Source organism: Sorghum bicolor, chromosome 9, assembly GCF_000003195.3.
Source record: "Sorghum bicolor cultivar BTx623 chromosome 9, Sorghum_bicolor_NCBIv3, whole genome shotgun sequence".
Classification (NCBI taxonomy): Eukaryota; Viridiplantae; Streptophyta; class Magnoliopsida; order Poales; family Poaceae; genus Sorghum; species Sorghum bicolor.
Window position 1 is genome coordinate 9,984,161 of NC_012878.2, and position 72,089 is coordinate 10,056,249.

General features: G+C 43.9%; 1 protein-coding gene across 1 annotated transcript; it reads right to left on the reverse strand.

Moving 5' to 3' along the window:
• LOC8065928 (60S ribosomal protein L17) lies at positions 7,057–10,671 on the reverse strand. Its single transcript, XM_002440733.2, has 7 exons — positions 10,528–10,671; positions 10,373–10,409; positions 10,245–10,285; positions 7,733–7,963; positions 7,546–7,648; positions 7,392–7,459; positions 7,057–7,304 (listed from the first exon to the last, which is right to left on the reverse strand). Exons 1-7 carry the CDS (start codon positions 10,528–10,530, stop codon positions 7,272–7,274), a joined length of 516 nt encoding a protein of 171 aa, XP_002440778.1. The 5' UTR covers positions 10,531–10,671; the 3' UTR covers positions 7,057–7,271.

Consider the following 72,089-nt stretch of genomic DNA (forward strand, 5'->3'; position numbering starts at 1 on the left):
AGGCCCAGGTACCGATCATTCATAGTTTCATTTGTAATATGCAAAATGTTCTTCAGAGGAACTCGGTCAGCATCCCTTGTATTTGCACTAAACAAGACCATAGACTTTGTTTTGTTTATCGTCTGACCTAATACTTGTTCATATAAAGTTACGATCCTCTAAACTTCTTCTGCATTCTCCCAGTTTGCCCAGAAAGCAAGAGGGAATCGTCGGCAAACAATAGATGGGATATGCTTGGGGCCCACTGATAGATTCACATTCCCCTAATTCGCCCAGCATTCTCTGCCTTGGAAAGCAAAGCACTAAATCCTTCTGCACACAATAAGAAGAGATAAGGGGAAAGTGGATCCCCCTGTCGCAAGCTCCTACTAGGTGCAAAGCTTAGACTGATATCCCCATTAACTTTGACTTGGTAAGAAACTTACATCACACAATTCATGATCAGCTTAATACATTCATGACAAAAGCCCATTTTAATCATCATTGCTTGCAGAAAAGACCATTCCATCCGATCGTATGCCTCACTCATATCCAGTTTAATCGCCACCCATCCCTTAGCACCCTTCTTTTTTCTCAAGAAATGGGTAAGCTCATAAGCTATCAGAATGTTGTCACTGATGAGACGACTAGGAACAAAGGCACTTTGGTTCTTCAAGATAATTTCTAGTAGAATCTTTTTTAGATAGTTTGCTAAAACCTTAGATATGATCTTATATAGCACATTACAGAGACTGGCATAAGTCAATCACCTTGTCTGGCTGCTTCACCTTTGGAATGAGGGAAATGATGGTTTTAGTCCACTGTTGTGGCATAGCTCCACCACGCAAAAATTCTAGCACCTCATCTGTGATCCTCCTCCCCACAGTCTCCCAAAACTTCTTATAAAAAATAGCTGCCATACCATCTGGGCCCAGTGCTTTTAGATCACTAATGTTGTCCAAAGCTTCTTTTATTTCTTCATCTATGAAGTCCTCCATCAGCTGCTCATTCATCTCTGGTGTTACCCGGGTTTGAACAGCTTGTAGAAGCTAGTGAATGTCACCATTCACATTGGATGTGAAAAGCTGCATAAAATAGTTAGCAATAAAATCCTACTTCTCTACTTCATCTTCCACCAAACCCCCATCTCCATTTTGTAAAGGTCCTATTCTATTTCTTCTGCTCCGATTAGAGCAAGTTGCATGAAAAAATTTTGTATTCATATCCCCTTTCTCTAACCACCTTGTATGTGACCTCTGCTTCCAATAAGTATCAATTTGTTATTCCACTTTATCTATTTAGAACCTAAGCACCGCTTCTCTTGACACTGCCTCCTTCGAAAGTGACCTTCTCCTACAGCACTCCAGCTCCTTTTTTAATTCTTTTCCTCTTTTTTCCCACACACCTAGCACATTTGAACTCCAAACATACAGGTTGCCAGCCACCCTACCCACAAGCTAGTTAACCCTCGTGAGTCCTTCAGCCACACCTAGGTCTGAAAGCCCTAGTTTGGTTTCGGATAATTGATGAAACCCCAGTACTGAGCTCTATACTAAGTGTGTGTAGACTTAATCAGGTTGGTACATGCCAAGTGATGGAGCAAGAGATGATCATGGTAATAATGGTGATGACCACAAGATGATCAAGTGCTCAACTTGGAAAAGAAGAAAGAGAAAAACAAAACCCAATGGAGATCAAGGCAAAGGTATTGCTTAAGGTTTTGGTTTTGGTGATCAAGACACCATAGAGGGTGTGATCACATTTAGGATAAATAGCCGTACTATAAAGAGGGGAATTCTTTGGCTAAGTGGTTATCAAGTGTCACTAGTTGTCATTGTTCATGTGCATGCATTTAGAGCCTAGTGAGCTAACTTAACTCCTTCGAAGAAAATGATTGTGAAAGTGCTCAACTTTTGCTCACTAAAGGAGCCAATGGCTCTATTTGTTTGAGGGAGCTATAAATACGTGTGGGCCGACTTGGGGCTCACCCTCTTTGGCATTCTTGACTACTTGACACACTTGTGAGCCTAAGCAAACACCTCCCACTCATCTCCTTCATAGATTAAACATCTTTGTGAGATTGGGAGTGATTCCAAGTGCATTTGGTTGAGTGATTGCATCTAGTGACACTTGGGGATCGATTTGGCTACAGTTTTCTTGTTACTCTTGGTGGTTGCCACCACCTAGATGGCTTGGAGCAGCGGAGGAGCATTGGCACGAGTTGGTGATTGTTCGTGGCTATCTTCCGGTGATTGTGAGGGGTCTTGCACCTTCCCCGGCGGAGAGCCTGGCATTAGTTTGGTTTCGGATAATTGATGAAACCCCAGTACTGAGCTCTATACTAAGTGTGTGTAGACTTAATCAGGTTGGTACATGCCAAGTGATGGAGCAAGAGATGATCATGGTAATAATGGTGATGACCACAAGATGATCAAGTGCTCAACTTGGAAAAGAAGAAAGAGAAAAACAAAACCCAATGGAGATCAAGGCAAAGGTATTGCTTAAGGTTTTGGTTTTGGTGATCAAGACACCATAGAGGGTGTGATCACATTTAGGATAAATAGCCGTACTATAAAGAGGGGAATTCTTTGGCTAAGTGGTTATCAAGTGTCACTAGTTGTCATTGTTCATGTGCATGCATTTAGAGCCTAGTGAGCTAACTTAACTCCTTCGAAGAAAATGATTGTGAAAATGCTAACACACGTGCATTTGTTGGTACACACTTAGTGGTGTTAGCACCCTTTGAGAAGGAGGTTGAGGTTGAAGGGTAGAGAGGGGTTTGGGTTCGTCTCTCCCTCCCACCGAGCTTGCGAGGCGAGATTTGGCGCTTTTGAGAAAGTGAGATGCATACTCTCTATTGCGCTGGTGGGAAATTTAGAGAAGTCGCGCTGAGAAACACTCACCAGACGCTGGCCTGGAGGCCCTAGACGCTGAGCCTACGCATCCGGTGTGCTGTTAGTGCTTGGCCGTGTTAGGGTTAGGCACCGGACGCCAGGCACCGAACGCAGGTTAAACCCTGTTGGCGCGTCCGGTGTTGTGTGACTTCTGCGGGTGTCTCTGACTGAGAGCACCGGACGCTCTAGGTGTGTCCGGTGGTGCGCGACCGGTGTCCCTGAGCGTCTCTCTGGGTAAGGGACCGGACGCTCAGGAGCGCGTCTGGTGGTGTGGGTCTGGTGACCCCGTGCGTTTGTAGACCTCTCTGCGCACGTGAGAGGTTTGAGCACATCCGATGATTCAGTTTTGACCATTAGAGATCGACGCGCCTGGTTTAAAAGGTTGACACGTGGCTCTGTTCAGCACCAGACGCACAGGTTGAGCGTCCGGTGGTCACTGGTTGTGCATCCGGTGGCCCCGACTTTTGCTCACTAAAGGAGCCAATGGCTCTATTTGTTTGAGGGGGCTATAAATACGTGTGGGCCGACTTGGGGCTCACCCTCTTTGGCATTCTTGACTACTTGACACACTTGTGAGCCTATGCAAACACCTCCCACTCATCTCCTTCATAGATTAAACATCTTTGTGAGATTGGGAGTGATTCCAAGTGCATTTGGTTGAGTGATTGCATCTAGTGACACTTGGGGATCGATTTGGCTACAGTTTTCTTGTTACTCTTGGTGGTTGCCACCACCTAGATGGCTTGGAGCAGCGGAGGAGCATTGGCACGAGTTGGTGATTGTTCGTGGCTATCTTCCGGTGATTGTGAGGGGTCTTGTACCTTCCCCGGCGGAGAGCCAAAAGGTAACTCTAGTGGATTGCTCGTGTCATTGAGTTACCTCACTTGTGGGTCTGTTCTTGCGGTGTCCTAGTGAGGACAAGGTTCGTGCTACACCTCCTAGCCGCCGAACCACCAAGTGTTGGTCGACACAACGGGGACGTAGTGTGCCGGCAAGCACGTGAACCTCAGGAGAAAATTGTGTGTCTCCATTGTGATTGTTCATTGAATTTCTCTCGGTGATTGAACTTCATAATATTGTGATCGGTTCATCTCCTCTACGTGGTGGTATACTTTGTTACATTCCCGCAAACTAGAGTAGCTTACTTACTTGTATAGAAACTTTAGGTAGCTCCCTAGTGTAAGTAGTGACATAGCTCTTGTGTGCCTAGTGATCATATCAACTAGAATTGTTGGATAGGTGGCTTGCAATCACCCCATTAGAGCTAGAGCAAAAAGCTACGCTTTGTTATTTACTAACCTCTTGCTCTAGTGAGTTTGTAGAATTTTTAAATAGGCTATTCACCCCCGCTTAGCCATATTAGGACCTTTCAAGGTCTCAACCTTCCTTTACAACCTCCTCACACTTCTCCTCTTCCAACCAGGCCACTTCAAAGAAGAAGGCCTTTCTTCCCCCACCACGTCTTACCTCCTTTCGTTCTATCAAAATGATGACCGGGCGGCGCTCTCTAACATACCCTTGCGCCCTCTGATTATTATTCCTCCAAGTATATACATCACTCTCAAAACCCAAATCCTGGAGCTCACAATCCACAATGGCCTCCCTGAAACGATCCATCTACGCTTGTGGTCGCAGCACCCCACCCTCCTTCTCATGTTGGTACAAGATCTCATTGAAATCACCCGCACACAGCCAAGGCACATCTTCTTGAGAATGCAGATCTCTCAGCAGAGTCCAGGTTTTATGCCTATCCTTAGTTTGTGGAAAGCCATAATTCCAGTAAATCTCCACTTGTATCCATCATCCTCACAAACATCGCATCAATGTGGTTTTCAGAGTAGTTCCTCAACACCAAATCAATCCCCCTTCGCCAAAACACAACAAGACCGCTCCTTTTCCGACGCAATCTCGTACCACCATGTCGCTTAACCCCAACATCCACCAAAAAATGCTCCATTCTTCGCTTGTCCAACTTTGGTTCTGACAAGAAAAGAATATCTGCCCCCTCTACACTCCAGAAGACCCCGAACTCCAAGCAATGATCTTCATTGGGTCCCGCAGGACCAGTCCGCCCCCGCAATCTTCTCAAAAGTGTTTTGGTTTTCCTTAGCCTCCTCAACTGCCCTCACTTTCTTCACCCCATCCTCTTGCTCCTCCCCATCGATATCCATCTTTCTCTTCTTCTCAGATAGCTTCTTTTTCCACTATTCCCCTTAAAAACCCTACTCTTGTCTAACCATTTGAAAGTGCCACGTCTCCCATCTTTCTTCAAGTCCTCCTCACCCCCCTTCTCTAAACTCGCACTTCCTTTTGCCACAGTCAAAGCAGGAGCTTCCAGCTGCCGCAATAAAGGTTTTTTTGCCACCAAAACCCTTCCATCCTCCTTCTCCAAGACCTTCAAAAAAATTTTGACTTGTTACCTCCTCACCCTTCATTGTGCTCTTCTCCTCTCCACTCTTCCTCCAATTCAATGCATCACTACTAGACTTCGAAGAACCCCACCAATCACCCCGGGATTCATATGAGCCCCTACTACTATAACTTCCACCAACCCACGGACCATGTGGCTTTGGAACAAAGGATCTTCTCTCATCTACCCCCCCCCCCCCCCTCCTCTTTTCTTTTCAGGGATGAAACGCAAGCTCCTTGAGAATTGTTGGGATTCACCACTTTCACGTGGAAGCGAGCATTGTTTATCAGTATGTCCAACCAGACCACAAGTATGGCAGGAATCTGGAAGGAACTCGTATGCAAAGGAACACCATTTCTCCCTTTCTGGATTCCCCACCTTCACAGTGATACCACGCATCAGTGGTCTACGAATATCGATCAACACCTTGATCCGCAGAACCCTCCCAACTGCAATTGCATCCAACCCTATGTCTACTTCTTTGAAAACCCCAATCTTCTCCCCTAAAGTTTCGCCAGTCTCCTTATCCATCATACCAAAAGGGAGGTTTGAAACCCTGACCTAGATGGGAATAAAATGGAACTCCATCTCATCCAATGTCTTCGTTTCATCAAACTCCGCCATGACCACCAGGTCCTTGGAAATCATCCACGAGCCATCCTCCAAGGCTCTCCGTTTTCCCAAAGCTTGCATGAAAGTGAACAAAAAGTGGTTCTCCCCCAAATCCTTGCAAAGAACCCCCTTAATTGGACAACACACATGGCCCAACGTCTTCTTTAGGGTTTGAAGAGAGACCAGTTTCTCCGCCAGGACCTTACCCACTGCTTATGGATCCGCCGCGCAAAATCGGCGAGATCCGCCACCACCAATCTTCACTCCTCCCCGCTCCTCCGACAAACGCAGTTTCCCCAACAAACCTTCAACGTTCTCCATTGGGAACAGAGAGAAACTCGACCAAAAACTAGGGCTAGCACAAAAGGGCTAGGCTCTGATCACCGGAGAGGGAAGTAGACACTCAGGGAATAGGACATGGAATATTTCAATCTCAAAACAAAGACACGAGGGATCACAAACCTAAACGGCAAAACCCCACAGCCAGGGAGGAAGACAATCGAAAGAGAGGGCGGCAGAGATGTGGAAAAAAGGAGGGAACTAGGCAAACCAAACCAAAGTCGTCTCCTGAGTCACCTAGGAAAACCGTCGTGACTCTGATATAGAAACAAAATACAATAAATATACGTGGAATCCAACAAATTAAAATTTCTATTTTATAATTTTTCTATAATTTATTATAATTTTCAAAGATTCAGGCAAATAAAAAAACAAAACCTTCATAACAAAAACTTTATACTAAAAACATACCATATTGTATATTCCCTATATAAATCTTCTCATATAGTCTAACAAAATTAGATTTTCTATTTTATTATTGTTTTTCAGTGATTTACTCTAATTTTTAAATATTCAGCCAAAATATATAATAAAAAAAAAGAAAAAGCCAAAACCACTACCATCGTAACAAAACCATCATTAACTATAGCAAAACTGCCTTTAAAACCCCTCGGTTTACCATAGTTTTGAAGTTGACGAAAAGCAGATTTTCATGGAGCAGGAAAAGTAGACTTTATCCATAGAAAAAAGCTAAAACACGCGTGCAATACACGAGGATACAAATATAGTGTCGAATATATCACGATGACCAGGCGCGCCCGCTCCAGATCGTGCATACTATTCTAGTTCGTTCAAAGGATGCACAGCATTGGGACAAACATCTACCAGCAAAATTGCAAATTAACACGATCAGTGACATCACCATCAGCACAAAATATGAAAACCCGAGACAATTCTCAAGACTGGTGAATTGTATGTGCAGTTCAGGTAGTGATCAAAGTAACAAAGCACTAGCGAACAATACTCAGATACAATATAAGATGACAAATAATCAGCCAAAATTTTCACTCAGCCAATCACAGAAGATGATCCCTTCTCTAAGCCTTCCTGGTTGCAATCTGAGACTCAGCCTGAAGAAACAATCAAGGAAAATAGCACAACATTAATCCCTTGCTTGGAATCAAATAATCAGGCACAAAGAGTATACAACCACATACCTCTTTCTTCACAGGCTCTTCCTTCTCTGACAAGATGAGCTCGATGTGGCACGGGGAGGACATGTAAGCTGCAACAGGTAGGTAAACAGGATGTTACACTGCAAAACAAAGACCCGATCATAGCATAGCAAACTTAAACATCAGATAGACTTACGGTTGATGCGTCCATGAGCGCGGTAGGTCCTGCGCCTCTGCTTCTGAGCCTGGTTCACTTGAATGTGCGACACATAGAGGGTATCCACATCAAGACCTTTTACCTGCAGCACAGAAATTCACATAATTAACATAAGAATACTATGAAAGCAAAGATAGGTCTGACAGAGCACAGTAGAATTGTAGACCTCAGCATTGCTCTCTGCATTCTTGAGAAGGTCCAGAATGAATTTAGCAGACTTGACAGGCCAGCGTCCCTGCCCATTTGAGTGGCGAGACTTAGCCTGAGCAGTTCGCCCAACACCACCACAATACCTGCGGAACGGGATGGCCTGCTTGTGGGCAATCACATCCTCAAGGTACCTTTTGGCCTTGGTGAGTGACAGCTTCCTGAGGGCAAAAGCTGTCTCGCGGGTGTTCTGCAAGTATGACAGGAGCATTAACAAACACCAAAATATGTACACAACATATCCAAAAACAAATAACATCAGCAACTGAACAATAGAGTTGAACAATAGTGTGCCATAATATGAATGGACACAGAAATTATCACAACCATTAGCACATCCTAGCTAAAAAATAGGAGAAAAACAGTTGTTCCATCATTTACTGAACCAATTGACATGGAGTTGTCCAACACATGGACATGACCAACGGTTCACCCAATAACGATGATCATGGTGTTCCTAAAGTTTACGGGGATGCTGCTAGTAGCACAGCATCCTGCTTTTTCTTTAGGGTATTCAACTACAGAGCACTGTGCAACTGCACTTAATGGAATTATCGATGAGAAGATTTCAACAGAAAAAGTCTAATTTTCCTTTAGCACACAAACATAACTATTTACATCAACATCAGACAGCACATTGGGCAGCATATATACCACAAGCAGGAAATGCATGACATTCAACCACAGAGCAGCTTGCATGGCAGCAACAGAGAATTCAACAAATAAACAAACAGGATAAAATGGCATCATTTACTAATCTAATTGGAGCGCGACACCTGGTCCACCCAATAACAAAGCTGGCATTCTAAATGTTTAGAAGTACATAAGCACATTCTTTTGTCACCTGGTGCCTTAAGCTGCAGCAATTACAGAGATTCACTAATAGAAGAAACAGAAGCAGACATCACTTTCTAATCTAATTGGAATCAAGTTGTGAAACCTGGTCCACCCAATAACAATGAAGCTGGCATTGTAAAGGTTTACCAGGATATGCAAGCACATTCTTTTGGCACCTGGTTCCTTAACCAAATAAGCTTCTGATCACCCAAGCTAAGAAAAATGTGACAAAAAAACAAATGTCCCATCATTTACTGAACCAATTGACATGGAGTTGTCCAACACATGAACATGACCAACGGTTCACCCAATAACGATGATCATGGTGTTCCTAAAGTTTACGGGGATACTGCTAGTATATAGCACAACATCCTGCTTTTTTCTTTAGGGTATTCAACAACAGAGACCAACATTACAAACAAGAGTGTCACCTACAAACAGTAGAGCACTGTGCCATGTTGTGTGCCATCGTAGACACAGAAATTATCACAATCATTATCACACTTTAGATAAGAAATATGTGAAAAAACAAATGTGCCATCATTTACTGAACCAATTGGCATGGAGTTGTCCAACACATGGACATGACCAAATGATTCACCCAATAACGATGATCATGGTGTTCCTAAAGTTTACGGGGATACTGCCACTATATAGCACAGCATCCTGCTTTATTCTTTAGGGTATTCAACTACAGAGAACATTGCAAACAGAAATATCACCCACAAACAGTAGAGCACTGTGCAACTGCACTTAATGGAGTTTCAATGAGAAAATTTCAATAAAGAGCCTAATTTTCCTTTAGCTCACAAGGTAACCACTTACTTAAACATCAGACAGTTCATTTGGCAGCATATACCAACCACAGAGCAGCTTGCACGGCAGCAACAGGACAAAATGGCATCATTTACTAATCTAATTGGAACCAAGTTGCAATGCCTGGTCCACCCAATAACAACAAAGCTGGCATTCTAAAGGTTTACCAGTATATGTAAGAACATTATTGGTGCCTGCTGCCTTAAACTGCCACAATTACAGAGATTCACTAAAAGAAGAAACACATAGACATCACTTGCAAAACCTAGTCGACCCAATAATAAGAAGCTGGCATTCTAAAGGTTTACCGGGATATGTAAGCACATTCTTTTGGCACCTAGTGCCTTAACCAAATAAGCTGCCACAATTACAAAGATCACTAAAAGAAGGAACTAATCTACATGGAAATTCGACAAGGGCTTAGGAAATACAGTATTAGCCGTGCTTCCAAAAGCATTTACATATCATGCTAAGACAAAGAAGACAACTGCAAACTGTATTACGGAAATTCTACGAGGGCTTAGGAAATACAGCATTAGTCAGGTGAATTCACGGTGCCTTACTTCCAAAAGCATCTACATATCATACTAAGACAAAGATGACAACTGCAAACGGCATCACTTAAAGGAATAACACCAATAATGAAAATTAAGGGTGACACCGTGAGTTGAACGGCATACACTACTTGAACAGTAAAGAGGAACTTCTATATGTACAAAACCTAGATTATAACCGAACGCGGCACAAAAATAACACAAAGAAATCATGAGATCTCTTGAAACAGGATCTCGGTAGGGAGACAGGTAAGGATCTCTGACCTTGAAGTGAACACGGAGGTCACGACCCATGGCCTTGGCGGCTGCAACGAATAAAAGAGAACCACACGCGAATCAGAAAACCCGCAGATGCGCAAATGGACATGGAAATCCTCGGTAAAGAGGCTTACACTTGGTGGGGTTGGTCGGCTCCCTCGAGTACTTCACCTGGAACCAGAAACAAGAGCCGTCGCATGTCAGGAGTTCGTAAGGGCGAGGACAAATCCATGGCTGCAGCGCAGCGAGGATGCAACAAGCGCGAGAGTAAGGACGAGGGAGATCTCACCATGGCTGAGACCGGCGAGCTGGTGGGGCTCGAGGCGGAGTTGAGATGCTCCTGCGGCGGCGGCGGCACGAGGTGGAGAAGGCGGTAGGAGCGCGTGACAAGGGTATATAAAGCACGGCAACTACGGGGAAAACCCTAATGGCTTCGTTATGGGCCGAGCCGCCCGCACGGCCACTATAGGCCCATGTTCGTCAAGTTTACCCGGACAACGCCGAATCGGGCCGAATCGTCTCCAAAAAAGGGCGCGCGACGCCGAAAAAAAAACAAACAAACAAATGCCGAAAAGCCATCGACTCCACGCGCGGGGCAACAACTTAGGCCTTGTTTGCCATTTTTTTTTATTTCGCTACTATAGAACTTTTATTTTTATTCAAACATTGTCCAATCATAGTATAACTAGTATCTCGATTTATAAGCAAACTGTGTAATTAGTTTTTATTTTTATCTATATTTAACATAGTTTTAAATATCCCGCTATAGCTGCCGCTATAGCCTTTTGAGGCAGAGTGCTGCTATTTGTGTTCATGTACAATTTAGCCGCTATATTCCGCTATAGCCCGATTTAGTTCTGCTATTAGCTATTTTAGACATGAACCGCTAAACGTCTTAGCCTGCTATTTAAAACATTGATATTTAATACTCCATGCTTAAGGAATATGTGCAGGAGGAGCTGATTTTGGGAACACAAGGATGACGAAGTGCAGGCGCCTTAGGCGTGTGAGGTTGCTGTGTTTCAGGATTTCTTCAAGGCTAGCCTTCAATTTCTATGCAACCTTCATTGGCAAGGTGCTGACAAAATTTAACCTCTAGATTCACGAACTTCTGCCCATCACATTCACTAGAATTTGTGTCTTTGCTATGGCTTTAAACATGCAAGGATTTAGCTCCAGTGCCGATTGCTTCACTCGATTTTATGAAATGTAGTTAGCGAAGAATTTGTCGTGGATTCTGGTGAAGGTACCGAGGCTCTAGCCCAATATTGGTTTTGCAAATTTGTTCTTCAAAAAGCTCAAGATACCCCTACGACAATGTTGGCGTATCAGAATAAATAGGAACGATGGACTGAGTTTTGGGTTCACCATCGGACAGCCAATATATACTAAGAAAATCACTCCCTCCGATGGGGATGGTTTGGTGAAAGCTATGTTGTTGGTTTCTTTGCGAGACCGTTTACTGGTGTTGTGAAAACCAGTTTTCAACATAAATGAGGACTCTTTTGTGAGGGTTAGCGATGCCTTCGTGTTTGCCTCCCATCGTCAGACTAGTCGTGGTCTACTGGAGGAGTATGTTGCTCTCGTGATCAACCACTAAACCGTTTTGTGAGGTGGACAGAATTCGCGGAAGTTGATGTATATAGTCATCCCATGGTTGAGTTTTGGTGGACCGAGAAAGAGGTTGGATGTAAATTGGTTAGGTCTGTATATAGTTTTTCAAATGGGTGGCACTAGTACTACAAGGCACGACACTATTAAACACGGCACTATCAGGCATGGTGGCTCTGCCGTGCCATGTCGTGTAGTGCCACCGTGTCTAGACTCTGGTCCAGGCACTACACTAAAACCCTCAGGTAGTGTCGTGTCGTGCCACAAGGCACGACAGCCTCAACGGACTAGTGTCGTGCCTTGGTACAAAAACCACATCACCACTTCAAAAGATCAGAATTAAAAGAACATCGTCATCGTCGTCTCCGGTCATCCTGCAGTGGCGCAACTCATCATTGATGGTCATGGAGTGACCGATGTCCTCTTACTCGTCCGACATCTCGCTCTTGTCGGCCTCCAGTCTCTCGACAGCTAGCAAGAAGAAGGTTGTGCCGTGTGCCTGTCCCGTCCATGGGAAAACAGGAAGAAGAGAGGAGAGGAGCTAAGGGTTCTATTGGAGAATGGAAAGCAGGAGAGCGCAGGAGCTGAGAAGCCGCAGCAAGTGAGGAGAGAGAGGGTGAAGATGCAAATGAGCTAGAGGGAGTGGCCAGCGACGACCGGCTTATATAGCCCTCCCCCATCGCGCAGATCCAACGGTCGGGAGTAGGAGGAGACCGATCCAACAGCTATAAGTCGTGTCGCCCCCGTGCCGGCCACTGAAGCGGACTGTGCCCATATCGTGCCATCGTGCTGGCATCGCGGCCTAGGCACGGGCACGGGGCTGTGCCATGCTTGGCACTGGCACTAGAGGCTGGGCCGAGCCGTTTTCGTACTGGGCCAAATCGTCCTATGCCCGTGTTGACCTAGTGGGTTTGGCCTGTTTGGAAAACTATAGATGTAAAGAACGAGGTAAGGCGATGATATGGTTAGCTCCGGCCCCTTTTTGGTGTTGGGTACTAAAAATGTTTTTGACGATATTGCTTTCGCTGACACGGTGACACCTCTGGTACTGTGTGGTAGTACTAGCAAAATATATCCATATTTCGCAACTTAACGTGCACCTTGTTGCACGATCATCTAAACGACTTACCAAGATTTTATATAACGAACGTGGAGATGCATGCATGCTATTTAAAACACGTGGTCTCATGATAATAAAGAAAAAAAAGAAACACACAATTGGATCGCACACAGTATTATCCATGGAGCGGCCAGGATCATATCGTGGCATCGTGCTGAGGGTCCTACGCGTGTGCAGTGCATGTGTACCCAAAAGCGCACAGAAGGTTGCCCACGTACAGTGCTGTGAGAGGACACCGAGTTGCACGCTGTTGCCACAATATAGGTCATGTTTCCACGTGGCGATTTCATGAGGGTACCAGCTCAACATTCCCCCTGCCTCTCTTATATCGAATCATGCATGCTAAGTTCTTTGAACCAGATCGAACGGATGCATGGATCGAGGAAGAACAGGAACCGATCTACAGTGTACTGCACCACATCATCAGCAAGCACTTTTAATTATGACGAGTTTTGAAACTTAGGGAAAAATGTGATGGTGATGTGCCTCACATATCTGACCAGGTCACAAAAGTTCACTCCCGTGCAGCTGGCGCACACAGAGAGATATTGCAGGCGCTTGCTGGCCTATAAATACGTGGCCAACTCACATTCTCATTGCAAAACACACAAACACATTCGTCTCTCACAACTACTAGCTAGCACCAACACAAGTTTAATAACTAGCTAGCTAGCTAGTCTCTCTCGATAGATAGCTAGCTTACCAAGGCTCTCTTTCAGAGTTTTCATGGCTTCCTCACACAAAATTGTGTTGGTGCTTCTCTTGTTGACAGCATCGTCGTCCATGCTACAAGCTAGGTCTAGGATGGCGCCAAGTGACGGCCGGCATGCACAAGCAGACCAAGCGCACGTCAAGGAGAGCTTGCCGAGCCCTTCCCAAGATTTGACAAGCAGAGATATGGCACCGCCGATGCCACCCGCACCGCCGCTTGCCGGCGGCGGCAGCAAGACCGAGATCGCCGTCGCCAAGCGTTGGGGGACGACGCAGGCGGACGGGTCGGTGCCGAGCCCAGGCATAGGCCATCCGCAAATGCTACAATAATCGTCTGCGCAAGCAAATGACTATATAAATCTAAGAAAAAAGCAATGACTATATATATATATACATATAGATACAAAATAAAGCTAGGTATATACGACCTAGGACCTAGCCATATTGCGGGAATTATGAGGCATACCAAAAGGAAGAATGTCTACGTATATCAGTATATCTGTATATGCATGTAAGTTTTTGATTCATATATGAAATGGACTATTAGCATTTCCTAATAACATACATTTTCATGGCATATATTTATAGTACAAGCTAGTGTACAACTCATAAGAATGGTGATGTGATGAGTGCCAATATATAATGTTGCTAAGATGCCTCGTACCTCAGTTCTAGCTAGATTTGTTGCACTGAATTCCTTAGACAGATATTTGTAGTACCGTTGGAATTATGTGTGTTTCTTGTAAAAACAAAAACTCTCTTCTACCTGCTTATGACCATCTTCAAGAAAAATGAGCAGATAAGATCATGAGATTAAAGCTACCGTAGAGACTTCGTCGGCAACACTAAGTCTTTTTGTTTCTTTTAAAGAACATTATTGCTTTTGGTCCTTTTCTTTTTCTTTCCCCTTTCTCACATGGCGAAACTTCCACCATGCATGGGTAGGCATAAACCCATGATCTCACTCTCGTTCTCTTGGCTCTACACACTCCCCTAGCGCAATTGAGCAACCCAATCTCCATGAGTCTTTTCTTAATCATAGAGGAAAAAGGAAAATCACAACATGATCCATGTAATTGTTTAATAATATATGGCGGAAAAGAAAATTTGGTACTTTTGCAATTAAGAAAAATTGCTAGTGAACTAGAAATGACTTGGAGAATGATCACTAGAATATATATACTTTATTAAAACGTGATTGGAGGAGTCATCTAGTTAAACTAGATGAATATCCCGCGCTTTGTTGTAGGAATTTATGTGTAACCATAGATGAAAGAATCGGATTTTAATATAGTAGTAGCCCTTAGAGCATTGATGAGCCAGCAACATATAGGACATAGCATCATATTTTGTACTTTTGCTATGCCAACGATTAATCCCATATACTAGTATTACGGGCAGCACTTTTTGCATGTGCACAATGTAAAGGCTAGTGAAAGTTTTACTGGCGTCACTTGAGAACTGCCTCTGCGAAAGTTTACATTGGCAGTTGGCTTAAGACTGTGACCACTGTAAATTATTCTGTAGAATTCATAAATCTGGCGTTAGAATTCATAATTTGTTTTCTAGAATTTACAAATATTTTTCAAGAATTCATAAATATTTTCCAGAATTTATAAATAATTTTCTAGAATTTATAAACTGCCAGTGTAATAATCTTTTCATAGATTGGATTTACATTGGCGGTTGTGCAAAGGCTACCACCATTGTAAAGAGAATTTATACTAGCGATAAGTTTAAGAAAATCGTTAGTAGAGATCTACTCCCTCCGTCTCAAAATGAGTGTCGTTTTAGAATTTCAGACATCTTGTTTGATCATCCGTCTTATTCAAAAATTTTACATAAATATTATATATTTTGTTAAGACCTATTTTATCATTAGAGATACTTTACTAATAATTTATTTATTTTATAATTTACATAAATTTTTTGAATAAGACAAACGGTCAAACACGATTTCTAAAAGTAAAAAACGTCACTCTTTTTGGGACGGAGGGAGTATCGCTAGTCGGCAGTCTACCTTGGGATATACGCACGGTAGTAGTTTATCGGCAGACAGGTGTGCAAGCTACGAACTTGATGGTGACGCAAGACACAGACAAGGATTTTATCCAGGTTCGGCCGCCGTGTGGGCGTAATACCTACGTCCTGCGTCTGATTGTATTGTTGTGGATTGTGTTGAGTTGAGATGAGATGTTCTAGGGGGGGTCCCTTGCCTCTCCGTATATAGTCCAGAGGGCAGGGTTACAGATCCGGAAACTAATCGTAGTCGGTTACAATTGCCATAGATAACACGATATCGATTCCTATTCTAACCGACTAGAATCTGGCTTGATCTCCACGTCTTGTTTCCTTGCGCGAAACTCCGAGTAGTTGGATCAAGCCTTTAACTCGTCTCGTAATGGGCCAAGCCTCCTGGTCCAAGTCTAGCCGTAAGGGTATAGGGGTTTATACCCCCACAGCTAGTCCCTGAGCACAGTGTATTGTGATGTAACATGCCATCTTGAGCTTCTTCGACAAGTGAGGCTTGATGTCTTCGATAAGCAGGAAAGTCGCCCGAACAGTTGCAACGGTATTTTAACCAACTCAAAAGACAGTTAATCAACATTGACATCAAAGAAGCAGGTTGTTCGAAGAATGCATGGTGCTCTTAATCAAAAAATATTTCTTTCTTGATGAAGTGTGCCCACTTTACTTTTCTGGAAAGTATAGACTTTCAAAAAGCAAGCAAATTCACCGCAAGGTGAAGTGTGCCCACTTAGTCCCCGAGCCTGGTAGTAGGTGACGTAGGCACGTAGTGCCAGGGTCTAAAAAGAAAAGTCTTCATAGAAAATTTGATATTGAGATGCATCGCTAGATGCATCGTACCGATGTGGTCCCCGAGCTTGCTGGAAGGTGAAGTATGAGCCTTGTAGCAAGGTCTAAAAAGTTATCCGATTAGACGTTATGCAATTGGATTTTCCAAGTCGAGAGCGTGTTACACTTATTTGCGGCTGAGAGAACCGGCCAACCAGTCCCCGAGCACGTCATGCTCAACGATTGGTACAGTCCCCAGATTTTCGAAAGATCGGACTAGTCAACCAGTCCCCGAGCATGTCACGCTCGGTGGTCGGTACAGTCCCCAGATTGTCACGTGGACGAACTGGTCGACCAGTCCCCGAGCATATCATGCTTTGTGGTCGGTACAGTCCCCAGATTGTCGAGTGGACGAACTGGGCGACCAGTCCCCGAGCATATCATGATCAGTGGTCGGTACAGTCCCCAGATTGTCGAGTGGACGAACTAGTCGACCAATCCCCAAGCATATCATGCTCGGTGGTCGGTACAGTCCCCAAGCTTATCATGTCCGTCTGGCCAAAGATCCTACTTATCTTTTAAAAAAAATCATATCGCCATATTAATGTGCGATGTGACGGAGCATCCTTTCATCTTGTCATTCTGTTGCATAAAAAGGGGCGCCTGCTAACTGTACAGCCGCTCTTCGCGCGGATCAAGAAAAGGAAACCAGCAATCATTCAGAAAGGCTACCAAATTAACTGCGATAATTCTTGAAAACTGAAACACCGCGACTGCCGCGAGATCCGCCCACTTCCCCAAAAGGCGGGAAGTGGAAAAGGTGGGTTTATTGTTATAAAGGGCCCGATGTTGCATCCCCGTTCTTTACCCAGCAGTTGCATCCCAGTCTCCTGCCTTTGCCACTACTGCCTCCTGCCATTGCCATCCTCAGCACCCCCAAATACTCAACAACCGATTCAAAGCTTGCTCTACTGTGGAGATGGCGAAAAGCGATTCGAAGAAAAGGGCCGAGATGATGGCAAAAGAGTGGAAGAAGTCTCGGAGCACCACGAGGTCCCTCAACGACCTCGTCAGAATGGGGCTTCTGCACAACCAGGAGCTCGGCGGCTGGAGGGCACCAGAAGGAGAGAGTTACCCCGACCCCCGCGTCGGTGAGATCGTAGTCTTTGAGGATTATTTCAAAAGGGGATTTGGGGTTCCCGTTCATCCTTTTCTTCAAGGTCTTCTTCTTTACTATGAGATCGGGATTTGCAATCTGCACCCGAATTCCATTCTCCTTTTCTCTACCTTCATTTATTTGTGCGAGGCCTATGTTGGAATAGAGCCGCACTTTGATCTCTTCCGCTACCTATTCTGCTTGAGGAAGAAGGGGGCAGTTAGAGGCTCCAAGATTGTAGGTGGAGTATACCTCAATCTTTGCGACTGTTGACGGTCCTTACTGCTCACATTTAACCATCAACTAATCATTGAAAAGGATCCAAATGCAACCAACACCTAGACTTAGGGTTTTATCTAACAGAATTCCACGAGTTTTGGTGTTTGTCTATTTCTGCAGGGGGTTATCAGGAAATACGGAAGAAAGGCCCACACGTCGGGTTTACATAGAGATATTAACGTGCCACACAATTCTCTATCATCTAGAAGACTCCAGAAGCCACGGGACCGAACGGGAAGGCGATCGGGCTCGGAGGCAGGGCGCCCGCCCTACTCTCCTGGGCGCCCGCCCAGCTACAGTGCCCAATCAGGACACGTTTCGCGGATTATGCTCCACCGACCTAAAGGATCAAGGAAAATCGTGCGATTAATGTCGGTTTGATCCGACGGCCCAGATTCACTTGAAGGGACTATAAAACCAGACCCCCTGGCCCCTGGAGATCATACCTCTTCTACAGAATCAAAGCTATGGTTTCAATTCTTCATCCAAGTAGAGAGGATCCCTCTAGTTCTTCTAGTTCTACCTCTAGTTCATCTAGATCTAGTTCTAGTTCATCTAGTTCTAGTTCTAGTTCCTCTAGTTCTAGTTCTAGTTGTAATCTAGAAAATAGAGAGAGAGAAGAGGAGAGCGGAGGAGGAGGAGCCGGATCTGTCGGATCTTCCTCAACATTGTACTTTTGCAGCAACTGGTTCGTTCTTCATCGTTCTCCAGGTTCTTCAATTCATAACTCCTGAGTTCTCTAATTACTTTTATTTACATTCAAGTTATTTATTGGATTCCCGCTTGCATCAAGTGCTCTAATCTTTGAAACATTAGAGTAGTAATTAATAGATTAGACGTGGTATTTAGTCTTGCAATTACCTGGAATTGCACCCAATCCTGCGGATTGTGGTAGCCTTAGGGTAGTGACAGCCCTAACGGTCGACGTATTCCACCTTGTTCGGATCGGTGTTTGTAGGACCGTAGTCAGAGCTTCCTAGCCCCCTTCTCATCTCTTTCTGTGGTTAGTGTTCTGATGTCCCGAAATAGATAATCTTGAAGTAATTCTTGATTCTTAGATCAACTAGAGAACTCTCAGGAAACTTCCACTCTTCCCACCAAAAATAATTATATAGTTATCCTTGGGCGATCTTGGATCTTAATTAGTACACTCACGTTCCCTGTGGAAAATCGATACTCTGGAATACTCCTGGGTGAAGGCTACATCGGTATCCGTGTGCCTGCGGATTTTTCTGTTTGCGTTTAAAATACCCAACAAGCTTTCTGGCGCCGTTGCCGGAGAACGGTAGCTGTGCTAGTTTCGAACCAAGTCGTCCGTGTATCCTTTTTCTTTTCTTTTTTTTTACCACACTCACCTTACCATTTTCACCAGACCACATGGATTTCACTCTAAGCATTAATGAGCATGGAATTTATTTCATAGCCACTTCATTTACTCCATGCTCATATGCAACATCTTCACAATCCATTGGTCTCTCCAACATCACCACATTCGAGATCTCCACCCCCCTCATCCTTTCTATTTATAAAAACTTTAAAAGGGCGGTTGTCGATGCATATGTCTATATGAAATATTGCAGATCTCGTTGAGTTGATCTTGATATAGGTCAGCGTTGGAGGGGAAACCACTTTGCCGACATAAAATTAATGGTTTCCCAAGGACAAGCTTAGTGTCCTAAAACAAGCACTGATCAGATTGTAACATGAGCTATTAACTATTTGCAACATTACCTTGTGTGTTGAGCATATAAGGATAATTGTAAAAATATTCCTTCGGGTATTCTTGTCACTAACCTTTCTAGGATTGGAGCAAGAAGATCAGATGAATGACAAGCACAAGGTATGTCCAACCAATCATCATACATCATTGAATTAAATTCATCCAAACTTGAATTTTGCAAAATTCAAGCTTGGGGGAGTACTTTACATAAAAACATCATTTGCCATGTTGCTATGTTGGTTGTCCCTACCTTTGAGACATGCTCAATTTGTTAAATAGTAATCACACTACTTCATCTCCACTTGAGTAGATCTCTATAAAAGCCATCACGCTACCTTTGTTTATCCTAGTAAGTGTTAGTTTGGAAGTACTGTACATACTTCTATTGGTTTTTAAATTAAGCATGGTGCTTAGGTTAAACAGCCTTCCTTAATCTAATTAGACATGGAGTCTAGTTTGGTTATTGAACTAAAAACTGCTTGTGTAGACATTGGTATATTTTGTCAGACTAACCCCTGCAGAAAAAAAGAAAACTTTCAATATCGACCTGGGAAGTCCTGAGATAAACTCACATTGGAGACAAGGAGAGACACACATGAAGTTTAACAATTTACACAAGGAAGACATAGCTCACAAGAGATGACCATGGAGGGTGCCACCAACACGATGCACAACCGCAAAGAAAGGAAAGCTTCCATAAGATAATACTGTACCATCACTCTTCAAGAAAGGTAACATCTTAAGGTACTTGACTATCACTTCTATAAGCTTCTCCTTATTTCCGGCATTCACATGAGTAAAAGAGACAAACATGTAAGATTTACAACTCTAGATTAACCACAATCGATTCAATATGTTTAGTCCTTCCACCTTTGTGATCCCACACTCCTAATCATATGAGCTAAAATGTTGCACACTCAATCTTTGGAAGATATATATATATATATATATATATATAACATAAGTATAGATAGATTATCTTTCCATTAGGTTGAGTGATCTGACGAATGTTTTAAATGCTACACTCATGATCTTATTATCCATCAACTTTGTCTTGCTCACTATGCTTAAGCATAGAGAAGAGCAAATACACTTTTGGTTTTGTTGGTGTTTTCCACCAACAGTGCCCATGCACTTGATCTCTGCCTTGTCTTTATGAGTAGGTACACTTCGAGCAAAATATGAAGGAGTTTTACAACTCCCAGACTCCACTAGGTGAAGAACCTAGATCTACGAGCACAAACACACTGGAGATACTAGACACTCAGGCAATCACTGCCCTGAGATGCTTAAGGACGTAACTTCTGGAGTAACCCTGTTGTGGAAGTAATTACTGACCTTCTGCCAGTCAAGAGAGGCGATCCAGGACGACCCATCATCCCGATCTCCATCGGCATGGTGGACTTCCCAAAAGCACTCTGCGACTTTGGCTCCAGCGTCAACATTATGCCCAGGGGAATATTGAAGAACCTCTACATCCGAGTTGGTACCTTGTACGCCCCAGCAGACTTCATGGTGATAGAGACTGGTACTGATGAGAGGGCACCCATCATCCTAGGGAGGCCATTCCTGAACACCTCGAGAGCTGTCATCTACGCTAGTGCTGCCAAGATCAGTTTCTACATCAAAGGGAGAAATGAGACGTTTTCCTTCAAGAATAATACTACACAAATCTTAGAGCAATCCCGACATGAAACAAGGAAGAGGACCAACAGGAGGAACAGGAACAAGCAAATGTGGATCAAGTCAGCTAAGATGGTCACTGCAGCTCAAGGAGGTCAAGATCGTCAACTCGAGTCACCGTTCGTGACCAAAAAGGACGACCCAGACATTCCGAAAGGTTATTGTCATAGGAGAAGACGACTACGATCCACCCATCATTCTTGGAATATTGTTCCTCAGCACCGTTAAAGCAATCATCTACATTGGAACCGGAGAAGTCCACATGCATTTCCCCTCTAAGCAGGTTAGGACAAGAAGAAGACGACGCAACCGCAACCAAAGGAGGCAAATCATCAAGGACGGATGGACAGAGTACGAAGGAGAAGTGGTCAGGTCTGAAGATATACAACTTGAATAGAATTGTCCTGAGGAGACTGTAGCACCGAGGCAGGTGTGGAGAGAGAAGATAGTTATACACGAAGAGCAGGCACCGCCGGAACCACCGACTACGCCATCCAGCGAATCCCAGGACGACTGAGAAAACGGAAGTCCCGTTCGGAGGACTTAAAAACACCGAACGCCTTACCAAGAGGTAAACTTGGTAGTTATCCTTTTCCTTTCAATTATTTAAAATAGCTTGCTTAGTTAATCAGGTTCATATCATCTTAAAAAAATGTTAAAAATAGTAAGCCCCATGTGAGTATGCTCATGGCATAAAATCCATAAGTACATTCACTGTGGTGGCGTAAAAAATGAAATAAAAATATTCCTGTCCTATAAAAATAAAATTATAAATGATCCTACTAAGAGAGTAACATTTATTGAGGAGGCTCAACATGATAAAGGCTATATACTTATGCTAACACTTAACCAGTTCCACAAAGCTTTGTTGTCTATTTGAGCTCCACAGAATTCAAGGATCAAAGAAGACTAGCAGACGGAGGACATCCTAATCACTGTCAAGGTGCTGCCGACATTCAAATACACCTCCGCCACCTGCTAGCTACATCAGAAGAAACTTCGTCAAAATCCAGCTTGGGGGAGAGCACCCCCATTTATCCAGCTAAGTGTTTCTACTCACGTTTATACTTTACTCAAATAATAAAAAGATGCATAATCATAAAAACCCAAATAAAGATTTTGTGCTTATATATATCTTTGCTTAGTTTGCTAAATAAATAAATAAATAAAGTTTGCTATGAACCCTCATGATAAGCTCTCACATGGAAATGATGAATAGTTGCTCTGCCATGGCTAGTTCTCAAAATTGAAATCTCTCTCAAGTTTAGGCATGACTGGTATTAATTAAGATTTGCTCTAAACCTGAATTTGTGGGGAGAGTACTTGATCTGAAGTCTAAGTCGTTAACGGATATGATATGGGAAGGTTGAGCTGCTGTTTATCTGTTCCTAGAGATGCTAGAATTCAGGAGAATTTTATCTTTGAAAATCTTTAAAATAACACATGATGAGTTCCTGTATGATGAGAGTTTAATTTCCTACCACAGCCATATATACATGCTTATTAGACTATGAACCATACATTTACTTTTTACTGCTTATGAGCATTGAGTATGGTCAAGCTGTGTAGACCCTTAGGAGCTTGTCATGTGGTTAAATCAAGATTCACTTGCACGTTCACTCACACATGCTGCTTCTACTCCGGAAGTACGCATCCACATATATCCATCCATTTCCATCTCCAGAACCACCCAAAAATATTCTACTCCTAATCCGGGAGAGAATAGCCAAAAACATTCTCCTATTTCTGTTTTCCCCTGTGAAATAAATGCTCAAGTTATTTTGGTTACTACCACTTGCTATATTATCTCATGAGATGAGTGCTCTTAAAAAAAGAGAAAAAAAAAAGATACGAGGAAATAAAAAGGGGCAAGTGCCCGGAACCTCGAAGAAAAGAAAAAGTGAGACGAGAGGTAAAAATGGACAAGTGTCTGACAGTAGAATTAGGGGTACAAGATACCCACCTGAGAGAAAAGAAAAAGAAAATATAGAGCATCTCATTCTCCTCAAAAAGTTGCAAAGTGCAAGAAAGGTATGTATCCCCTCAAAAGAGCACAAGTAGAATTAGACTTTCACCATTGTTATCACCATCATTACCATACACCATTCATTCGCCACACATGCACATCTTGATTTGACTTATTGACTTGTTCTTCTGGATCCATGGTTTGACTATACAATAAATGTCTTGTAAGTATGTATTAGTTGTGTCCCACCTATGAGCTCCAGATATTAAAACCTTATTAGAGTAGGGTGAGAGAGAAGGCAATGCCACTATGCCCCATACCAAAAATACTACATACTTTGAGAGAAGGCATATACCATTACTGCCTTGGTAAGGATCCAGAAATACCACAAAAGAGAGACTAGAGAGAGTCATACAAGGAATCTCTGAGTTTTATTTGAAAATCTGCAAAAACTCCAGAGCTATAGTTGATCAAGAACATGAGACATGGCGCTTGATTAGACCGTTCTATCTTTTAACTGCTCAAGACACAAGTGACGGTTGCAAGCCCCATGGTGGAAGGTAATATGAGAAAGTTTAAATCTTAACAGTTTACCCTAACCTAGAGATGAGATCTTGTTTGAACGCATGTGTATTTTTAAGGCATGAAACCACTGCAGAAATTCTTGAGTTCATCTTTGCTCAGGGACGAGCAAAGTTTAAGCTTGGGGGAGCTTGTTTACGGTCCTTAATGCTCACATTTAACCATCAACTAATCATAGAAAAGGATCCAAATGCAACCAACACCTAGACTTAGGGTTTTATCTGACAGAATTCCACGAGTTTTGGTGTTTGTCTATTTCTGCAGGGGGTTATCAGGAAATATAGAAGAAAGGCCCACACGTCGGGTTTACATAGAGATATTAACGTGCCACACAATTTTCTATCATCTAGAAGACTCCAGAAGCCACGGGACCGAACGGGAAGGCAATCGGGCTCGGAGGCAGGGCGCCCGCCCTACTCTCCTGGGGCCCGCCCAGCTACAGTGCCCAATCAGGACACGTTTCGCGGATTATGCTCCACCGACCTAAAGGATCAAGGAAAACCATGCGATTAATGTCAGTTTGATCCGACGGCCCAGATTCACTTAAAGGGACTATAAAACTAGACCCCCTGGCCCCAAGAGATCATACCTCTTCTACAGAATCAAAGCTAGGGTTTCAATTCTTCGTCCAAGTAGAGAGGATCCCTCTAGTTCTTCTAGTTCTACCTCTAGTTCATCTAGATCTAGTTCTAGTTCATCTAGTTCTAGTTCTAGTTCCTCTAGTTCTAGTTCTAGTTGTAATCTAGAAAATAGGGAGAGAGAAGAGGAGAGCGGAGGAGGAGGAGCCGGATTTGTCGGATCTTCCTCAACATTGTACTTTTGCAGCAACTGGTTCGTTCTTCATCGTTCTCTAGGTTCTTCAATTCATAACTCCTGAGTTCTCTAATTACTTTTATTTACATTCAAGTTATTTATTGGATTCCCGCTTGCATCAAGTGCTCTAATCTTTGAAACATTAGAGTAGTAATTAATAGATTAGACGTGGTGTTTAGTCTTGCAATTACCTGGAATTGCACCCAATCCTGCGGATTGTTGTGGTAGCCTTAGGGTAGTGACAGCCCTAACGGTCGACGTATTCCACCTCGTTCGGATCGGTGTTTGTAGGACCGAAGTCGGAGCTTCTTAGCCCCCTTCTCATCTCTTTCTGTGGTTAGTGTTCTGATGTCCCGAAATAGATAATCTTGAAGTAATTCTTGATTCTTAGATCAACTAGAGAACTCTCAGGAAACTTCCACTCTTCCCACCAAAAATAATTATATAGTTATCCTTGGGCGATCTTGGATCTTAATTAGTACACTCACGTTCCCTGTGGAAAATCGATACTCTGGAATACTCCCGGGTGAAGGCTACATCGGTATCCGTGCGCTTGCGGATTTTTCTGTTTGCATTTAAAATACCCAACAGCGACGGAATGAAGAATCGTTACCTCAGCTACCCATGGAACACCTCCCTGACTGAGTGGTACAAGAGATGGTTCTACATCAGGGAGGAGCCGGGCAGCGCCACATTCTGTGATGTCAGCTACATTCCCGAGAAGAGGGTCAGCTGGACAGACCGGCCGGAGCATGCTGGTCAAGTATCAGAGTTGATGAGTCTGATCGACTGGTCCCGCCTGGATAGACCAGGGGTGTAACAGAACCGTCCAATTTATAAGAATTCAAGTGAATTAGCGACCACTGAGGCAGTCAAGTCAATGGACTTGAACCCATATAAAACCGGTAGTCCGACGAAGTCTCAAAAGTCCTCGATTCAACCAACATACAACCAAGATCGTACATGATCAAGCATCCCCATCACAGATTACAACATTCAACACAGAACATAGTTTTACATCACATCAGAGTTTAAAAGAGGTTATTACAAACCATAGCAGTAGCGGAAACAAAGTAGTTTTGAAACAACTCCAACTCAGTTTATAATACATGCCAGTTCCATGGTCAATTCCCAACAAAAGCATAACTGAAGGTAGAAGAGTGATCACGCCCATGATCTATTCATCATCCGCAGCTGGGTGATGACAGTTAGCGCAATAGCCGTGATAGACGACATCATCTGCAACAGGGGTAAATAAAACCCTGAGTACGAGAATGTACTCAGCTAGGCTTACCCGTCACAAACCAGAAATAAAGTGACACCAAGGAGTATGCAAGGCTGTTCTTTGTGGACTGGTTTGACTCACCTTTTTGCATAAAAGCCTTTGATGTAAGTAATTCATTTATCACATTTCAACAGCAGGTTCATTACTTAGCAACTATCCACTAGATTAGCACCTGTTCTAAGCATACACTTGAGTTTTCAAGCATTACAATAATAACCATATCCGGATTATCACATAGCCATCATCATTCTCATCATAACCATTAAGTTTATTTAGTGAATTCTACGTTGCCGCTGCCCAAGTCAAGTTCTCACTATCCGGGAGAGACGGCGATTCGAATCGATTCCTATCCAGCTGGAGGGGTATTCCTAACACTCACCCAAGCATACATCATGACGGCAGCTCGGATCACCTTTAGCACAACTCCGGACCAATTCGCGGGTCCGTCCAGCGCCGCACCCCCAGGGACCGCCAATCTGCCAGGGTCAGGACTCTAACCTGACACCTCGGTCTTACGCCATTGACTCCCCGCACATCCTTGCTACCAACCGGGGTGCGCACTCATACAGAACGGGGTATCCGGCCTGAGTTGCACTCGTAGGCTTCGCGGTCGGAACGACTTATTCGGCCAACTAAGTGATAGGCATGCGTTCAACATGACACGGGGACGTACAGCGATTCGGTCCTTAAACGACACAGACGGGGATAGATTCACACCCAAGACCTCCATGCCTTGTTGCCGCACTATCGTCATCCCGCCCGGTCTCAAGTTCATTTTTAGCACCTGGTTATCTCCACGATAGCAAATATAGCCAACCGTGATCATCATCCACCTAACTCTCGCAGGTGACAGGAAATCACCCGGCTTCTACCGAGCTAAGCATGGCTAAGCATTACTTCGACCCTGGACCTACTTTGGTAATGTTTAAGGTGGACAAGGTAGTCATTATGCAGCAAGGGTGTCATATCAACGCCTACCACTTAATGCAACAATATATAACCATAGTCATTTGATAGCTGAACATGATAACAAAATAGTATGAGGCTTATAATGCTCCGGGGCTTGCCTTCGACGTAGGTAGAGGGACGATGGTCAGGGCACTCCGGCAAGTTCTCCTCCTCCTCAGCTCCTTGAGGTAGCTCCCCTTGCTGTCCTTCCGGCTCCGGCAACTCGAACTCCAGCACCGTCACTCCCTTGGGTACACCTATGTATGCATGACAAGGAGATGAATATAGAGAATGCACATATGATGTATGATGCCAAGATGAGGAGCCAAAGGGACATAAAACAAGGTATAACATGAGCATAAAATTCTAAGATTAAGTGAAACATGAAATAACAAGTAAGTGCATACTTCTTCTCTGGTAGAGAGACTAAATAGACAAGTTACACGAATTTTAGCTACTCCTACTCAGCCACTGGTTTAGTAGACAACCAACCTGTCACAAGTTTCAGCCATAACTTAAGCATTGGTTGGCCAAACTAAGTAAGTAAATACTTTCTGGAAAGCTTAGCAAATTGTCTACAATTCACTTTTAGACATCTCAGCATGATTCCCAACCGAAACATGCTAAAACATACAAAGTTGGCTGGCTGCTCTGGAAATTCCAGAGAGCAAGCACTTTGCAGCAGCTACTTGAAATATGCATAACTTTCAAACTCCTCAACCAAATGCCATGAAATTTGGACACGAAGTAGATAAGTAAGTTAGCTACAAGTTTGTTGTAGACAAGTTTCCCAGAAAATAAAATCTTTAATTAGTTCTCAAGCATTTGCTGTCAGCTACACAGAATGCTCTAGGAAAGGCATAAATAGCCAAAAATAATATTTTGCACATGTTGAGAATGTATCAAAGGAACAATCCCATTGCATTAGTAGATAGAACATATCTAAGAAACACCAGAAAACATCATGGCAAGGTCTAAAACTATTTCTATCATCACCTTTTCCATTTATTTAATTATTAAGGTGATTTAATGAGCATATTCTCCAAGTGTTCCAAAAATCCTAAGAAAATTACAGCAAGCTACTTATGACAACATAAGATCACTGTAAAATTTTCCGAACATTTGCGCATACACATTGTGAGGTATAAAAATAACAAGCTAGTATAGGCATGCAAGGCATAAATGTGAAACCTCATCAAAAAGTGTCAAACAACAGATTTCAGATTTTTCCTAGCTTTTTCTACACATAAGTACAACAGTCAGCAAGTTTCATCACAAAAGGAGTTATAACTTAATTACTAAAAATATCACAAGGAACTCCTATTTAAGCAAGAATTATTTTTAACTCCTCAACCAGGCTTCCAAAAATCATGATAAATTTATCAGAGACTACTCATATCATAAGTAACAACTTCCTAAATTTGCATGGCCAGCAGATCAATAGATCTCAAGATATAATTACCCACTGAAAATCCAAGATTAATTTATATCTATTTATTTCTGCAAAAACATGGCATGTTTCATATTTTTATTAAAAACTAGACTTATGCTGGAACCTAGCAAAATTGGAATCACCACATTTGGATCTCTAAAACTTCAGATATAAATTTTTCAAAAACAGCACAGGCTCTGTAAAACAGTAAACCAGAGGGGTGGGAGAGGAGAGGCTGACACCTGGGACCCGCACGTCAGTGAGACAGAGACAGGGGAGATGCTCGTCGCCGGCGAAACTCGACGACGACGAGGTCTCGGCCGGATCCAAGGGCACCTACGTGTTCCTCTCATCAAGACGACTCTGTTGACCTACTTTACCCGCGCTCTACTGGACCCTAAGGTCCTCGCCGTCGGGAATGGCGGAGCGGCGGCGCTGCGCGGCGTTACGCCGGCGGATCCAGGCAATGGCGACGCGGTAGAGCTTGCGGACGAGCAAGAGTGGCTCAAGGGAAAGCTATAGGAAGAAGAATCACGGCCAGAGGTGAACCAGAGAGGTCTGGCCACGTTGCCGGTGATCTCTGTGAACTCCGGCGAGGTGAAGCTCGCGACGGAGATGACAATGTGACCTCACCGGTGCTCGGCTACGGAAATGGAGTGGACGTCGAGGTAGAGGACGTCAAGGCGGAGCTCTGGACGGACTGGCTTGGCCGGAGATGTGGAGGAACGGCCGAAAGAGCTCGCCGAAGCGCGACGGAGCGCACCGAGGCGACGGCGGAGCGAAATGTGCTGCGCTGAGCGAGTGGAGAGCGCGTCTGAGGCGTCCACTCGGTGCGTGGCGACTTGGAGACACCGTGGGAGCTGACAGGCGGGGTCGCCGTCAACGTACGGCCGACAGGTGGCCGGACACGCGGCGGCGGACGGTTCTGTCCAAACTGAATCGAGCGATTCAGTCGCCATGGCCAGTGACTGAAACTCGAACTTTGTCAACGTTTTACTCTCAGCTCAATCGGTGGTTTTGGCTGAGATTTGATCCTCTGGGTAGAGCTACACGAGTTCTACAACTTTGATTACATAAGCTCAGTCTAAATCGGTCTGGATTTCAAACTTCAAATCTTCAAACAACCCTATGTCGAAACTGTGTGATCCCAGACTTAGCCAAATTTGGCTAAGTGTGAAATCAGCCCTGATTTTTGGTTTGTGAGCAATTGTTGGATGTGTTCTAAGCTTTTTCATAAAAAGTCATCAACATAGCTTTTGTAGCTTATGAAATTATTTACAACTTTGCTTCAGGTGTCATAGACATGCAAGGTCTCTAACATTACTTTCATAAAACATCTTTGAAAAGAGGTCTAGGGGGTCAAAAAGGTCATTCTAGGGTTAACCATGACTTAGGGGCATTTTTGGCCAAAACCTTCAACATGAACTTTGTTCCAAATGATATTCTAAACATGATTGAGGTATTTTGGAAGACAATGTACAATTGTTTGCATTGGCTACCCCTTATAGTCACTCAATTCAAGTCACACAAGCAATTTAATCATGTAGTGCATATAGCAAATGGCATGTGGTCATGGTATGATGCTCATGAGTGATCATGATGATGCTTATATTGATGCAATGCTCATGGTTAACATGCAAGCTAACACTAGGAGTGTTACAGCCCTCCCCCCTTACAAAAATCTCGTCTCGAGATTTGAAAGTCGTACCATTTTTCGTAGAATGAGGGATAAGTTACTTGTAAATAGTCTTCCCTTTCCCAAGTGGCATCTCTCTCATTTTGATGGTTCCACAAAACTCTAAAAAGCTTGATCACCTTCCCACAAGTAATTCGTCCTTTGACATCAAGAACTTGTACAGGCTTTTCTTCATAGGATAGGTCAGACTGCAACTTGATATCTCTTGTTTCAACTCTCTCTTCGGGCACACGAAGACACTTCTTGAGTTGAGACACGTGGAATACAGGGAAAATAGCTCTCATTTCGGGAGGTAGTTGTACTTTGTAAGCTACCTTGCCGCTCTTCTCAATGATTCAGTAGGGACCCACATACCTAGGGGCAAGCTTTCTTTTAACGCCGAAGCGATTTACTCCTTTCATGGGTGATACTTTTATGTACATAAAGTCACCTATTTCGAATTCAATTGGCTTTCTTCTTTGGTCAGCATAACTTTTCTGCCTAGCTTGGGCGGCTCTCATATGTTGCTGAATAATGAGAACTTGTTTCTCGGCTTCCTTGACGAAGTCAATTCCGTAGTACCTCCTTTCGCCTGGTTCAACCCAGTTTAACGGAGTTCTACATTTGCGGCCATACAAAGCTTCGAAAGGGGCCATTTGGATGCTTTCTTGATAACTATTATTGTAAGAGAATTCAGCTAAGGGTAGCCATTTCTCCCATGCACCCTTGGAAGATATAACACATGCCCTCAACATATCCTCTAAAATTTGATTCACACGCTCGGTTTGACCGGAGGTTTGGGGATGATAGGCTGAACTGCGAACCAACTTTGTACCAAGGAGTGAATGCAGATGCTCCCAAAAGCGAGCAGTGAACTGAGGACCTCTATCAGAAATAATAGTGCGAGGCACTCCGTGCAATTTAACTATCTGAGAGAAGTACAACTCAGCATAGTCGGATGGTCGGTATGTAGAGTGTACAGGGATAAAATGAGCCGATTTGGTCAAACGATCAACAACCACCCATATAGAATTGTGTCCTTTTTGAGTAAGGGGAAGTCCAACAATGAAATCCATGCTGATCTCTTCCCACTTCCAACCTGGAACCGACAAGGGTTGCAATAAACCTGCAGGTTTTAGGTGAACTGCTTTTACCCTGCAGCAAGTATCACACCTTGCGACATAAGCTGCTATTTCTTTCTTCATTTTGGTCCACCAGAAACGAGGTCTTAAGTCTTGGTACATTTTGCTACTACCCGGATGAATGGACAACTTGGAAGAATGAGCTTCTTCTAGAATTTTGTTGCGTAGGTCACGATCTTTAGGTACAACTAGTCGATTGTCAAACCACAGTACACCTTTCTCATCTACCCTAAAATGCTTGGTGTCTTGCTCTTGCATTTTTCTCTTGATATGAAAAATACCAGGATCAGATTTTTGGAGCTCTATGATTTGACTTTCTAATGAGCAACTGACTATGATGTTGTGCAGGACCACAGGATGCAATAAATTGAAGCCTTTCTCTAGGAGAGGTCTAACATGCTGTTTCCGACTGAGAGCATCAGCTACAACATTGGCCTTGCCGGGATGATAGTGCACTTCTAGATTATAGTCTTTTATCAATTCCAGCCATCTTCTTTGTCTCATATTCAGCTCGGGTTGTGTGAAGATATATTTGAGGCTCTTATGGTCAGTGTAAATGTGACAAAGATTACTCAACAGATAGTGTCTCCAGAGTTTCAATGCATGTACAACTGCTGCTAACTCTAGATCATGAGTAGGGTAGTTGGCTTCATGTTTCCTCAGCTGCCGAGAAGCATAGGCAATAACTCGGCCTTCTTGCATAAGCACACAACCTAGGCCAGTGCCAGATGCATCACAAAAGACATCAAATGGCTTTTCAATGTCAGGCTGTGCCAGAACAGGAGCGGTGGTCAGCAAATGGCGTAAAGTGGTGAAAGCAACTTCGCACTCCTCAGACCATACAAACTTCACATCTTTTTGCAGTAGCTTGGTCATAGGCTTAGCTATTTTGGAAAAGTCTGGAATAAAGCGACGATAATAACCAGCTAGATCGAGAAAACTCCAGACTTCGTGCACTGAAGTCGGGGCCTTCCAGTCTAGAACCTCCTGCACCTTTGACGGGTCAACAGAAATACCCTCTTTGGATAAAATATGGCCTAGGAAAGGCACTTTCTTCAGCCAAAACTCACACTTGCTGAACTTGGCATAAAGCTGATGTTCTCGCAATCTAGTGAGTACAATTCGAAGGTGCTCCTCATGTTCTTGTGCATTTTCAGAGTATACCAATATATCATCGATGAACACCACCACAAACTTATCCACTTCGGGCATGAACACCGAATTCATCAGGTACATGAAATGAGCAGGGGCATTAGTCAGACCAAAGGACATGACTAAATACTCATATAACCCATACCTAGTAGAGAAAGCCGTTTTAGGAATGTCTTCAGGTCGGATCTTGATTTGATGATACCCAGATCGCAGATCAATTTTGGAGAATACTTTGGCCTTGGCTAATTGATCAAACAGGATATCAATGCGAGGCAGTGGATACTTGTTTTTGATAGTCACGGCATTCAACGGACGATAGTCTACACACATACGTAGAGACTTGTCCTTCTTCTTGACAAAGAGAGCCGGACAACCCCATGGAGAAGAACTAGGCCGAATAAGACCTTTCCCTAGGAGCTCTTGCAATTGCTTTTTCAACTCTGCCAATTCATTGGGTGGCATTCGGTATGGCCTTCTAGAGATAGGTGCGGTACCCAAAATTAGATCAATTTTAAACTCAATGTCTCTGTCCGGCGGCAACCCGGGCAGGTCCTCTGGAAAAACATCCGGAAACTCACATACTACCGGAATTTCTGCTATAGTGAGTGGTCGAATAGCATTGGCCGCGTGACGGATGTCATTGCTTCTAGGGAGTTGAACTAAGAAAGCTTCCTTACTATCAGGCTCCCTCAACATAATGATCCTAGTTGAAGTGTCTATTAACACTCCATGATCACTCATCCATTTCATTCCTAGGATAACATCTATTCCCAAGCCCGGTAAGATCACAAGATTTGCTGAATAATTACGCCCTTCTATGGCAATTTGTACATCTCTCACTACTTGATTTGTAGCAATTTGGTTACTAGCAGCACTAATGCAAAATTTTCCACTATCAAGGTCGATTACATGTTGCCCATGCTTAGATGCGAATGCTTGACTCATAAATGAATGTGAAGCTCCAGAATCAAACAAGACAATTGCAGGGTGTTGATTTACAAGGAACATACAAGCCGTGACCACTTCACCTTCTGGAATTTCTTCAATGGTGGTATAGTGCACTCGGCCCATACGGTTATTGCCTCCAGCCGTAGCATTTCTCTTAGGATAAGGGCAATCACTCGCCCAGTGACCAACTTGCTTGCAATTGAAGCAGGGATGGTTATCAGGAGTAGTCTTGGGACCTCCTTGACCCGTGGCACCTCTTGGGAGAGCAACTGTGAAGGATTTGCGAACTCCCGTCTTCACATTGGACTTTTTCTGCGGCGGCCTATACCTTGTCACAGCATGGGGTGGGCGATAGGCCGGTTTGCTTGCCACTGGAGCCTTGGACTGTGAAGCACCTGCCTCATAGGCCCTCTTGCGATTCTTGGACGCGGCATACACGGCATTGGAGTTCTCTTGAGTCAATGCATCACTCACAAACTCATTAAAGGTGGTACTCTTATTACCAGCCATGTTCTTGGACAACTTGGGACCTAATCCCCTCTTGAAGCTAGCAAGCTTTTTGACTTCAGTATCAACCATCTCAGGAGCATAGCGAGACAAATTGTTAAAAGCATGAAGATACTCAGTCAAGCTTTTATTGCCTTGCGTCAGGTTCATGAACTCAGTGTGCTTGATAGTCATTAAGCCTTGGGTAATGTAAGTATTCCTGAAAGCAGTTTGGAACTGGTCCCAGGTTACAACAACATTGGCGGGCAAGCTAGTCCTGTAATGACTCCACCAAACACCCGCTTTGCCCTCCAACTGGTGGGCTGCATATTTCGCCTTTAGCTCTTCGGTCACCCTCAGCAAGCGGAACTTCTACTCGAGAGTGTTGAGCCATTCATCAGCTTCTAGAGGTTCGACAGCCTCCTTAAAAAGCGGGGGCTTTGTGTCTTGGAAATCCTTGAAACTGCTGTACTGATTTGCCTCTCCGCCTTGGCGGGCATGGCGACCACCCCGGTTCTGCTGCGCCATAGTTTGCATTGCCTCATTGAGCATTCGCTGGCCCTCAACAAGAGCTGCCAATAGCTCAGTAGGCGTAGGCGGGGGAGGAGGTGGTGTGGCGGCACCTCGTTGTGACCGGAGCGAGTATTGCGAGCCATCTACACAAGACATACCAAGTGATCGTTTAGGATAACAGATATGATTGTCATGAACTTCAATTGCTGCCATACGGAATTTAATAAAGTAAATTCACATAAATTAAGGCGCAATAATCCATGTACAACAAGAGAATATCATCCGCAACACTTGGTTATTCTCGCGATCATTCACAGCCACACTCCACAAGAATTAAAGTCACTGCAGAAATTTATTTAAGCTCAACATAAACATGGAGCATCACAATTGAGTGCATAGGGTTACACAGAGTCACTGCCACAACTTAAGTTTTACAGGAGGGGCACCATGGCCAAATACATAGTCTCAACTAAATTTCAGATTATATGTCCATTACATAAAGAGATGGAAACTGATACATGATCATAGATTTATTGCTAGGCTACATATCTTCCTCAGATTCTCCATTAGAGATGATGCCATCATCCTGATCTTCCTCACTAGGAACTTCTTCCTGATTAAAAGGGGCTGGATGCGGAATAGGATTTATGATATTATTTAAGCGATGGACATCTAACTGCAGCTCAACAATCCTAGTAATCAGCTCTTCCTCTCTCATTTCAGCATGGAACAAGGCTCTAACTCTAGCAGCTTCTCTATTTTCAGCCAAGCGCATAGCCTCATCTCTCTCTCTAGTCATTTGCATCATGCGGGCTTGTGCTTCATTGCGCTCTCTAACTGTGTTTTCAACTTGGTTGCGGCGGGCTTGCAAAGCGGTGTGATAGTTCTGGATTTCAGCTTGTGCATTCGTAAAAGCCTTGCGATGCTTGCGCACTCGCTTGCGCAGTTTGCGCTGCCCAACTTGTGCTTGTTGGAGCGCTAGCATAGCGTCTATGTAGGTGTGCTGGCGCACATAGTACAGCTTAAGTACCGCTAGCATGGCACTCATGGCAGGGCTAGAACTATATCCTAGCAAGGTTTCTCTCATCTCTAAAGACTCATTCCCAACCTGGGACACAAATGTGTCAGTCACACTCACTCTGGGAACGGATCCCGCTGGGCCATTCACTAGCTCATCACCATGCTCTTGACAAATCTCTAGCAAAACCTCCAGGGCTGCTACCTGGGCACCCTCCCAAGGAGTTTGGCCATCACAGTCAACTAACCAACCTAGCCACTGTGGGTTATTTGGACAAGGGGGAACTGTAATTTGGATATCTACCCAAGGTAAAGCCCCTGCATGCTCAGCCTCGGTCCAAGTGTACTTAGGTGGTTCCTCATATCCAACTGGACTTAGCACCCTCCACAACAAAGTAGGAGTGCCAAACATGTCCAGGAAAGTCTCACTCGCGTGCGGGGCTGCCATCTGTAGAAAGACCACATTTGAGTAAGGGAGATTAATTACAAGGAGAGATAAAGAATCATATTTTCAGAATTTAATACCCAAGTATTGCATAAAGAATGTATGAATGATTCATGATGCATGCACGTTCCATACGTCCTTTCCATTCCTAGAAGAAAGTTCTAACGGTATAGTCGGTGGCATACATACGTGCACTCTTTATACGCAACTATACGGTCTACACGTTTCGTTGTTAGGGTACCTGCAGAAGATTTCATTTCAGCCCAGCCCCACAATAGTATATGTGCATGAATGTAAATCCAATCATTAGCAATCAAGCTAGGTACTCCGATATATATTCCCGAACATATATCGCAGCACACTACCCATTTTGGATACACCCACCTATACATCAAATATGTATACATGGCTGCACCTACTACCCACAATTAAGTACCTTCATATATACATGTGTGAAACATGTAAATATTCCAGTAACCACAGCTAACACTCCCCTAGACCGACGGTTGGACGGTCATGCTCTCACAGCTCACACTTACCGTAGCGTAGAGGCATATCGATCCATACATTACCACTCAAGCAAGTGGCATCCATACAATTTCATGCCGTATGGACGACGAAAGAAAACAAACAAGCTTACCATGGTGTAGAGGTATGTGATCCATTCATTACCACTTAAGTAAGCGGTATCCATATAATTACACGCCATATGGACGACGAAAGGAAAAACCACCATGTTAGTAATATTAAGCCACCTAGAAGTCCTTATATGGGCATAAAGGGTACGACCACTGGCATGGTATAAGTTATCAAAACATTTTTAAAACAGCCCTACATATAGCCTAATTTTGCCAAATTAGCTTGGGAAAACCAAATTCATTTATTTTTAAATACATCTATGATGGTTAAATGCTTAATCTTGCTCTGAAGCCAGCTGTAACAGAACCGTCCAATTTATAAGAATTCAAGTGAATTAGCGACCACTGAGGCAGTCAAGCCAATGGACTTGAACCCATATAAACCCGGTAGTCCGACGAAGTCTCAAAAGACCTCGATTCAACCAACATACAACCAAGATCGTACATGATCAAGCATCCCCATCACAGATTACAACATTCAACACAGAACATAGTTTTACATCACATCAGAGTTTAAAAGAGGTTATTACAAACCATAGCGGAGGAGGAGGAGCCGAATTTGTCGGATCTTCCTCAACATTGTACTTTTGCAGCAACTGGTTCGTTCTTCATCATTCTCTAGGTTCTTCAATTCATAACTCCTGAGTTCTCTAATTACTTTTATTTACATTCAAGTTATTTATTGGATTCCCGCTTGCATCAAGTGCTCTAATCTTTGAAACATTAGAGTAGTAATTAATAGATTAGACGTGGTGTTTAGTCTTGCAATTACCTGGAATTGCACCCAATCCTGCGGATTGTTGTGGTAGCCTTAGGGTAGTGACAGCCCTAACGGTCGACGTATTCCACCTCGTTCGGATCGGTGTTTGTAGGACCGAAGTCAGAGCTTCTTAGCCCCCTTCTCATCTCTTTCTGTGGTTAGTGTTCTGATGTCCCGAAATAGATAATCTTGAAGTAATTCTTGATTCTTAGATCAACTAGAGAACTCTCAGGAAACTTCCACTCTTCCCACCAAAAATAATTATATAGTTATCCTTGGGCGATCTTGGATCTTAATTAGTACACTCACGTTCCCTGTGGAAAATCGATACTCTGGAATACTCCCGGGTGAAGGCTACATCGGTATCCGTGCGCTTGCGGATTTTTCTGTTTGCATTTAAAATACCCAACAGTGACGGAATGAAGAATCGTTACCTCAGCTACCCATGGAACACCTCCCTGACTGAGTGGTACAAGAGATGGTTCTACATCAGGGAGGAGCCGGGCAGCGCCACATTCTGTGATGTCAGCTACATTCCCGAGAAGAGGGTCAGCTGGACAGACCGGCCGGAGCATGCTGGTCAAGTATCAGAGTTGATGAGTCTGATCGACTGGTCCCGCCTGGATAGACCAGGGGTGTAACAGAACCGTCCAATTTATAAGAATTCAAGTGAATTAGCGACCACTGAGGCAGTCAAGTCAATGGACTTGAACCCATATAAAACCGGTAGTCCGACGAAGTCTCAAAAGTCCTCGATTCAACCAACATACAACCAAGATCGTACATGATCAAGCATCCCCATCACAGATTACAACATTCAACACAGAACATAGTTTTACATCACATCAGAGTTTAAAAGAGGTTATTACAAACCATAGCAGTAGCGGAAACAAAGTAGTTTTGAAACAACTCCAACTCAGTTTATAATACATGCCAGTTCCATGGTCAATTCCCAACAAAAGCATAACTGAAGGTAGAAGAGTGATCACGCCCATGATCTATTCATCATCCGCAGCTGGGTGATGACAGTTAGCGCAATAGCCGTGATAGACGACATCATCTGCAACAGGGGTAAATAAAACCCTGAGTACGAGAATGTACTCAGCTAGGCTTACCCGTCACAAACCAGAAATAAAGTGACACCAAGGAGTATGCAAGGCTGTTCTTTGTGGACTGGTTTGACTCACCTTTTTGCATAAAAGCCTTTGATGTAAGTAATTCATTTATCACATTTCAGCAGCAGGTTCATTACTTAGCAACTATCCACTAGATTAGCACCTGTTCTAAGCATACACTTGAGTTTTCAAGCATTACAATAATAACCATATCCGGATTATCACATAGCCATCATCATTCTCATCATAACCATTAAGTTTATTTAGTGAATTCTACGTTGCCGCTGCCCAAGTCAAGTTCTCACTATCCGGGAGAGACGGCGATTCGAATCGATTCCTATCCAGCTGGAGGGGTATTCCTAACACTCACCCAAGCATACATCATGACGGCAGCTCGGATCACCTTTAGCACAACTCCGGACCAATTCGCGGGTCCGTCCAGCGCCGCACCCCCAGGGACCGCCAATCTGCCAGGGTCAGGACTCTAACCTGACACCTCGGTCTTACGCCATTGACTCCCCGCACATCCTTGCTACCAACCGGGGTGCGCACTCATACAGAACGGGGTATCCGGCCTGAGTTGCACTCGTAGGCTTCGCGGTCGGAACGACTTATTCGGCCAACTAAGTGATAGGCATGCGTTCAACATGACACGGGGACGTACAGCGATTCGGTCCTTAAACGACACAGACGGGGATAGATTCACACCCAAGACCTCCATGCCTTGTTGCCGCACTATCGTCATCCCGCCCGGTCTCAAGTTCATTTTTAGCACCTGGTTATCTCCACGATAGCAAATATAGCCAACCGTGATCATCATCCACCTAACTCTCGCAGGTGACAGGAAATCACCCGGCTTCTACCGAGCTAAGCATGGCTAAGCATTACTTCGACCCTGGACCTACTTTGGTAATGTTTAAGGTGGACAAGGTAGTCATTATGCAGCAAGGGTGTCATATCAACGCCTACCACTTAATGCAACAATATATAACCATAGTCATTTGATAGCTGAACATGATAACAAAATAGTATGAGGCTTATAATGCTCCGGGGCTTGCCTTCGACGTAGGTAGAGGGACGATGGTCAGGGCACTCCGGCAAGTTCTCCTCCTCCTCAGCTCCTTGAGGTAGCTCCCCTTGCTGTCCTTCCGGCTCCGGCAACTCGAACTCCAGCACCGTCACTCCCTTGGGTACACCTATGTATGCATGACAAGGAGATGAATATAGAGAATGCACATATGATGTATGATGCCAAGATGAGGAGCCAAAGGGACATAAAACAAGGTATAACATGAGCATAAAATTCTAAGATTAAGTGAAACATGAAATAACAAGTAAGTGCATACTTCTTCTCTGGTAGAGAGACTAAATAGACAAGTTACACGAATTTTAGCTACTCCTACTCAGCCACTGGTTTAGTAGACAACCAACCTGTCACAAGTTTCAGCCATAACTTAAGCATTGGTTGGCCAAACTAAGTAAGTAAATACTTTCTGGAAAGCTTAGCAAATTGTCTACAATTCACTTTTAGACATCTCAGCATGATTCCCAACCGAAACATGCTAAAACATACAAAGTTGGCTGGCTGCTCTGGAAATTCCAGAGAGCAAGCACTTTGCAGCAGCTACTTGAAATATGCATAACTTTCAAACTCCTCAACCAAATGCCATGAAATTTGGACACGAAGTAGATAAGTAAGTTAGCTACAAGTTTGTTGTAGACAAGTTTCCCAGAAAATAAAATCTTTAATTAGTTCTCAAGCATTTGCTGTCAGCTACACAGAATGCTCTAGGAAAGGCATAAATAGCCAAAAATAATATTTTGCACATGTTGAGAATGTATCAAAGGAACAATCCCATTGCATTAGTAGATAGAACATATCTAAGAAACACCAGAAAACATCATGGCAAGGTCTAAAACTATTTCTATCATCACCTTTTCCATTTATTTAATTATTAAGGTGATTTAATGAGCATATTCTCCAAGTGTTCCAAAAATCCTAAGAAAATTACAGCAAGCTACTTATGACAACATAAGATCACTGTAAAATTTTCCGAACATTTGCGCATACACATTGTGAGGTATAAAAATAACAAGCTAGTATAGGCATGCAAGGCATAAATGTGAAACCTCATCAAAAAGTGTCAAACAACAGATTTCAGATTTTTCCTAGCTTTTTCTACACATAAGTACAACAGTCAGCAAGTTTCATCACAAAAGGAGTTATAACTTAATTACTAAAAATATCACAAGGAACTCCTATTTAAGCAAGAATTATTTTTAACTCCTCAACCAGGCTTCCAAAAATCATGATAAATTTATCAGAGACTACTCATATCATAAGTAACAACTTCCTAAATTTGCATGGCCAGCAGATCAATAGATCTCAAGATATAATTACCCACTGAAAATCCAAGATTAATTTATATCTATTTATTTCTGCAAAAACATGGCATGTTTCATATTTTTATTAAAAACTAGACTTATGCTGGAACCTAGCAAAATTGGAATCACCACATTTGGATCTCTAAAACTTCAGATATAAATTTTTCAAAAACAGCACAGGCTCTGTAAAACAGTAAACCAGAGGGGTGGGAGAGGAGAGGCTGACACCTGGGACCCGCACGTCAGTGAGACAGAGACAGGGGAGATGCTCGTCGCCGGCGAAACTCGACGACGACGAGGTCTCGGCCGGATCCAAGGGCACCTACGTGTTCCTCTCATCAAGACGACTCTGTTGACCTACTTTACCCGCGCTCTACTGGACCCTAAGGTCCTCGCCGTCGGGAATGGCGGAGCGGCGGCGCTGCGCGGCGTTACGCCGGCGGATCCAGGCAATGGCGACGCGGTAGAGCTTGCGGACGAGCAAGAGTGGCTCAAGGGAAAGCTATAGGAAGAAGAATCACGGCCAGAGGTGAACCAGAGAGGTCTGGCCACGTTGCCGGTGATCTCTGTGAACTCCGGCGAGGTGAAGCTCGCGACGGAGATGACAATGTGACCTCACCGGTGCTCGGCTACGGAAATGGAGTGGACGTCGAGGTAGAGGACGTCAAGGCGGAGCTCTGGACGGACTGGCTTGGCCGGAGACGTGGAGGAACGGCCGGAAGAGCTCGCCGAAGCGCGGCGGAGCGCACCGAGGCGACGGCGGAGCGAAATGTGCTGCGCTGAGCGAGTGGAGAGCGCGTCTGAGGCGTCCACTCGGTGCGTGGCGACTTGGAGACACCGTGGGAGCTGACAGGCGGGGTCGCCGTCAACGTACGGCCGACAGGTGGCCGGACACGCGGCGGCGGACGGTTCTGTCCAAACTGAATCGAGCGATTCAGTCGCCATGGCCAGTGACTGAAACTCGAACTTTGTCAACGTTTTACTCTCAGCTCAATCGGTGGTTTTGGCTGAGATTTGATCCTCTGGGTAGAGCTACACGAGTTCTACAACTTTGATTACATAAGCTCAGTCTAAATCGATCTGGATTTCAAACTTCAAATCTTCAAACAACCCTATGTCGAAACTGATCCCAGACTTAGCCAAATTTGGCTAAGTGTGAAATCAGCCCTGATTTTTGGTTTGTGAGCAATTGTTGGATGTGTTCTAAGCTTTTTCATAAAAAGTCATCAACATAGCTTTTGTAGCTTATGAAATTCTTTACAACTTTGCTTCAGGTGTCATAGACATGCAAGGTCTCTAACATTACTTTCATAAAACATCTTTGAAAAGAGGTCTAGGGGGTCAAAAAGGTCATTCTAGGGTTAACCATGACTTAGGGGCATTTTTGGCCAAAACCTTCAACATAAACTTTGTTCCAAATGATATTCTAAACATGATTGAGGTATTTTGGAAGACAATGTACAATTGTTTGCATTGGCTACCCCTTATAGTCACTCAATTCAAGTCACACAAGCAATTTAGTCATGTAGTGCATATAGCAAATGGCATGTGATCATGGTATGATGCTCATGAGTGATCATGATGATGCTTATGTTGATGAAATGCTCATGGTTAACATGCAAGCTAACACTAGGAGTGTTACAAGGGGTGGTCGGGAATTTCCTCGCTCGACGAGTGATGCCCTGTCAGAGAATGGTACACGCCGCGTATGAGTACCAAGGCGGGCAGGATTCGACCAGGCTGCGCCCAGAGATCCTTGAGAAATCGGAGATCCAGCAAAGGATTAACGAGCTGTTCAACTTGGGTGACAGCAGCTTCGTGAGAAGCGACAACCGGATGCATGTCTATAAGCTGGGTCGGCCAACTGCCAAGGTAATTTAGTCCTTTCGCAACGTTCCAAAATTGTGATATTCTTGTGCTAATGATTTGTCGTGCTCTTGATGTAGATCGGAGACGTGGACCGGGCAACGGTGTATGTGTCACTGGCGCCCGGTATGGAGCCTCTGGCCGGAATGGATCCTCCAGCAGTCGTCGCTGCTCGGGTTGACCAATACACCAGCAGCGACGAGGAGGCGAACCGTCGAGCGCCGACCACCGACGACAGGGTGGCCCGCAAGAGGCCAATGGCTGCAGAGCCATCTGCAGCAGAAGCAGTGCCGACAACTGCAGGTCCCATAATGGGCCAGGGGTCGACCTCGGACACCCGAGCGCCCAAGCGGCGACGACTTATCAGAATTGTTGATGACGATGACTAGGAAGAATAGGCGGCCCTAACTTTGGTCTGCAGACCCCGCAGCCGCCCGGATGTCGCCTCGAGCGATGGAGGTCGGGTTGCCAGATATCCGCCTGCCGCGCACGTCGAGCAGGCGCGCCTAGGGGCGGCCAAGGTAGCAGCGACGGTCGGGAGAGCTAGCAGAAGGTTCTTCACGGCGGTGCACCGAAGCTCCGATCTGTAAGTTCAAAAAGTGTCTCTTTGCTCTCTCTTTTTTTGAAGTTTGATGTCGGTATGGTAATTTGCATTAACTCTTCTTTGTAGTGCTGCCTCGGATGTTGATCCGGGCAATGTTGCCGGCTTGAGGACAACCGAGCCGGCAGTTTCCGATGATAATGCCGCCGAGCAGACCGTCCGCGAGCAGCTCGTGGAGCGGCCCGCAGTTGTGGCTGTGGCAGAGGTTGCCGAGGAGGACCCGGCCCAGGACAAGGCCAAGGCGAGCACCCCGACAAGGGGCGATGAGACCGCAGGGACACCTCCCCCGAGCAGCGTGGTGGAGGAGGAAGACAAGGTCCCGTCCCCCCTCCTACTGAAGAAGAGAGGACCCCAACTCCAGCCGCGACGGAGGCTTCCACGCTGGAGGGCTCCCCTAGCCGGGGTAAGGGTCCAATGATACCCGTTACCGTGGCTGGGGGTAGCGCAGAGGGCGAGGAGGCCCAGGCGGCCTCTGATGATGAAGTGGAGGAAATCCAGTGGCGTCCCCGTGATGGTTGCCAGTACGTTTATGTATGGCGCTAGCGCGGGGATCACTCGGCCGGCCACAAGGAGATCGCCGAGACCGAGGAGGTGGAGAGGGTGGAGCACGCTGCCAAGCGGCTCGTAAATGAAGTCAAGGTGAGTGGTCTTATGTTCTGCTAGAGTATATGTATATATGTACCTTGGTTTGTTCACTGTGTGGTATGTTTGATGTCCGCAGGATGCAATGAAAACGGAGAAGTACCGGAAAAGGTGCTTCGACCAAATTGAGGGCGTGGTCGCCGAGAACAAAGCCTTGACCGTGGTGGTGGACCGCCTTCGGCTAGAGGCCGAAAGGGAAGAGGCCGAGAAGGCGGCTCAGGAAGAGCGTCTGCTGGACCTGACTCGGCGACTAGTCGATAAGGACCGTGAAAGGAAGGGTAAGTTGGATTTCCGAATAGTTGCAATTAACTATGTTGTCGGTTTTGATGACGAATAATTATTGCTTCAGGTCTGGAGGAGGAGATCGAGTGTCTCCGAAAAGAGAGGGACCAGCTCGACCAGGAGCGTGCCTGTGCGCTGGAGAGCGAGCGCAAGGTTGGCGAGGAGCTGAAGACTAGGAGTCAGGAGCTGGCTGATAAAATTTGTTTTGTCCTCTTTGACCACGAAGTTCTTCTTTTTATATATATATAGCCATAGCATGTTGCTGATTGTTTGCTTTCTTTTTTTCTTGTAATTGGTCATAGTGCTCAAAGCCAACGCCAAGAAGCACGTCGAGGACCTGGTTAAAGACCGGGACTCCTGGAAGATAAATTGCATAAAGCTCTAGAAAGGAGTTGCTCAGGTGCTGGAAGTCATCAGCCCCGAACTTCCCGAGGACCAGCCCCACGCACCGAGGCTGACCCCAATCGAGAAGGCACAGCAGGCGTGGGGCTGGCTTCAGTAGTTCGTCAAGGATGCCGGGGAGTTTGCTGGGGCGCATGCCCTTAGCATGGTGTGCGCCCACTACCCCCTGGTCAACCTATTCCGGCTGGAAAGGGGGTACCCCAAGGAGGTCGGTCCGAAGGAGGCGGATGACCTTCGCGTCGGCCTGCTTGACCTGTCATCGACTGTGATCGGTGATATAAACCTTTACGGGACATCCACCCCCCGAGCAGCCAGGATCAGACAGGTTGGCCAGAGAGTTATTTGGGGCGTCGATTGCGGGAGATGGGCGGTCGACGCCTGCGGTCTCGACCAGCCAGGCACCGGTGGGCCCGACCCCTTCGGCGGGACGAGAGACCCACGCGGGTGATCAGCCCGAGCAGTAGGTTCATAGAGTAGTCTGTAGGAATAGACTAGAAGCCGCCCAGAGGGGTGTTTGTTGTAAACTTTCTATATAAAGTTTGTAATAAAGTCTGAATTTTGAGAACCATGGTTTTGAGCGCTGTAAATAAATTTGCTCGAGTGATGTATCACTGAATCATGTTGAGTGCCCTTGAGTAGCTTGTCAAGGAAAGTTATTGTCGCACTTGTCTAGTATTCTGCATATGTAAAAGTATATAGCAAAGAAGACAAACTTTATTATTATTCATTAAAAGAGAGGTACAAGTAAGATATACTAAGACTTAGGGATAAAAACGTCGTAATTTGTCTATGTGCTAGTAGTTGGGCAGGCTTGTTCTATCTAGGTACGCCAGTCTATAAGATGTAGGGCGTGTAACTTCGGCAACCATGAAAGGTCCCTCCTAGGGTGTAGATAACTTGTGCATTCCCTCCTGGCTTGTTTTCCATTTGAGTACCAGATCACCGACCACGAAGGAGCAGTCTTTGACGTCTTGTTGTGGTATCGTCTTATGGTCTCGAGATACTTTGCTGTTCAAAGAAAAGAAGCCAAACATCTCTCTTCTGTGCAGTTGATTTCGAGTTCTCTGGCGAGGTCTGCTGAAGACTGGTCGAAGTGCTTGAGTCTTGGGGATCCAAAGGCTAGGTCGGAGGGGAGCACTGCCTCAGCCCCATAGACCATGAAAAAGGGGGATACACCTATGTTCTGACTAGGCTGTGTTCGGAGACCCCAGACCACTGCTGGTAATTCGTTCATCCATCGTCCCGGCGCCCTGTCATTTTCCGTGTACAACCTCTTTTTTAGTGCATCGATGATCATTCTGTTGGCTCGCTCAACTTGTCAGTTGGCCCGAGGATGGGCTACCGACACGTATTTTATGACTATGCCTCTGTCATCACAGAAGTCCTAGAATGTGGTGCCGGTGAACTGAGTGCCTAGATCAGTGATGATACTGTCGGGAATCCCGAATCTGTGTATGATTTGATTGAGGAATTCTACAGCCTTCTCAGAAGTTGCTTTGACCAGTGACATGTACTCAATCTACTTGGAGAATTTGTCGATTAGCACGAACACGAATTTGAAATTGTCAGGGGCTAGTTTGAATGGCCCGATCATGTCGAGAACCCAACAGGCGAATGGCCAAGACAATGGAATCGTCTGGATCTCATGAGCGGGTACATGGGTCCGTTTGGCGAAGAACTGGCACCCTTCGCAATGTTGGACCAGTTTCTCAGTGTCGGCAACTATGGTTGGCCAGTAAAAACCTACTCGGAAGGCCTTTCCGACTAGTGTTCTAGAGGCGGTGTGGTTGCCACAGGATCCAGCGTGTATGTAATCTAGTAGCTTGATGCCATCGTCTTGAGTTATGCATTTTAGCAAGACTTCTGAGTTTGCGTTCTTACGCATAAGTCTACCATCGACCAGTATATAATTTTTGGAGCGCTGGATAAGACGCTCGTTCTCCGTTTTGTCTTCAAATCCCGAACCGTCCGAGAGATACTTAACGAAGGGAGCGTGCGAGTTATTGCCATTGGTTATCGGAGCGATGTTTCCTATGAGCAGTGTCTCGTTGAGTTGCTTGTCGACTAGGTCCATTCCGACACTTGGTGTGTGAATGTCTTGAACAAAAACACCTTGCGGAATCTAGGCCCGGGATGATCCTATCTTTGACAGCGCATTTGCTACTTGACTCTTGTCCCGGTCCATGTGGATGTATTCTATGCCGTAAAAATTTGATTCCCATCTTCGGATTTCTTTGCAGTACAAGTCCATTTTCTCATGGGTCGTGTCCCACTCCTTATTTAACTGGTTAATGACCAGGGCAGAGTCACCATAGACATAAAGGCGCTTGACTCCTAATTCGACGGCCAATCGGATGCCGTGCAGGCATACTTCGTACTCGGCGACATTGTTGGATGCCGAGAAGAGGATCCTAAGGACGTAGCGCAGTTTGTCCTTGTTTGGTGAAATGAAAAGGATGCTGGCACTAGCGCCATTGATGTTTAAAGACCCGTCGAAGAACATTGACCAGTGATCGAAGACATCTGGAGGGGGTGGTGCGTTGAGGTCCGTCCATTCTGTGATGAAGTCGACCAGGGCTTGAGACTTGACGGTTGTCCGACTCTAGAAATCTAACAAAAATGGGCATTACTCCATGGCCCATTTTACAATCCTACCGTTGGCGTCCTTGTTGCGCAGGATGTCCCCCAACGGAAAACTCATGGTAACTAAGACTCGATGGCCATCGAAGTAGTGTTTCAGCTTCCTTGAGGTAATTAAGATGGCATAGATTAATTTTTGTATCTGGGGATACCTAGTCTTAGACTCATTTAGGACTTCGCTTATGAAGTATACTGGTCTCTGGACTTTGTAGACGTGGCCTGGTTCATCCCGCTCGACCACGAGCACCGTGGAAACGACCCGATCAGTTGCTGTTATATAGAGGAGCAGGTCCTCGTTAGGTTGAGGTGCGGTGAGGATGGGTGGTGAGGTGAGGAAAGTTTTGAGCTGGGTGAACACAACGTTGGCCTCTTCTGTCCAAGAGAATTTCTCTGATGCTTTTAGAAGTCTAAAGAAGGGAAGCCCTTTTTCCCCCAGCCTGGAGATAAACCGGCTGAGAGCAGCCACGCACCCCGTGAGCTTTTGAACGTCTTTTACGTTCCTGGGTGGTCGCATATCGAGCACTGCCTTGACTTTTGAGGGGTTTGGCCGTATGCCATCCCGACTGACGACGTTACCGAGCAGTATACCAGAGGGAACCCCGAAGATGCATTTTTTGGGGTTCAGCTTCCACTTGTATTTATTTAGCGCTTTAAAAGTGCGGTCTAAGTTGTCGATCAGGGTGCTTGCGTCCCTGGTTTTGACGACATCATCATTGACGTAAGCCTCGACGAGGTCATCACGTATCTCGTCGTGGAGGCATTGCTGAATAGCGCGTTGATAGGTGGCTTCGATGTTTTTGAGTCCGAAGGACATGGTAGTGTAGCAATACGCACCGAAAGGAGTGATGAAGGAAGTTTTGATATGGTCGTCTTCCTTTAGCGAGATCTGGTGGTAACCAGAGTAACAGTCGAGAAAAGAGAGTAGTTCGCATCCGGCTGTTGAATCGACCACCTCGTCTATATGGGGGAGACCAAAAGGATCTTTAGGACAGTTTTTATTGAGATTAGTGTAATCAACGCACATTCTCCATTCATTATTCTTTTCTCTTACAAGGACTGGATTGGCGAGCCAATCGGGGTGATACACTTCTTTAATAAACCTGGCTACTAAAAACCGTGTAATCTCTGTCCTAATACCCTCCTTTTTGTCATGAGCGAACCATCGTAGCTTCTGCTTGATAGGTCTTGCGGTCTTCGAGACGTTTAAGGAGTGCTCGATTAGGCTTCGTGGGACGCCGAGCATGTCTACGGGTTTCCATGCGAAAACGCTTACGTTGTCCCTTAGAAACCTGACGAGCGCGTCTTCCTATTTGGCATCCAGATTGGCTTCGATGAGAGCCGTCTTCTCTGGGCTGCCGTCGACCAATTGTACTTCCTTGTGCTCTTTGGACTTGGAGCTTTTTCTTGGAGTCTCCTGCTCGGGGTAGTTGGAGCTGGTCGGGTGGAACTTGCGTGGCTTGTGCTACAGTTTCTGCCGTGCGAATCGAGAGGTCAATTGCCTCGGAGATCTTGAAGCTTTCCTCTTCGCAAGTGTATGTGGTGTAGACATTGCCTCTGACGGTCAAGATGCCTTTCTCAGTCGGCATCTTGAGGACCAGGTATGAGAGTGCGGAACTGCCATGAACTTGGTAAGCGAAGGACGACCTAGAATTGCGTGGTAGGTCCCATCGAAGTCGGCGACCACAAAGTTGACAAACTCTATACAGAAGTGGTCTAGCGTTCCGAACTGGACGGGCAGCGTTATCTGGCCAAGGGGTACTGAACTTTGACCCGGCAAGACGCCCCAGAACTGAGCGTCATATGGTTTTAGCTACGCCGGAGTTAGCTTGAGAGCAGGCAAGCTGTTGCGGAACATGATATCGATGCAGCTACCCTCGTCAATGAGCACGCGCTCGAACTTGACGCTGTTGATGCACAGGTCCAGAATCAACGAGAAGCGCCTGGTTCTGGGATGGCGGCCCACTGGTCCTGCCTGTTGAAGGAAATCTCTCGGTGTGACCAGGGAGGGAATTTAGGATCGACGATCAAACCATCAGCGCAGTCCACATTAAGGCAAGCCCGCTTCGATAGCTTTCTTTCTCGTTTTGACTCGATGGAGACTTTGCCTCCAAAGATGGAGTGTACCACATCGGTGGGACTGACATATTGGTGCCATGGGTCCCTATCCTGGTCATCGTCTTCGTCTTCCTGACTGCGTCTGTCCTGTTTCCCATTTTTCTTGGCGGCATCTCCCTGAGCAGCCCGCTGTGTGTAGATGCTTTTGAGGACACGACATTCTTCCATCGTGTGGTTGGACTTGGGATGGAGTTGGCACGGTCCTTTCAACGTCTTGTTGTAGTCTTCCTAGTAGTCTCGTCGTCCATTGGGACGCTTGACTGTGTTCACCTCGTGATCGTTGTCGCGAGGTCGCTTGCCTCTGAAATCGTCACGATTTTCACGACACATGTCCCACCCTTCTCGGTGTTTGCGGTTGTCACCGCGGTGGGGATTCTGGTTGTCAAAACGCCCATGGCTGTCGTCTCGTCGGGGAGGCTGCTCGGCTCCTCTTACATCTTCTCGGATGAGCTTTTCTACGTCGTCGACATCGACGTAGTTTTTGGCCGTGGCGAGGAGCTCGGCGACCATGGTCGGCCTTTTGCACAGTAGCTTGCTTCTTAATGCTTCGTGGAAGCATAGGCTCTTGATGAAGGCTGATATGGCCTCGTCGTGAGAAATATTCGGAATCTTGAGGCGCATATCCGGGAAGTGTCGGATGTAATCGCGCAAGGGCTCATTCTTCCAGTCCCTTATCCTCTCGAGATCGTATTTGTTTCCAGGCTGCTCGCAGGTAGCAATGAAATTATCAATAAACGCCTAGCGCAATTTCTCCCAAGAATCGAAAGAGTCCTCGGCTAGACCGAGGAGCCATTGGTGGCCAGCTTGGTCGAGGACGACTGGGAAGTAGTTTGCCATGACGTGCTCGTCCCCTGCTGCTGATCAGACTGCGATCTCGTAAAGAGTGATCCAGTTTTCAGGATTCTCCTTGCCATCATACTTTTTAAGATTCTCAAGCTTGAAGTTGTGGGGCCATACGACTTGGCGAAGGTGTGAGGAGAACTGTTTTAGGCCAGGGGGCCATGTGCTGCATCGTACTCGATGTGTCACACGTTTTCGTGTACTGCTCTTTCCGTAATGCGCCTGTTGATGCGCTCGTGGACATCCTTAGGAGGGATGTTGTGTTGTAAATCTCAGTCTTGGTTCACCTCCTGACCACGCCCGCATCTTTGTTCATGGTAACTGCCAGCGTCCTGACTATGATTGTCGCGATGGGTGTCCTTCCTTTGATTATTGATAGGTGAACGGCTACGACGGTGTCCACTGGGTCGCGGCGAGGTGCGGCTGCGATGAATCTGGTCAAAGGTGACCTCCGTATAGAAGATGGCTTAGACCCTTTTGAGTAGAGTAGCGGTTTGTCCCATGGCCGCGATCAGATGTGCCTGTTGACGGTCCTTAAGTATCAAATATAATCAGCAAATAAATAAAGAAAAGGATTCAAATGCAACCGACACCTAGACTTAGGGTTTTGTCTGACAGAATTCCATGAGTTTTGGTGTTTGTCTATTTCTACAGGGGGTTATCAGGAATTATGGAAGAAAGGCCCACACGCCGCGCATTATCCTACATCTAGAAGAATCCAGAAGCCACGGGAACGAACGGGAAACCGGATGGGCTCGGGGGCAGGGCGCCCGACCTCCCCCCTTGGGCGCCCACCCTGGCCTCGGGGCCAATCAGGTTCAACTTCACGGATCATGCTCCACCGACCTAATGGATCAAGGAAAACCGTGCGATTAATGTCGGTTTGATCCGACGGCCCATATTCACTTGGAAGGACTATATAAGCAGACCCCCTGGCCCCTGGAGGAGAGGACCTCTGAACCCTAATTCATTATCCATCTCGGGAGAAGAAGCCTCTCATCAAGCCCTAGAGCCACCACATCAATAGATCTCTAGTTTAGCATAGCTACATATGATTAGAACTAGAAGGAGTCAATCTTCGATTGGTTTCCGGATCTGTCAAGAGGATTCTTGGTAATTCCTCTACTGTTCTTCAATTGCTCATCATTGTTCTTCAATATTATGAATATGACTTTGTTCTACTTCAATATATTGATTATGACTTTGCTCTACTTGGTTATATTTGCAATTATATTGTTCTTAGTTTCTCATAGTTATATGCTTGGCTTAGTTAGATTGGATTTATATACATGTTTAGGATCGTATAGCATTTATCCATGTGTACAGTGGGTAAATGATAAGTATTGTGTAGGCGTGGTGACTATACCGTATTTATCTGCGATTGTACCCTATATGCCAGATCGCGGGGTAGTTCGTGGTAGTGACAGCTCCATTGATTCTTATATAGTCCCCCTCTCGTGTATAGGGCTGGCGGAGCAACATTATTACAGGGGAGTGATTGCTATGTTTCTCATATTCCTTGATAATATCACTATGCATGGGCGTAGTCCTGTCTCGCAATGATTGCCAAGTATAATTGCACTAACTATGATATGCTAGACTTTATAGTTAACAATAACTTAGGAAATATTCTTGTAGTTCGTCCTAATTCCATGCTAATGACTTGCTAGAATATCTATTGAGGTGCTTATCATTATTATATGTGGCTAAGTTATGTTGATCAGATTAATTATCTTTGACACCATTCATACTTCATCTATATTTTATGTGACATTTATCCCTGTATGAAAGAGATAGATAAATGCTCTCAATTATACGTGCAATGATAGATACTCAATTCTATATTCCATTCTATAATCAACATTGATGTTTAGCAATCCCTTCCCAGTGGTAAAAATATAAATAACGATACCTGGAATACTTCTCGGTTAAAATGCTACATCGGTATTAATCTGTGCGCTTGCAGATCTCATTTATTATTTATTTAGAAGAGCAATTGCATATTTCAATACCGCGTCTTTCATGTCATGCTGGGGATGACAACTTGGCTTAAGTGGCATGAGGGATAGGTTTGGCATTTTTGGCACCGTTATCAGAATTAGAAAACTAAGTCTATTTTTGGTAGTGACGTTAAGAATGCCCAACAAGCATTTTTGGCGCCGTTGCTGGGGAAGGTTGATTACTAATCAGGAATGAATATGGAATTCTGAGTCATCATTCGCATCACTAATATCATCGAGATTATCAATTCTCTCATACAGTTTTACCCCGTTATTTTTCTATTTTATCTTATGCAGGGTAATGTATGAATATAAGACATCTTCCAGGAAATTTTGTTGACAATTCCAAAGCATTATTCAGAAAAATAAGACCCAAGCTCAATAAGAGATCATCAACACTTCAGCACGAAGCTTCATCCAATCAAGAAGATCGCCGAAGTTTCACCCGGAACTTGTCTTAAGAATTCGAAGTCGTGGCGAACAAATCGATCCGCGAGTTCTCAGCTCCCACTATGGACAACATCCGTACTGGACCTGCTGCAGATATCGATGGCAACTTTGAGCTCGAGCCTGGACTTATCAACATGGTGCCATCCAACCAGTTCTGTGGGAAGGCACACGAGGATGCTAGTGCTCATCTCCAACACTTCCTGGAGATATGCAGCACATTCACCATATTAGGAGTCCCTAGAGATGCTATACTACTTTGCCTCTTCCCATTCTCACTGTTGGGGAGAGCGAAGCAGTGGTTCTACGCTACAAAGGAGAAGAATACTATGTGGGCACTCTGCTCCACGAACTTTCTGGCTATGTTCTTTCTCATGGGCAAGACCAATGCTCTCCGTGGGAAAATTACAAGTTTTCATCAACAACATGATGAATCCCTTCCAAAAGCATGGGAGCGCTTCCAAGACTACATCCTAGAATGTCCCCATCGTGGAATGGAGAGTTGGCTACTAATGTAGACGTTTTATCATGGTCTCGGCAATAGTGCCCGAGAGACCATGGATGCTGCAGCTGGAGGAGCATTCCTATCACTCACCATACCACAAGCCATAGCTCTTGTGGAGAAGATGGCATCCAACCAAGGCTGGAATGAAGAAAGGACCCAGACACGCAAGAGAGGTGGAGGTATGCACCATCTCAAGGAGGTAGACATGTTGTCTGCAAAGCTAGACCTGATCATGAAGAAGCTCGATGATAGAGCTGGAGATAAGAAAATAGTCATGCACATCTACGACTCTCACATGACTTGTGAGGAGTGTGGAGATACTAGACACTCAGGCAATCACTGCCCGGAGATGCTTGAGGACGTGAACTACATCATCAATAACAACAACAACTACTACTACAACCGTCCTCAACAAAATCAAGGTTGGAATCAACAGAGGCCAAACTACTCAGGTAATTATCAAGGTAACAATTCTTACAACAATAATAATAATTTTCCACCTCTAAGAGAGTTAGTGTCTAATCAAGGAAAGCTAATGGATAACCTATCTAAGAAATTGGCATCTAATGATAACATGCTAGAAAATATAAATAATAGAATGGATAATTTCTCTACTGCCATCAAGAATCAAATTAGCTTTAATAGAATGATTGAATCTCAGTTAAATCAAATAGCTGATGTTGTTCCTGCTACTAACCCTGGTATACCATCACAACCGGAAGGATTAGAATCTGCAAATCTTGTAGACATGTTTGATGCAGGTAACTACTGGAGTAACCCCGCCACTGAAGTAACTACTAACCTTCTACCAGTCAAGAGAGGCGATCCAGGACGCCCCGTCATCCTGATCTCCATTGGCATGGCGGACTTCCCAGAAGCACTCTGCGACTTTGGCTCTAGTGTCAACATTATGCCCAGGGTACTCTGAAAAATTCTTTACATATCCTTTATTAGAAACAACCATGTGTTTGTAGTTTGTAGATCAAGCGTTAAGTTTCCCCAAGGGAATATTGAGAAACCTCTGTATCCGAGTTGGTACCTTATACGCCCCAGCAGACTTCGTGGTGACAGAGACCGGAAATGATGAGAGGGCACCCGTCATCTTAGGGAGGCCATTCCTGAACACCTCGGGAGCTGTCATCTACGCTAGTGCTGCCAAGATCAGTTTCTACATCAAAGGGAGAAAGGAGACATTTTCCTTCAAGAACAAGACTACACAAATCCCGGAGCAATCCCGACATGAACCAAGGAAGAGGACCAATAGGAGGAATCGGAACAAACAAGTGTGGACCGAGTCAGCTAAGATGGTCACTTCAGTTCAAGAAGGTCAAGATCGTCGACTCAAGTCACTGTTTCTGACCAAGAAGGACGACCTAGGTATGCCAAGCATCCACTACTCTATTAATGGATAGAACTTCTATAAGACACTTTGCGACACCGGATCGGGCGTTAACATAATGGCCGCAGTCACCTATCGGCTCTTGTTTGGAACCATGCCCCTAAAACTGACATACATTCAGCTCCAGATGGCAGATCAGACATTCCGAAAGGTTGAAGGTGTAGCAACTGATGTCCCTGTCAAAATAGATGATCATTTTGTCCATACAGACTTTCAGGTTATTGACATGGGAGAAGACGAGTACAATCCACCCATTATCCTTGGGAGACCGTTCCTCAGCACGGTTAAAGCAATCATTTACATTGGAACCAGAGAAGTCCATATGCACTTCCCCTCAAAGAAGGTATGCCGCTATTTCACTGACCCTAACTATATAGTTGAAGACTATAAGCAGGTCAGAACAAGAAGAAGACGACACAACCGCAACCAGAGGAGGCAAATCATCAAGGACGGATGGCCAGACTACGAAGGAGAAGTGGTAAGGTCTGAAGACATACAACTTGAACAGAACTATCCTGAGGAGACCGTAGCACCGAGTCAGGTGTGGAGAGAGAAGATAGTTATACATGAAGAAGAGGCGCCACCGGAACCACCGACTACGCCATCCAGCAAATCCTAGGACAACTGAGAAAACAGAGAGTCCCGTTCGAAGGACTTAAAAATGCCGAACGCCTTGCCAAGAGGTAAACTTAGTAGTTATCCTTTTCCTTTCAATTATTTCAATCAGTTTTCTTAGTTAATCATGTTCATATCATTTTAGAAACAAAATAAAAAAATATTAAAAATAGTAAGCCCCAGGTGAGTATACAAGTGGCATAAAACCCATAAGTACATTCACTGTGGTGGCATAAAAATAAAATAAATAATTTTTTCTGCTTTATAAAATGAAAATAAAAAAATAGAGAGTAACATTTATTGAGGAGGCTCAACATGATAAAGGCTAGATATTTATGCTAACACCTAATCAGTTCTACAAAGCTTTGTTGTCTATTTGAGCTCTACAGAATTCAAGAATGAAGAAGACTAGCAGACGGAGGACATTCTAATCGCTGTCAGGGTACTGTCGACATTCAAATACACCTCTGCCACCTGCTAGCTACATCAGAAGAAATTACGTCAAAATCCAGCTTGGGGGAGAGCACCCCCATTTATCCCGCTAAGTATTTCTATCTACATTTATACTTATACTATATTAAAATAAAAATATACATAACCATGAAAAACCAAATAAAGATTTTGTGCTTATATATATATATATATATCTTTTGCTTAGTGTGATTAATAAATAAATAAAGTGGCTATGCTAAACTGAATCTTAATAATAAAACTCTAGCATAGATATGATGAATAGCTGCTCTGCCTAATTTTCAAATTTGAGTTCTCTCTAGTTTAGACATAACTGTTATAATTTAAAGAACTTGTGGGAAGAGAACTTGATTTGAAGTCTAAGTTGTTAACGGATATGATATGGGAAGGTTGAGCTGCTGTTTATCTGTTCCTAGAGATGCTAGAATTCTGGAGAATTTTATCTTTGAAAATCTTTAAAATAACACATGATGAGTTTCTGGATGATGAGAGTTTAAATTCCTACCACAGCCATATATACATGTTTGCTAGACTTTGAGCCACACATTTACTTTTTACTGCTTATGAGCATTGAGTGTGGTCAAGCTGTGTAGACCCTTAGGAGCTTGTCATGTGGTTAAAATCAAGATTCACTTGCACGTTCACTCACACATGCTGCTTCTACTCCGGAAGTACGCATCCACATATATCCACCCATTTCCATCTCCAGAGCCACTCAAAAATATTCTACTCCTAATCCGGGAGAGAATAGCCAAAAACATTCTCCTACTTTTGTTTTTCCCTGTGCAATAAATGCTCGAGTTATCTTGGTTACTACCACTTGCTATATTATTTTAGGAGATGAGTGCTCTAAAAAAAGATACAAGGAAATAAAAGGGGGCAAGTGCCCGGAACCTCGAAAGAAAAGAAAAAGTGAGACGAAAGGTAAAAATGGACAAGTGTCTTACAGTAGAATTAGGGGTACAAGATACCCACCTGAGAGAAAAGAAAAAGAAAAAGAAAAAGTAGAGCATCTCATTCTCCTCAAAAAGTTTCAAAAGAAGCAAGAAAGGTATGTATCCCCTCAAAAGAGCAAAAGTAGAATTAGACTTTCACCATTGTTATCATGCACATCACTATACACCATTCATTCGCCACACATGCACATCTTGATTTGACTTATTGAATTGTTTCTTTGGATCCATGGTTTGACTATACAATAAATGTCTTGTAAGTATGTATACTTTATCTCCCACCTATGAGCTCCAGATATTAAAGCCTTATTAGAGTAGGGTGAGAGAAAAGGCAATGTCACTATGCCTTATACCAAAAATACTACATACTTTGAGAGAAGGCATGTACCATCACTGCCTTGGTAAGGATCCAGAAATACCACAAAAGTTAGATCTGAGAGAGAGTCATACAAGGAATCTCTGAGTTTTATTTGAAAATCTGCAAAAACTCCAGAGCTATAGCTGATCAAGAATAAGAGACATGGCGCTTGGCTAGACCGTTCTATCTTTTAACTACTCAAGATAGAAGTGGCGGTTACAAGTCCCATGGTGAAAGGTAAAATGAGTAAGTTTTAAGTTTTGATAGTTTACTCTAACTCAGAGATGACACCTCATTTGAAAGCATGTGTACCGTCAACTTTTAAAGGCATTACCACAACTTCTGATCCATCACTGAGATTATCCTTGCTCAGGGATGAGCAAGAGGTAAGCTTGGGGGAGTTTGTTGACGGTCCTTAAGTATCAAATATAATCAGCAAATAAATAAAGAAAAGGATTCAAATGAAACTGACACCCAGACTTAGGGTTTTATCTGACAGAATTCCACGAGTTTTGGTGTTTGTCTATTTCTGCAGGGGGTTATCAGGAATTATGGAAGGAAGGCCCACGTGTTGGGTTTACATAGAGATATTAATGTGCTATGCAATTATCCTACATCTAGAAGAGTCTAGAAGCCACGTCAACGAACGGGAGACCGGACGGGCTCGGGGGCAGGGCGCCCGCCCTAGCCTCGGGGCCAATCAGGTTCAACTTCGCGGATCATGCTCCACCGACCTAAGGGATCAAGGAAAATCATGCGATTAATGTCGGTTTGATCCGACGAACCATATTCACTTGGAAGGACTATATAAGCAGACCCCCTGGCCCCTGGAGAAGAGGACCTCTGAACCCTAATTCATTATCCATCTCGGGAGAAGAAGCCTCTGATCAAACCCTAGAGCCACCACATCAATAGATCTCTAGTTTAGCATAGCTACATAGGATTAGAACTAGAAGGAGTCAATGTTCGATTGGTTTCCGGATCTGTCAAGAGGATTCTTGGTAATTCCTCTACTGTTCTTCAATTGTTCATCATTGTTCTTCAATATTATGAATATGACTTTGTTCTACTTCAATATATTGATTATGACTTTGCTCTACTTGTTTATATTTGCAATTATATTGTTCTTAGTTTATCATAGTTATATGCTTGGCTTAGTTAGATTGGATTTATATACATGTTTAGAATCGTATAGCGTTTATCCATGTCTACAGTGGGTAAATGATAAGTATTGTGTAGGGGTGGTGCCTATACCGTATTTATCTGCGATTGTACCCTATATGCCAGATCGCGGGGTAGTTCGTGGTAGTGACAGCTCCATTGATTCTTATATAGTCCCCCTCTCGTGTATAGGGCTGGCAGAGCAAGATTATTATAGGGGAGTGATTGCTATGTTTCTCATATTCCTTGATAATATCACTATGCATGGGCGTAGTCCTGTCTCGCAATGATTGCCAAGTATAATTGCACTAACTATGATATGCTAGACTTTATAGTTAAGAATAACTTAGGAAATATTCTTGTAGTTCGTCCTAATTCCATGCTAATGACTTGATAGAATATCTATTGAGATGCTTATCATTATTATATGTGGCTAAGTTATGCTGATTAGATTAACTATCTTTGTCACCATTCATACTTCATCTACATTTTATGTGACATTTATCCCTGTATGAAAGAGATAGATAAATGCTCTCAATTATACATGCAATGATAGATACTCAATTCTATATTCCATTCTATAATCAACATTGATGTTTAGCAATCCCTTCCCAGTGCTAAAAATATAAATAACGATACCTGGAATACTTCCCGGTTAAAATGCTACATCGGTATTAATTTGTGCGCTTGCAGATCTCATTTATTATTTATTTAGAAGAGCAATTGCATATTTCAATACCGCATCTTTCAAGTCATGCTGGGGATGACAACTTGGCTTAAGTGGCATGAGGGATAGGTTTGGCATTTTTAGCGTCGTTATGAGAATTAGAAAACTATGTCTATTTTTGGTAGTGACGTTAAGAATGCACAACAGTGCCCTTATGTTGGTACGAACGTCCTGATATTCTGGAGTATCCGGAAGTCGATCAAGATTTACCATGGCGACGGCCACGTTGGCACTTGGTGTCTTGAACACTTACTGATTTCCAACCACATCAAAAGCATCATCGAGGTTGTTTGGGATTAATTGCCGCTCTTCATCTGCTCGCCGCTGAGCATGATCAGCGTTGCGCTGTTCGCGCTGTTGTCTTTGTTCGTCGGTTTTGCCATCGACAACTGGTTCGTCATTGCTGACGTTGAAGACCAGATCTCCTCGTTGAGGTGGAAAGACTGGAAAGCGGGAAAAACCCGGAGGGTAAGGTGGTAGATCCAAGTCGTAGTCTTCGTCCTCGGGGTGTAAAACCTCAGTGGAGACAGATCCTGTACTAGAGTTTGTGCTGGTAGCCTTGTCGTCTGGTAGAGTTCGGATGGATACCATGTTGACAAAGTGACAAGCTGACCCACTGGTTCGTCCCGGCGACAATCCCATCTTCCCGAATAGAGAATCGGTAAGCCGTGAAAACTGATCAGCCGCGTTGCTCAGACCATGAGGGAAGTTCTGGTCTGGCGAGGCTGTCTTGAGCTTGACAGTCCGTCCCGCGGTAGTCGATGTTATCGTCAGTGACGTCTCCAGTGGTTCGTGCGTTGTGACACGAGTTGGTTGACGGGAGTCGAAAAAATTTGATGTTGCCGCCTGATCGGGCTTGCGCAAAATCGAATCCACCAGGTTGGAGGCTTTGAGAAGTTTGTGGTTGGCGCGATCGAGGGCTTGGAGAAGATCTGAGTTGTCGACTCACTTTGCCCTGTAGCGAGGGAGCGGAGGTCAGGCCCTCAGAGTCGGCGTCATCAGGGTCGACGCCTCTGCTGTCCAAGATTGGATCTGAGTTTCTTCCAGAGTCGTGGTCGTAAGGCCGCCGCCGCGGGTGTCCAAGTGATCTACCCAACGATGAGCGTGAGACCTTCAGCCACGGCCGCGGAAGCTGGGATGATGACTATTTTGTTCGTCTGGGAAGCTGTACGCACACCCCCTACCTGGCGCGCCACTGTCGACGAAAGCTAGTTGGCAGTCTACCTTGGGGTATACCCACGGTAGTAGTTTGTCGGCAGACAGGTGCGCAAGCTACGAACTTGATGGTGACGCAAGACATAGACAAGGATTTTATCCAGGTTCGGCCGTCGTGTGGGCGTAATACCTACATCCTGCATCTGATTGTATTGTTGTGGATTGTGTTGAGTTGAGATGAGATGTCCTAGGGAGGTCCCTTGCCTCTCCTTATATAGTCCAGAGGGCAGGGTTACAGATCCGGAAACTAATCCTAGTCGGTTACAATTGCCATAGATAACACGATATCAATTCCTATTCTAACCGACTAGAATCTGGCTTGATCTCCACGTCTTATTTCCTTAAGCGAAACTCCGAGCAGTTGGATCAAGCCTCTAACTCGTCTTGTAATGGGCCAAGCCTCCTGGCCCAAGTCTAGCCGTAAGGGTATAGGGGTTTATACCCCCACAGCCTACGGTTCTGCTTTTCCGTGTGTTTGTCCTTTAGGGAGCGTTTGTGGAAATAAATCCAAGTCTCGGCAAAAAACTGTTTATGTACTAGTAATAGATATCATTGTAAATAAAGTACACTAATGGTCCGTAAACTTGTTTGGTTGTGTCATTCTGGTTCCTAAACTCGTAAATCGAACATTCAAGTCCTCAAACTTATTCATCAGCGTCATCCCGGTCTATAAAATCTCAAATAGCACTAAAACTTGCAAATCACAAGTTTAGGTCCTCAAACTTATCCAGTTGTATCATCTTGGTCCCTAAATACTGTATACTTATAAATTCAATATGTATTTATAGAACTATTCAAAAAATATAAATCTAATTTTGTTAGCTCCTAGTATCATATACTTTAAATTAGAATTAAATAAATCACCATAAATTTTCTATTTTAACTCTATAGTTCAATAAATAAATAGACACATACATTTTTAGGATATAAAAATATATGTGACTATTTAATCATTTACCTACAGTTGAAAATAGAATGCACATGATGATTTCTTTTATTTTAGTTCAAAGTACAAGTTACCAAGAGTCTAACAAAATTTAATTTATAATTTTTGGGCAGTTCTATAAATATATATTGAATTTACAAGTTTACAATATTTATAATATTTAGGTACCGAGATGATACTACTGAACAAGTTTGAGGACCTAAACGAGTGATTTGCATGTTTAGGGACCCACTAGATGATATAATGAATAAGTTTGAGGACCTAAACGAGTGATTTATGAGTTTAGGGACTGAGATGATATAAATGAATAAGTTTGAGAACCTAAATAATCGATTTACGAGTTTATGGACCAGAATAACAAAGACGAACAATTTCGAGCACCATTAGTGGACTCTACAAATTTTATGGACCAGAATAACAAAGACGAACAAATTTTATTATCACTTGTTTAGAGGGCTTCATATTTTCCCTTTGACTTACTAAAAGAAATATGCCAAATAATAATAATAATACAAATCTTCATTTGCACCCAAGACGCTAAATATAAGCTATTAGATGAAAGTGAAGTAATTCGAATATAAAGGTTAAACTAGGTCCTAAACACAAATGTACAATAGCATGTTTAGCTCCTTAATGAAAGAAATAGAAATTGTAACTCAAATATATTCACCATTGTTACACCCATATTTTAAGAATAAAATAGGATGCATAAAAGACTCATATGTGCCCCAGAAACAGTCGCACACATAAGTAGGCAAATCTCAAATGTACCATTACATAGTGGAACAATAATAAATCACATAGTCTCATACAAAGATGATAGCATGAAGTAAACAACTCTCTCGACGGAAGCTCCACACAGGGACACTGCTGACTGGTTAACTCCAAGCCTAATACTCATAACGGTAGTCCTCAATCCAATCACCATCATTTGCATAACCTGGGGTGTTGGGAAATTGCAAGAGTGAGCACATATCGTACTCAACAAGTATAACCATGGGTTCATGAGGCTCAAATATCTGACACTGGTTTGACTGCATTTAGCTTTTAATGGTGGGTGGCATGTTCATAAATTAAATAGCAAATGTCAAGGTAGCATAAATAATCCATTAATCACATAATCAAGTGTAAGCATAATTAATTCATAGCATAAACGATAATCAAATGAACATAACAACTTAACAAGCTCATCGTCGTCGCAGCAAGAACCTCCAAGGCCGCTCTTAACCGTGAGCAGAGCTAGTATACTAGTTTTAACACTCTGCAGAGGTTGTACATCTTTACCCACGAGTCATGATTTACCATTTCGCCCGAGGTGATCAGCCTCTTAACCCACTACCAAGGAAGGTTGGCAGGGATCACTATGAAGCCTTTCAAAAGTTCGTCTAACATGTTAGGGCCGTAAGGTTTCCTATGCGCGCAGATATAGAGCCCCCCTTCTGATGGCACAATGACTCAAAACCTATACACATACAGACAGAGGCCACACTATATCCAAAATGGTTTTGCCCCTCCGCCCTTTCGGGTAACCTCTAACAAGCTAGAAAAGGTCTTCATACTGAGCTAAAGCCAGAGCCATTATAGCCCTCATGGTTGCACTGTTGTCCCGGTGATCAGTTACAGACAAGATCTCATATAGTTATTTGTCATCTTTTAACGTTCATTGCATAGCTATTAATCATCTTACAAGATCATGGATTATATCAAGCACTAGCATATCTACACCAAATGCATATCAAGTAGGTAACAAGGAATCCAGGTAACAATCATCTATGATTTTGCTAAGGTCGACAAGGTGATAGCATGCATATGATATATATGTGTAGTTATAAGTGAATAGGTAACAAGGATGATCTCAAGTTGTACTTGCCTTGATCAAAGCTCTCCTGAGCCTGCTGGTCTTCAAAAGCTTGGTCTTGATCACCAACGTACGGCTCACCGTCTATTCCCAAACGTCAATCAACAACACGCAATCCAATGTAGACAATCATACACAAAGCAAACAAATTATAATTAGAACATTACACCAACAGTGAGAAATCAAAGATAAAAGTTTATGAAAATATTCTACGCAGCGCTACGATCACACAAACGTAAAGTTCACGAAAATCGGAATTAAAACGTGGAAGATATGAATTTTCTAAGATTTCCTATAGATAAATAAAATGCTACTGCGAAAATAAAAAGTTTCAAAATAGCAAACTAATACTTCTAACATGTAGAGCTCGTAATTACGAATCTAACGAAATTTGAATAGACAAAAACGGAGTTAAAACTAATATTTTATGACCAAAACAAAACCAATGGCAAAACTGTAATTACTGGAAAGCATATTTTTCTTAACCCGGTGGAGAATACGTTTTCTTAATTTAGAAAGCGTAAAATCGAAAATACGCCATGGACTGCGGGTTCAATAATAAAGAAACACAGGGGCTCTTTAGCAAAATAAACATCGAAGGGGTATCTTTGTTTCTGGGCCGTTGATTTCCGATCCGATGGTTGAAAACACGTCCAGGGGGCAACGGCGGCGGACCGACCGACTTTGAGCCTCCCCGCGGTGGCGCCATGGGAGGGCTCGTCGGAGCTCTCGGTTCTCTCGCTCCCGAGCACCAAAACGCGAAAGAAATACCCTGGGAGAACGAGGAGCTTACTGCAGACTCACCTAGCGACCTCTCTTAGACCGAAGAGCAAGGGAGAGGGCTCGTTGCGCGCGGCGGCTAGCTAGGTTCTCGGCGAGATCTTGAACGCGCTAACCTAGGCGGCTAGGGCTCGGTTTTTGTGGCGGGCCGGAAAAACAAACACGCGGGGCGACGCTAAGGGTTAAATAGGGGTCGGTTTGCACAAAAAGGCAAGGAAATCACGGGGTTTCGGGATCGAACGCGGCTGCGACGGGAGTCCGGCTCGGTTCCGAAACGAGGAAGAAGAATAGGGCACTGACAGGCGGGCCTGCGGGGTCAGAGAGAGTAAAGAGAGAGAGAGAGAGAGACGGGGCCCGGTCGTCAGCAAGTCCAGGGAGAAGGAAGGGGCGCGCCCGCGCGGCAGTGCTGGGCCGCGGGGTTGATGGGCCTCGCGCGGGGGAAAAAGAAAAGGGAGGGGGTGTTGGGCCGGGAAGGCCAGGGGGAAAGCTGGGCTGGCTGGGGTTTTCTCCTTTGTTTTCTTTTTTTCTATTTTTCTTTTTTTCTAAAGCCTTTTCCAAAGAGAGTTTTGAACAAAAATAAATGAAGTAAAGACAAACAAACAAAACAAAAGTGCTATTCTCAGCATGAATGCAAGAACATGTTCCTAACCTTATGGTAAATTTTAATTTTGACAGAATTATTTATTTGCTATATTTAAATGCTCACACAAATATACTTAATTAAATCCAATTAATTCCTAGTAATTGAAATTCAAATTTTGGGTGTTACAAATTCTACCCCCTTAAAAGAATCTCGTCCTCGAGATTGAGCAGTGCATAAACAAACCATTGTGGATATGACCCTCTCCAAACATCCTCTCTTTTCCAAGTTGCTTTACTTTGCACACTCTAATGGTCCAACTTCTGGTAACTCTTTTTATTTGTCCCTTCAGCTCTTCTAACTCATGTATCCCCATTCTGTAAGGTCTTTTAGCTATAGGTGCAGTACCAGATAAATAAATTCAATGTCTCTGGTTAGGTAGCATACCTGGCAACTTATCTGAAAATTCATCTGGGAACTTATTCACTACATGGTCCTGAAGATCAACATCATCATCTAGCTGGTTCACTGTAGCGGTGGGTGGAGCTTGTACTGCAACATCAACACTGATTCTCTCTCCATTTGGTGTTGTCACAACTACTACTTTCTCTTTGCACTTAATCTCCGTAGTATATTTCTTCATCCAATCCAAACCCAAAATCACATCTATGCCTGAAGTTCTCATAACCATAGGACTGACAGGGAAATCTATCCCCCTTAAAGAAAGACTTGCTGAGGGGCAGCAATATGAAACTGGTATAGTCCATCCCGGTGAGTTTACTAGCATATGGGTTTTCATGAAAAATAGTGGAATGCTATGAACTCTAACAAATGCTTGTGATATGAATGTATGCGAAGCTCCAGAATCAAATAAAACTGTAGCGGGGATAGAGTTGATACTGAACTTACCCATCATAATTTTTGGTCCCTCCTGTACTGTCTCTGCAGCCACGTGGTTCACCTTTGCTCCATGAGAATTAGACTTTTGATTGTTGTTCTGCTGGTTGAACCTCTCCGGGCAATCATATGACATATGACCTTCTTTCCCACAGCAAAAACACCTAGTAGGGGTATTGGGAGCACTTCTCTTCATAGAGGTGGCATTTGAATTTCCCGAGCGGGGAGTCTGCTGTCCACTCTGTTGTTGATTAGGATTACGCTGAGATTGTTGGTTGCGGTCCCACTGACCAACCGGTCCCTGGAACCTCTGTTGATCGCCTTGCTGAGAATTGAAACGTTGGCGGTTGTTGCCTCCAGAACCTTGTGCTAGCATCCTTCTCTTCTTGTCCTGGCCTTTGCGCATGTTATGCAACACAATAGCACGGTTCACCAGAGCTTGGAAGGTAGGGTAGGTATTTCTAGCCAGTTGCAACCTGAGTTCATAGTAAAGACCTTTCATGAAGAGACGCTGCTTATCAGCATCTTCTCTAACTACATTTGGAGCATAGCGAGCTAACTGCTCAAACATGTCATGATACTCAGCCACAGTCATAGAACCCATCCTGAGAGACCTGAATTCTTCCTGCTTGAGCTCCATCATTCCTTCATTGATATGTCATGCTCTAAAGTCTCTGCAAAATTCTATCCAAGTGACAGGAGGAGCATTGTTGGGGCGAGCAGCTTGATATGACTCCCACCAAGTCTGAGCTACTCCCTGAAGTTGTCCAGAAGCATACAACACCTTTTCCATATCATTGCATTGTGCTATGTTCAGTTGCCTCTCCACAGCACATAGCCAATCATCCACCTCCATAGGATCAGCTGAGTACGTAAACACTGGAGGTCTTCCCTTCATAAATTCACCACGCTTATCTCTCACATGAACTGGTGGTGGTGGTGGTGGTGGTGGAGGTTGATGCTGTAGGTGCTGCATGAAGACATGCATCATCTCATTCTGGGTTTGCATGAGCTCTTCCACAGTAATTGGATCATTGGCACCATTGCCACGGCCTCTGCCTCTGCCTCTTCCTCTTTCTGCCATCTGCATTCTGAGGTATATAAACATATCTCAGTAATATCCAACATGATAAATACAAGAGATCGTTGAATCTGAATTTTTCTGTGCGACATCCAACATTAGCAGTTTAGAAAGTCCGTCATATCTCAAATTCCAGCATTCAAAAGGATACATTCTGCACACCGTTGGAAAGATAAAGAAATTATCCATAACTTTCATTTAGATCATTTTAACAGATTCTGTGGTTAAATTAGTCAAAACCGAGCATAACCAAAACTGTTCCAGAATTCCAGACTGCGCAGAAACCTAAACTTTGAACAGCCATAACTCACAGCTCATAACAGATAATAATGTCATTCTTGTGGCATTGGAAAGACATGAAAGCCTACTTGTTCCCAGAAAAATTTGATGAACATTGCACGAACATATTTTGAATTACACCAGATTGATTGCAGACCGCTCCAGAAAACAGCAAAGGACAGAAACAGGATTTTAACCAAACCCAACTATTTAGTTCATCAATCCTTATGCCTTAGGCCTATAGACTAAATGAAATTGTAGAGAAAATCCACAAGATCATTACACTCATTACAAAGATCCAAATCAAGCATAAGCATAATAACAAACCAAACCAAGCATCAAAGGTTCACACTTCAAGCATTAACTCAACTTGCGGTACTATCGTTCTCTTCCTATTAAGGGTAAAGATCCTATAACTCCTATTTCAAAGACGCCAGAAAGTGGTAAGAAGAGGTTCTAAAAGCATATCAAGCAAGGAGTGGGGGTAAGAACAAGTCTTTAAAATAAGCATCAAGGTGAAGATGAATAGCAATGAAAAGGATATAGTATGGAGAAAAATATCAAGGTTTATAGAATAAGGACTTTATAGCAATTTCAAAAACCTTAAAACGGCCAATTTCTAACTAGGCTTGCGTCCGACAGTCAACAAAGCTTTGATACCACTTTGTCACACCCATATTTTAAGAACAAAATAGGATGCATAAAAGACTCATATGTGCCCCAGAAACAGTCGCACACATAAGTAGACAAATCTCAAATGTACCATTGCAGTGTTTATTACATAGCGGAACAATAATAAATCACATAGTCTCATACAAAGATGATAGCATGAAGTAAACAACGCTCTCGACGGAAGCTCCACACAGGGACACTGCTGACTGGTTGACTCCAAGCCTAATACTCATAACGGTAGTCCTCAATCCAATCACCATCATTTGCATAACCTGAGGTGTTGGGAAATTGCAAGAGTGAGCACATATCGTACTCAACAAGTATAACCAGGGGTTCATGAGGCTCAAATAGCTGACACTGGTTTGACTACATTTAGCTTTTAATGGTGGGTGGCATGTTCATAAATTAAATAGCAAATGTCAAGGTAGCATAAATAATCCATTAATCACATGATCAAGTGTAAGCATAATTAATTCACAGCATAAACGATAATCAAATGAACATAACAACTTAACAAGCTCATCGTCGTCGCAGCAAGAACCCCCAAGGCCGCTCTTAACCGTGAGCATGGCTAGTATACTAGTTTTAACACTCTGCAGAGGTTGTACATCTTTACCCACGAGTCATGATTTACCCTTTCGCCCGAGGTGATCAGCCTCTTAACCCACTTCCAAGAAAGGTCGGCAGGGATCACTATGGAGCCTTTCAAAAGTTCGTCTAACCTGTTAGGGCCGCAAGGTTTCCTTTGCGCGCAAAGGAAACCTTGCAGCCCTAACATGTTAGACGAACTTTTGAAAGGCTCCATAGTGATCCCTGCCGACCTTCCTTGGTAGTGGGTTAAGAGGCTGATCACCTCGGGCGAAAGCGTAAATCATGACTCGTGGGTAAAGATGTACAACCTCTGCAGAGTGTTAAAAACTGGTATACTAGCCGTGCTCATGGTTAAGAGCGGCCTTGGGGATTCTTGCATCAACGGTGATGATTCTTGTGTGTTAAATATGCCCATTATTTATTATTTAATGCTCTACATTATTTATGTCACATTGATCATGAGATTGTGGGAGCTATAGAATCTAGTTGCTATACTTGTTGAGTTCGACATGGACTCACTCTTGCTATTTCACCCACACCCTTCAGGAAAAGTTTTGGGCTTGTGATCAACCAGTCAGTTGGATCCTGTGGAGAGAAGTTAATACCCGAAGTTTAGAGTTGTCTATCCGCTGTTTGATGCTAAAGGTTATCTCTTTTTAAACTAAGTACGTTATATATTTGTGCATTATCTTTTGATATTACACCTTATTTGTAGCTATATGTGAGATTTGGCTTTTAAAACTCACATATGGTGTATATCTGATTTTGTTCTTCAAATCGGGTATTACAACCATATAGATTCTCATTGCCACACAATAGATGAATTGGAACCACTTATATAGAAGCAAAGTGTGCTCAGGACAAAAACAGATCAGCCAAGAAGGAGAACATGGGTGATGAATCTACAATCGAGAATAGAGATGACAACTTGGACCCAATCCCCAATTCTCCTGGGGAACTCCCCTATTAGGGATGAGGATTGGAAGGGTTTTGTCCCCCATAGGGAAGGAAATAGGGGTAAATTCCATCCTTGTCAATTTTGGTGGGGTGGGGATAGTTCTCTATTCCCCATCCTTGTTTTGCTACATTCTCATTTACAGTCCACCAACTCTTGGTCTAGTACAACCCACTGACTCAAATATATCTAGCGTTGTCCCTAATCCCTAAAGGACCAATGACCCAATACCACCCATCCACCCCACATCGCTACTTTCTTGATTGAGTAGTGCATGATGGAAGAAGGTGACGAACCCATCACAACCATGGCTAGAAAAGAAGAGGACATGTCCATCCATGTCATGCAAGGAAGAATAGGGTAGATCCATCTCCGGTGGTGCTTTAGGGAGAAGCACAAACCATCACTCCGCCACTAGTAACACAAGAAAAGGGAGGGCACCTTGGCTTCTTAGAGATTGTAATACTGAGATGCATCACCAGGTGCATCGTACTGATGTAGACATGTAGTCCCTGAACTTACTGGAAGACGAAGTATAAGCCCTGTAGCAAGGTCTTAAAAATAAAAAACACCTCTTAGTTTTATATGAGTCCAATTCATATATAACCGAGGAGAGCAGTCCCCGAGCACAACAGAGAGTGGTCGACGAGTCCCTAAGTGTGGTTGGGAACGTAAACGTATTCGGTGGTCGGAGAAGTCCCCGAGTATGCACAAGTAGTGGTCGAGAGAATCTCCGAACACCGAACATACGCGGTTCCAATGAAGCTTGAGTTCTTGTTGTCTTCGATCAACAGGAACATTACCTGAGCAGTTGTGGCAATATTCTGACCAGTTCGGGTGTTAGCCAAGATCCTGAAAAATAAATATCGAGAATAGGTAGTATATGATGTACAGATAAACTCTGAAGAAAAATCAGCACTTGTATAATATGCGATCGTAACTTTAACAAAAAACATTGTTTTTAACTTTTTTGTTCTACTAAAGTTAGCATGAGTAGTTAATTCATTCTAGAGTTTCACAGGCTCTGGAGCGTGAGGCGCGGAGCTCAGACACACATAGGATTGCCAGCTTCGCTAGAGAGCTACTATCGACCACCCGGAACATAGAGGGCGGATCTCGTGTATGTGTCGGGAAGAGTCAGAGACAGTGCCGGCTCTGGAAATAAAAAATTATTTAAAGAATAATCTTGTCGAGGACATTATGGAGAAACAACATGCCGAAAATTGTATCAAATACAAATAGTTGAAGTGTACTTATCTTTAGATATTGCTGGAGTGGTCGGAGCTGTAGCCAGCGTGGTCGGAGTCGTAGCCGATGTTGGTGAAGAAGTGATTGATGCAGATTGGACTATGCCTCTTCGATGGTCATGACAGTGAAGCCACTGAGCCTGTGGTCCAGATGATCTGGCCAACGGTGAACATGTGGCCGTCCGCCACAGCCACAAAGTTGGGTATGACGACCATTTGGTTCGTCTGGGAAGCTGTACGCACCCCCTACCTGGCGCGCCATTGTCGACGAAATATGGTCGACAGTCTACCTAGGGTATGCCCAAGGTAGTAGATTGTTGGCAGACAGGTGCACAAGCTATGGACTAGATGATGACGCAAGACAAACATAAATATTTAATTATCTAGGTTCGTCCGTTTTGAGAGTGTAATACCTACATCCTACGTCGGAATGTATTATTCTATATGATGAGAGATATATGACTTGTCCTCTAGGGGACCCCCGCACCTTCTTATATACTGTGAAGGGACAGTTATAAGTAAAGTATTCTATTTGGTATAATATCTTCTTGTAGCATTGCGGTGCACGTCGACCAGCATCGTGCGCTGTATATCTTCATCTTGTGAGATAGGCCACCTCCGATGGTGCGTGACCCATATCAAGCCATGAGGGTAGAAGAATTTATACACCACACGTATACTCTTGCTTTTAGTTAACGATCCATGATGTTGTCACAGTTTCTGTACGGTTTACCAAGATTAAAAAAACAACGGTTGAATATATTTTTTTCCCTTTTATTTTTTGTTTTGACTTTCTAGGTTAAAAATATTTTTCTTTCTTTGCAGAGATAACCATGCATTTGTTTAGAGATTTTGTTCTGGAAGTCTATTAAATTCATATATGCATGAAGAACAATATGCGAGTTAACAAATTATGATGTATATAATAACATAACACTCGTAGCATACGAGATGTCCTTTTTTTGAGAGGTATGACATGTTCAACACCAATATATAATTACGTCCTAGCGTATTATGCAAATACATATAGCTAAGAAAGTCCGTTAAACAAGGCATCATTTATTGCATAAAAACATTATTTCCATATATTTGATGGAATATTTTACCAGCTAATATAACAAATTAAAGAGAATAAGACAAAAAATCTGATTAGAGAATAAGGCAAAAATTGTATGCTGGCAATAATGCAAGTTCTTGTTCATAAATAAGTGGCAAATTATGCATGGTCAAAAGTGCATGTATGGTCCACAAATTGCTACAAGAGTTAACTGATTCGGTGCATACACTTGCCAACGCACCAGCAGGCCCCTGAGAAATCACTATCTATCAATCATAGCAACCGAACTCGGGCCGTCCAAATTGGCAACCAATTGCCAGGTTTCGGTGTCGTATGAGAAGTGCCTTACATCCAGGCTTTAGCTAGCCGACGACATCACATATTGATCGCCCATTTCACATTAGGTCATCCATTTAACTAATTTTAGCATTAAGCATGTGTACAGCATCACTTAGTTTTATTCCCTTTTATTTTTATAAGTAATTTTGTGGGATGCTGCTAACCGTCGGAGGTGGGCCTCTTGTGTTCTGCTCACTATATAGTCCGCGTGCTTTCTAGCGGATGATTGAAATACGTCATCTATGAGAATTATTCCATTCCTAGTGACAATATGGTGGTCATTGTCTCCCGTCTCTGGCTTGTGGCTTATGCAGTGACGATTACAGTAAGAACTCCTCCTTTGTGTTTAATATATAATTTTAACTGAGGAATTTGGCAACTGCAATGTTTGTTACAGTAATTACACTTCCGAGTCAATTTGTAGATATTTGTCCAATGGGTAGAGAGGGAGGGGGAGGGAGTGAATTAGACTTTCTAGAAACTACTTGGCCTCTAATTTTAACTTATCAAAACCTATGTAACATATCTAACTATGGTTTTGATAAGTGTTGCTATCTATAGCGTGTACGCAATGTAGTTTCCAATCCTATTAACTAGTCTAGCAAGCCAAACTAAAAAGATAAGCATTAAACCTAGGAAAGCAAGTAAATGCATAAGCTTAAACGAGCTATAGAATGCAAACTCCCGGTCGATTTTTCATGAGGTATCAAGAAGCTCACGCTTCTCCTTACTCCTTATTAGAGCCCCTCGCAAGAATACCCTTGCAAGCGCCAAGCTCCCAGTTAGGTAAGTCCATGGATAATCCCCGAGCCTTCCCCACAAGCAAGTGGGTCTCCTGGACAGCTTAGTGTTGTATTTAATATCGAGCTTCTATTTCAAATATCGTGGGCCTCATTCCTTCTAGTACACCATAGGTAGTCATGTCACAAGTGTGGTTAGAGTGATCTTGCAA

Bases quoted from the DNA above. Each gene is read 5' to 3' on its own strand.
- LOC8065928 (XM_002440733.2), bottom strand. The intron at 7,649-7,732 runs GTCTACAATTCT...TCTGTGCTGCAG, and splicing joins ATGCAGAGAGCAATGCTGAG to GTAAAAGGTCTTGATGTGGA. The intron at 7,305-7,391 runs GTATGTGGTTGT...TTGTTTCTTCAG, and splicing joins AAGAGCCTGTGAAGAAAGAG to GCTGAGTCTCAGATTGCAAC.